The 72,089-nt window shown below is 38.1% G+C and overlaps 1 protein-coding gene, 2 long non-coding RNA genes and 1 pseudogene across 14 annotated transcripts in view; all 4 read right to left on the bottom strand.

Annotated features, from left to right (window-relative positions):
• Nucleotides 1-7,959, bottom strand: part of LOC126703464 (uncharacterized) — a 17,251-nt gene extending 9,292 nt beyond the window's left edge. For 4 of the 12 annotated variants that reach the window (XR_007648086.1, XR_007648085.1, XR_007648083.1 and 1 more), the window contains exons 1-9: nucleotides 7,513-7,957; nucleotides 7,308-7,424; nucleotides 7,048-7,143; nucleotides 6,529-6,627; nucleotides 5,450-5,615; nucleotides 3,620-3,791; nucleotides 2,186-3,535; nucleotides 1,576-1,638; nucleotides 145-1,161 (exon numbers count right to left, since the gene is read on the bottom strand). This is a non-coding gene — a long non-coding RNA (uncharacterized LOC126703464). Of the gene's footprint in view, nucleotides 1-144; nucleotides 1,162-1,575; nucleotides 1,639-2,185; nucleotides 3,536-3,619; nucleotides 3,792-5,449; nucleotides 5,616-6,528; nucleotides 6,628-7,047; nucleotides 7,144-7,307; nucleotides 7,425-7,512 lie in introns of all 12 variants that reach the window. The other 8 variants (XR_007648081.1, XR_007648077.1, XR_007648088.1 and 5 more) reach the window with 6 other exon arrangements.
• A 1,232-nt stretch (nucleotides 7,960-9,191) lies between these two features.
• On the bottom strand, nucleotides 9,192-11,058 carry LOC126703465 (uncharacterized). The gene is made up of 3 exons (XR_007648089.1): nucleotides 10,923-11,058; nucleotides 10,630-10,835; nucleotides 9,192-9,325 (listed from the first exon to the last, which is right to left on the bottom strand). It is a non-coding gene; the product is annotated as an uncharacterized LOC126703465 (long non-coding RNA).
• Nucleotides 11,059-20,498: 9,440 nt separating this feature from the next.
• LOC126703463 (cysteine-rich receptor-like protein kinase 29) lies at nucleotides 20,499-42,527 on the bottom strand (annotated as a pseudogene).
• A 21,553-nt stretch (nucleotides 42,528-64,080) lies between these two features.
• Nucleotides 64,081-64,893, bottom strand: LOC126703857 (uncharacterized mitochondrial protein AtMg00810-like). Its single transcript, XM_050402922.1, has one exon. The coding sequence runs from the start codon at nucleotides 64,891-64,893 to the stop codon at nucleotides 64,081-64,083; it is 813 nt and encodes a 270-aa protein (XP_050258879.1).
• Between the last annotated feature and the right edge of the window lie 7,196 nt (nucleotides 64,894-72,089).

Raw genomic sequence — 72,089 nt, forward strand, 5'->3', positions numbered from 1 at the left:
TTGCATATAAAAAAGGTATTATAATGAAAGTAAATTTAGATACTGCAACAAGATACAGCATAAAGAACTTATCTCTCCAAGACATCTTTAAATTAATTATTAAGAAAAAGTTTATCTTACAAAAGGGATATAACAAATACAAACCTCTATCAAAAAATGGCTTTAAGTGATTGCATAATAATCAAAAAATACTTGAAGTGTCAAGGGATCCTGAATAACTGGCCTTCAAGAAATTGGAATCTGTACACCACAAGGCAACAATAGTTTTAACAAAAAAGTACCCAAAAAAAAAACATAAAAGGCTAATGAATTATATCAAAATCGTTTGCCTCAAAAAAAGTTAAATATACCTGTACCATACCAATCTCATCTGACTTTCATTAAATGATGTCCCCATTAAATCAAATGATAAAACATTAAAGGATACTGAAAGCGCCAGCTCTTGCAACTTGCTGACAATTGACGAACTAAGATGACATATTTGTAATCAAAACATTGACCAAGAATCTTTGTCTATTATGGAAAAAAGAAGAAAAATTTAACTAAAAGAATTTATATTAGAAACCCGATCAGCAAGCAATTACACCTGTGACCCCTAATTAAATAGAAACACTTGCTACTTGTTCACACAAAAAGATAACAAGAAGAAACGTTTAGGGTCAAATGGAACTCTGCCTGTGTGATGCTTAGTGTCCTAATCGTTATATACAGCTGGTACCAAGCCCAAAGAAAAGTGGGGGGGTGCTGTAAATTGATAGCTAGCATAAAACTTAGTCGCAACTGACAATGCATGAATGAGAATCCTTGCACAAACAAGCGATTTAACTCAGATTAACTAGAGAGTATAACCTTCGATACAATATTATCATAGGAAAAGACACATATAGTCAACCATAATTTAGTTGGGATTAAGACTTAGTCAAGTTAAGTTGAACCGAAATTACAATTAAATGACATCTATCAAGTGGTATAAGCAAAATATCAAAGTACAGCCTAGCTATCACTCTAACATTCATTTTACAAACTAGCTACAACTAAAAGTAGAGGACATTAAGTGCCCAATTCAAGAAGAAACATTATCGCATAACAGAAGATAGAACAGAATTAGTTCTTTGGAAATTCAAGCATTCCTCCTCTCCCTCTCAGTCAAGAACAGCCAACCTGCAGCAAAGACAAAGACCCAATAAATATCAGATAAGATGCAGATTGGATTGTTGAAGAAGAATCGGCCAAAAGAGGATCTGACATAAAACCAATCCTTTCAATAATTTTACATTGCTCAAAGCAACCTGCTTCCCCATTTAAAAGATCACAAGCATAGTATCTATAAAGGTTGTAAGAAAAGAAATAGAGTTTACATTCTATCCTAGAAAAATAATCTTCACTACAAAATCCAGGACACAGGGAAAAGAATATATATATATATATATATATATATAAAGGCTACTGCCTCAGCACAAATGACATCATGAGATGTCAGAAAGAACTTCTCCATGTTTCAGAATTTGTGCTCTTTCAGGATAGCATAATTAAGTTCCCACTAAAATATCTTAATCAGACATTTACGCTACTAACCTGATTCATCTCAGAAACAAGCCGATTCAATATCTTCAAACCAATGGCACAATGATATGGTGCCTGATGAAAGCATATAATTTGTAACTTGTAAGCAAGCATATCTTAATCATATATTAATCGAGATTGACCACATGTATTCTTCTTCACCATTCTATACACCTTATATATACATGAGGAGGTACCTATGTTTTAATATAATTTTATTACTTATCATAAAAGGGCTATAGGCAATTGTCCAAAACTTGAATTTGGGTTTGAATATGCCTTTTAGCCCAAGTCAGCCCTAGTAGTTTAGACCAAGAGACAATGTGATTACCAATTACATAGATAATTGGTATCAACCCAAAAAACATAAACAAATCAATGCATACAATTATTTATGACAATGTTAATAATGACAAAATACCACTATAATAATGTAACCAAAATGTTATTATATAAAAAGTCTTATACTAACAACCTAACAGAATGAGAAAACAAATGTGCCACATGAAAAGAGAATGGTATATATTTCCTCGAAGCAATCATTTTAAAAGAATAAAGAGGAAAAAAAAAAAAAAAACAAAACCCAACAAACAAAAATAAAGAAAGAAAAAACAATCATCACCTGGCTTAAAAAGTTCATCACCTCTTTGAATCTATCTTCATCAAGCTACCCAAACTTTGTAACAAGATAAAGAAGTTGGATTAGGGATCCAACCACAAAGGGCTCCAAGTTAGGTCCTCTGGTTGCCAAATAGTTTATAAGATAGTTTCCTTCAGACAAAGTGCAATTCGGTCAAGTTTAAAAATAATCAAGAGATGTGCTTGAAAGAAACAATTTATGAAAACGGTGACTGTCAATGTTAGCTGAAAGTCAACCACTCTCACAAATATTTAAGGTGAAACCCAAAAACTTCCCAAATTTCTGCTTTTGCCTCATTTATTACGATTTTTTGTTATATTAACCTTTAATGGGGTTTTGAATCAATAAAATACAGCAATTAACCTTGTGAATTGTAAAATCAACCGACATCTCTTGCAGTCAGCTACCCTAACTTGTTTGGATTTTGTAGGAATAAGGAGGTTAGTGTGGCTGAGCTTATGAAGTCCAGCAATGGCGTCCTCTTTTGGGATGTAAGTAATTAAACTAACCTAGATGTCAAGAAAAGTCTCTTCTAGAGGATAACTCAAAATATCCATGTTCCATAATTCCATAGACATAGCCAACACTAAAGTAATCTTACCATCTATATTCTGATCTTTTTTTCCCAACCTTATAAAGAAACTATCAAAGTAATGTTTAACAATACAAAAGTACCACAAAAAGAGAAAAGTAACCATATTACCAGTTATAGAGCTAGAAAATCTAATCACATTCCACTAGATGAAATCCAAATAGATAACTCCCCTTATAAAGTCTTCATCCACTTTCTCTTTTTTTTTTTTCTTCATTCTCTAAATTTATAAAACTTGTAAACTTTTTTCATAACAGTAAATGTTCATTTCATTTATGACAGGATACGAGATATTATTCTAAGTTAAATTCTCCACATCAATAGCCAAACACTCCGGGAAGAAAACTAATCTCACTAGCAGATTCTATAAACATCTAAACAGTCTCTTTACTCTAAAAACCCACCCAATAAAAATAAAAATCAACCACATAATAAAACAACAAAAACACTGCCATTCATACAGAAATTTATACATACGCATGGCGTGCAAGATATAAAAAGGGGAAAATAAAGAATTACCGAGCAGAGAATCAGAACCATCAGGAATATTATCATCATCTTTGTTGATAATCGACAGCTTCGCTTCTCCTACTTCAATACAGTAAAGTAATCAACATTTCCTCTAAAACATTTCAAAAATATTTATGGAAAAAAGAAGTGAGAAGAGAGAAAGAGAGGAGTATCAAGTGGAGGAGAATTGAAATCAGTGATCCCTGAGAATTGGGGAATATCATCATCGTCTACAAGAGACACAATATTCAATAATCAGTGTAAATTTTGAATAATTTCTTAGAGAGAGAGAGAGAGAGAGATGGAGTGAGTACCGAAAGAGTACTTGGAGGAGCAGAGAGGTCTTGGAGAAGACAGTAATGGCGATTGTTGATGCTCAGTGGTGTCTTCCTGCTACCCCTTCTGTCCACCATTTTTGAAGCAAAGAAGAGAGGGAAGGAATATAAAAGCAAATTCTGTGTGTCTTTTGAAAAGGGACTTTTGTACCTTGAAAAAAATTGAAAAAGTGAAAAAAGTAGGAAAAAGTGAAGCTTGAAAAAACTCTACATAAAAGCTAAAAGTTGAGAAGCTCTTCTATTTTCTATACTTCACCAAAAAAGCTAAAAGCTAAATGATGTATTCTTTTTCTATACTTCACCAAAAAACCAAAAAAAGATAGCACGTGTTCAGAAGAGCCTGCTACATTTTCCAATTACAAAAATATCCATCCAACCCTTCCTTTGTTTTTGTTGCATAAGACATTATGACCAACAACTTCCTTTGATGGATGTAAATCAGCACCAACTTCATAATTACCTTTGGCAACAAAGAATGCAGACCGTAATGAATGTGTATAAGTTAAGAATAAATTTGTAATATTACTATTACTCACCTCTAAAAAATATGTATGTGTGCAAGTGACCATTAGGTCAAATAGCATTTCCCAGTGTTTTACAAAAACATTCAGGGTTCGAATCTCCCCTCCCCACTTAAAATGTATCCAAAAAATTAATACATATGTGTGTTTGGGTAAATTAATTAAACCTAAACACATTTCCCAAAGCACAACATTGTATCAGAGAAATAAAGCCCCCTTTCACAGCCAATGCCATAACTTCGCTGCAACTTCGGTGTTATCCAACTCCGGCAACGACATCATTCCTCTTCCTAGGCTTCAGTGACCACACTCACACACAGACCAAGATATTTATACCCTCTCTAACGTCAACATCACATTCACCACTCACATGACCCAAGCAGAGTCGAATTTGATCAAGATTGGTAGGACAACTAAATTGTGACTATCCCTACACCTCAGATCACTGTCAATAGTGTGGAAAAACCACCAAAACAGGCACCAACTTCCACCAACTGGCCAAAAGGGCACTGAAGTTTTAGGAACATCATTTCAGTTCTTTTATTTGTAAGAAACACATACACACCCAATGAGTCTTTTTTCCTCACTCATTTTTCCTTCTACAATTGACACTGTTATAAAATTTTATTACAACTAACATTGTTCCACTGATTTTCATTCAAGAAAGCTTGAAAACAAGAATTATGTTCTACAACCACCTTTTAAATTGAAAAGGTTACTACAATGCTGGGTCTAGAATTGTCTCAGGGAAAATTTTAGAATGGAAACTAGGTCAATTTTGGAGACTGGAAATAGGCAACATGGTTCTGATGAAGTCCATCCAATAGACATAACAGTAAGCCCCATCATAGTATAGGCTGTCCATCAAGAAAATTTATAATAACTCACATAACACTGTCCGTCCTGCTAGGCATTTCATGCAAAACATTTAGGAAATCTATATACTAACATTTTTTTTTTGGGTAAGTGCAATCTATATACTTACATTTCATCTTAAAAAGAAAATTTTGCACCAAAATGAAGATAGATATGCATTGCCATAAGTTCCTTTTCATGATTACACTTCTCTTATACTTCCTCCAAACAATTTTCAAAAAATAGCATAAATATATGTCCACAAAATACAACATCTAGAATAAAAAAAAAATGTTCTTTTCCTACAAGAGAACAAACTCTTGATGTGAAAAAGGCATTGCTTTTCAATTTTTTTTCAGCCAAATAATTAAAATGGATATTATAAACACCGGCATCTTATAATTACATATTATTTTGAGATTAAGCAAATTACCAATCAACAGGATGCAATTAATCCAAACAGACGACATAAGGCGCAACAGAAGCAGTTGAATGCATGTATTGAGTGAGCATATAGTCAAAGTCACCTGATAATTCACTTTAAAGCGGCCAAGCAGATGACAAATTGCATGATAATTATCATCATCAGCAAGACCTGCCTTCAAACCAAAAAGAAACAAATTTCAATGAGAATAAAATTATCCATAAATAAATAAAATCAATATGCTATTTTTTTAGTATATAGACAGGCAATAAATGTTAAATATTTAAGCAAATTTTAAAATGACCGAGTACAGCCTAAGTTTTAAAGTAATCAACACATTCCACTTATGTAAATGAATTCTCCCAACTCCCCATCATGATTTGGTTTACAATATGCAAAACAATTGCAATTTTCAAGATGATAAGCATTCAGAGTTACAGAAAACAAATAATTTTTCTTTAAATTTTTATGGGTTAGCTTTCCAAGGGCTCCTGTTGCTTTGCTGGATAAAATTTCCAAAAATATTTTTTTTGGAAAAGATCACTAGTTCAATAATCTTGACTTATGTTTATGAATCTTTAAGTAAATTCATCACATATTTTCCATTCGCTACAAAAAGGAATATAACCAAGGAATTTATTCTTAAGAGAGAAATTTCCACCAAATAAATAGCAAGGAAACAAAACATATCCTAAAAGAAACAACAATCAAAACATCATGGTGATTGTTGGAACGGTTTGTTTTGCAAGCATACCAAAAGAAAGACTTCTCTAATGAAATCAACAAGCATCTCCTCACAAGTGACAAGCCTACATCCCCCCCCCCCCCCCCCTACTACCCTGTCCATCTCATCCCATGAGTTTACAGGTTGGGTCTAACTCATCACAAGTCAAATTATATAATTTTTATGCTAACTAGTTTTTTTTTTTTTTAAATAACACATGGAATCTTTCTAAGGAAGAACCCCTTGGACTTGCCCATCAACATGAAAAGAAAGACAAGGAAACAGCACCAGTGTGCTGGAGGTGTATCTAAATTATGTAAAAGTGTTCAATCAAGAAGATCCAACAAAATAGAGAAGGAATTACCACCCATAGTAGCCATCCAATTGTACAAAGTGCGCAGAAAAATCAACTTCACTATCACCATAGGTTGTTCAGTTCCTTGAATGTCCGATAATTCCTTTCCTTCCAAAAGAACCATTTGACAAAAAGATGGAAAAGTTGGAAATGCACTTTCATCAAAAAGCCAACTTGTCAAGCGATCAGCAAAATTAAAAGGATTCAAAAATTGTGACAAGCCAATAGTATGATTAAAAACATCATGGTCAATTCAAAATGGGATTTAAATTGTGACATGAATCATCTATGAATACTTTATTCAAGCATACCACTATGTAATAGTAAATGGGATTTAAAATGTCTAGAAGATTAGTCCCAACAAATTAACAACCAAAGTTTAATTACGTATCAAAAAAAGTATTATAACGAAATTAAATTTAGATACTGCAACAGGATACAGCGTAAAGAACATATCTCTCCAGGACAGCTTTAAAATAATTAATAAGAAAAAGGTTAATTTACAAAAGGGATATAATAAATACAAACCTCTTTCGAAAAATGGCTTTAAGTGATTGCATAACAATCAAAAAATATTTGAATTGTCAAGGGATCCTGAATAACTGGCCTCCAAGAAATTGGAATCTGTACACCACAAGGCAACAATAGTTTTAACTAAAAAGTACCAAAATAGAAAAAAACATAAAAGGCTAATGAGTTATAACAAGATCGTTTGCCTCAAAAAAAAAAAAATTAAATGTACCTATACCAGACCAATCTCATCCGACTTTCATCAAAAAGTGTATTACCATCATTTTTAAGTTGGTGCAGTGAAGTTAGGATATCTGGAAAACTTGAAAAACTGACTGATCCTTGAAATAAATAGCTATCTTATGTTGAAGTGTAGAAAGCAATCCATAATTGGGCTGACAATTGATGAACCAAGATGACATATTTGTAATAAAAACAGGAAAAAAGAAGAAAAATTTAACTGAAAGAGTTTATATTAAAAACCTGATCAGCAATTACAACCGTGACCCCTAATTAAATAGAAACACAAGCTGCCTGTTCACACAGAAAGATAACAAGAAGAAATGTTCAAAGTCAAATGGAACTCTGCCTGTGTGATGTTTAGTGTCCTAATCTTTATATACAGCTGATGGCAAGCCCAAAGAAAAGTGGTGGGTGCTATAAATTAATAGCTAGCATAAAACTTAGTCACAACTCACAATGCATGAATGAGAATCCTAGCACAAATGAGAGAGTGATTTAACTCAGGTTAACAAGAGAGTATAACCTTCAATACGATATAATGATAGGGAAAGATACATATAGTCAACCATGAATTAGTTGGGATTAAGACTTAGTCAAGTTGAGTTGAACTGAAATTACAATAAAATGATATCTGTCAAGTGGTATAAGCAGAATATCAAGACTATAAGCAAGTAAGCAACCAAAATTTATCTTCATTATTATTGTCAATAATATTAGGATCAAACTTGTCGAAGTACAGCCCAGCTATCACCGTAACACATTCATTTTACAAACTGGCTACAACTGAAAATAGAGGATATTAAGTTCCCAATTATAGACAAACTTTTAACACATAACAAAAGATAGAACAGAATTAGTTCTTTGGAAATTCAAGCATTCCTCCACTCCCAATCAGTCAAGAACAGCCAACCAGCCGAAAAGACAAGGACCCAATAAATATCAGACAAGACGCAGACAAGATTGTTGAAGAATCAGCCAAAAGAGGATCTGACATAAAACCAACTCCTTTCAAGAAATTTACATTGCTCAAAGCAACCTACTTCCTCAATTAAAAGATCACAAGCATACTATCTATAAAGGTTGTAAAACAAGAAATAAAGAGTTTACATTCTATCCTAGAAAAATAACCTTCACTACAAAATGCAAGACACAGGAAAAAAAAAAATATATATATATATATATATATAAAATAATAAGGCTACTGCCTCAGCACAAATGACATCATGAGATGTCAGGAAGAACTTCTCCATGTTTCAGAATTTTTGCTCTTTTAGTATAGCATCCACTAGAAGATCTTAATCAGAAATTCACGCTACTAACCTAATTCATCTCAGAAACAATGGCACAATGATATGCTGCCTGATGAAAGCATGTAATTTGTAAGCAAGCATATCTTAATCATATATTAATTGAGATTGATCACATGTATTCCTCTTCACCATTCTATACACCATATATATACATGAGGAGGTTCCTATGCTTTAATATAATTTTATTACTTATCATAAAAGGGCTGTAGGCAATTGTCCAAAACTTGAATTTGGGTTCGAATAGGCCTTTTAGCCCAAGTCAGCACTAGTAGTTTAGACCAAGAGACAATGTGATTACCAATTACATAGATAATTGGTATCAACCCAAAAGACATAAACAAATCAGTGCATACAATTATTTATGACGATGATGATAATGACAAATACCACTATAATAATGTAACCAAAATGTTATTATATACTAAGTCCTATACTAACAACCTAACACAACAAGAAAACAAATATGACACAGGAGAAGACAATTGCATATATTTCCTAGAAGGAATCATTAAAAAATAAGGAGGAAAAGAAGAGAAAAAAAACAAAAACAAAACAAAACAAAACAAAAAAAAAAAAAAATCAAAAAAGGAAAAAAAAATTTATTGCCTTGCTTAAAAAGTTCATGGCCTCTTTAAATCTATCATCATCAAGACATCCAAACTTTGTAACAGGACAAAGTAGTTGGATTAGGGATCCAACCACAAAAGGCTCCAAGTCAGGCCCTCTGATTGCCAGATAGTTTCCTTCAGACAAAGTGCAGTTCGGTCAAGTTTGGAAATAGTAAAGAGATGTGGTTGAAAGAAACAATTTATGAAACGGTGACTGAAAATGTTAACAGAAAGTCATCCATTCTCACAAATATTAAAGGGGAAACCCAAAAACTTACCAAATTTCTGCTTCTGCCTCATTTATTACTATTTTTGGTAATATTAACCTTTAATGAGGTTTTGAATCTATAAAATACAGCAGTTAAATATTGTGAATTGTAAAATTAACCGATAGACATCATTATTTCATAAACTTGATAGAACAGAGACAAGAAAAGTCTTGTCTAGAGGATAACTCAGAAAATTTCCATAGGCATAGCTAACACTGAAGTAATCTCACATCTATTTTCTAATTTGTTTTATCCCAATCTTATAAAGAAACTATTTAAAAGCACGGAAGCAAAAAAAAAAAAAAAAGTAATGTTTTATCCAAAAGTACCACTAAAAGAGAAAACTAACTATTACCAGTAATAGAGCCAGAAAATCTAATCACATTCCACTAGATGAAATCCAAATAGATAACTCCCCTTATATAGTCTTCATCAACTTTTGTTTTTTTTTTCTTCTCCATTATCTAAATTTATCAAACTTGTAAACTTTTTTCTTAACAGTAAATGTTCATTTTATTTGTGACGATATACGAGATATTATTCTAAGTTAAAATCTCCACATCAACAGCCAAACATTCCAAGATGAAAACTAATATCACCAGCAGCAGATTCTATAAACATCTAAACAGTCCCTTTACTAGGTAAAATCTCATACAAGCCTCTGCAAAAAATACATTATCGAGAAACAAATTCAACGCAGAGAAAAAATATTCCAAACATTCCATTAATCCAGTTTGCAGCATAAACTATTTATGTAGGCATAAAATTCAAAATAGGTATTAACTTCTGCACAAAAAAACCAATGAATCTTAAATCAACTATAGATCTTTAACCGACTAATCGAGATTGGCCACATGTATTCTTCTTCACCATTATATCCTATATAATTGGGTTAATCGACTGTAATGTCGATTTTCATTAACCAACAACGAAAATCGACAATACGGTCGATAAACCCAACCATATAATGAAATTGACATGGAATTTTTTTATCAGCACTATCATTATCTCGAGTCGAAACTGAACATAGACGCCGCATACCTTCACCGGCTTCTCTTTCTCTACAAACCCACTCAAAATGAACCACATAATAAAACAACAAAAACACAGAAATTTATACGTGCACATGGTGTACAAGATATAAAAGGGGAAAAATAAATAAAGAAATACCGAGCAAAGAATCAGAATCATCGTCTTCGTTGACAATCGATGGCTTCGCTCCTCCTACTTCTACACAGTAAAGTAATCAACATTTACTCTAAGGCATTTCAAAAATATTTATGGAAAAAAGAAGTAAGGAGAGAGAAAGAGAGGAGTATCGAGTGATGGAGAATCGAAATCGGCTATCACTGAGAATTGGGGAATACCATCGTCGTCTACGAGAGACACGATATTCAATAATTAGGGTAAATTTTGAATAATTTCTTAGAGAGAGAGAGAGAAAGATATGAGGGAGTGAGTACCGAAAGAGTGCTTGGAGGAGCGGAGAGGTCTTGGAGAAGACGGTAATGGCGATCGTTGAGGCTCTGTGTTGTCTGCCCCTTCTATCCGCCATTTTTGAAAGCAGAGAAGAGAGGGAAGGAATATAAATAGCAAACTATATGTCTTTTGAAAATGGACTTGACTAGTGTTGCTTTTATACTCAAGCTAAAAACTAATAAGCTTGCTAAGAATACTTGTACCTTTAAAAAACTTGTACCTTGAAAATATTTTTTGATGCTAAGAATACTTGTACCTTTATTAAACTAGTACCTTGATAAAATTTGAAAAAGTGAAAAAAGTGGGAGAAAAAGAAGTAAAAAAAAAAAACGTACATTAAAGCTAAAAACTAATAAGCTTTTCTAGTTTCTATACTTTACCAAAAAAAACTAAAAGCTAAATGATGTACAGTAATTTTTTTTATACTTCACGAAAAAACAAAAAAAGATAGTGCGTACTTAAAAGAATCTGCTATATTTTTCATTCACAAAAATATCTAAAGGTGTGATGATATTTATATTAAAAAAATATTCCACCCATAAATGCATAAATCTCATCATACTTCTAAATATTTTTGTAATTAGAAAATGTAGCAATTTCAAATAGTGATGAATGAAAATTATTAAACTTTACAAAATAAAAAATAAAAAGTAAAAGTGTCGTTGAACAAGTGCTATCTTTTTTTGTTTTTGGGTAAAGTGTAGAAAATTAATAAATCATTTAAAATGATTTGTGTATCCAAATTTTTATTCGCACCTCGTTCCTTTATTAGTTATTAATTTTTTTAGAAAACTAATTCTGATTTTTTTTATAGGAGTTATCAACTTACTTCTAACCCTAAAAGTTTTAAAAAGAAAAACTTAAATTTTGGAGATTTAGCAATTACCTTTAGAATAAATAAATAAAAAGTGTTCGAAACATTTTTGATGTAATAGTAAATTAGTAACAATCAACAAATAGTAAGTAGATGTGGTAGTAAATTAGTAATTATCAAAAAATAGTAAATTGAATCCCACGTAGAATTACACAAATGATAAATATAGTTTTTCTTACAAAATAAATCTTTAACAACAATTTCTTAGATAACAATCATTTCATGTGAGACTTGAATTAGGGACAGATCTAGGTAGGGGCCCAAGGGAGCTTGGGCCCCCCTGGGTCCAAATTTTATTTTTTTATTATATATTTTATTTTTGTAGTTGGACCCTTTTCCAAAACTTTAGGTTTCCCTTCTCTCTAATCAATCTAGTTGGTCTAACCCAAATAGAAACTATTCAACCCAAAAAATTAACAAAAACAATAAAATCATTCACAATGGTGATTGTACTTTAGGCTGTGTTTGGTTTGTGTAAAAGCATTTCCGAAAAATATTCCATTTTCCGGAAATGCTATTTTCCGGAAAGGAAAATATTTTCATGTGTTTGGTTATATTTCAAAAAAATTTCCGAAAAATATTTTCTGGTGTTTGGAAAAGAAGAAGGAAAAGACAAATCCAGAAAAACACGGACAAAACCCAGAAAAAAAATCATCAACGATCGACGCTCGACTGGGTTCGACAGCGCAGTGCTTCGCGAGCTCCAGTCCGACGACCACGCCGTCGATCGTGATCCGAGATCGCGATCGACGACGCGATCTCTCGAAGCGTCGCGGTGCTTCATGAGATTGCGATCAACGGCGCGATCTTGCAAAGCGTCGATCACGATCTCGCAAAGCACAGCGCCGATCAGCGCGGACTGAAGCTCGCGAGATCGGCGCAGACTGGAGCTCGAGGTTCGCCGACGATCGTCGAACTGGACTGAAGCTCAGTCTTCTTCCTCTCGCGCGCTCTCTCTCTCTCTCTCTCTCTCTCTCTCCGGAAATACTTTGAAGTGAAAATGAAAGTGTAAAATGATTTCCGTAGTCAAACCCATTTTTTTTCAGTCAACGAAAATCAATTTCCGGAAAATTCTATTTTCCGGACCAACCAAACACCCCCATTTCCGGAAGTGATTTTCACCCAAAACAAACACACCCTTAGCCAAAAAAAAAAACTATTTTACCACCAAATAATAAAAAAAATCACATGTTATAGGAGAAACTAAAACTAAATTTTTTGCAACAACAGTAAACTAGTATAAATAACAGTTAACTGTAAGAAGTTGTTAAAAATAAAGTACAATATTTTATTAAAATTATATTTCTTCCTTCAATTAAAAAACTCAAATTCTCTCTATTTCTTTAGTATTTTAATGAGTTGTTTATATTATTTTAAATGAAGTGATAAAAAAAATATATATATATATATATATATATATTTTTGATATTGGGTGTATTGTAAAATATGATGGTAAAATAGATAAAGTAGCTTTTTGAGGTGTTAAAAGCAAAAAATTTTAGTATCACCATTGTGAATGCTTTAACTTCAACAAAAAAAAAAAAAAAAAAAAAAAAAAAAAAAAAAAATCCTAGCGAGCCTAGTAGTAAAAAAACACAATATTTTGTTTTTGTTTTTGTCTTTGTTGGCAGATGATTGCTTCTTAATGTATTTAGAAATAATGATTTTGTGTATTTATAATTTTTTAATACTATATGGATGTCTATTTGAAGTTTTTTTTTTTTTTTTTTTTTTTTTCCTTCATATTCCGGCCTCCACTAGCTTAATATTCTAGGTTCGTCCCTAGCTTGATGAGAGTTGGTGTTTGAAGGGGGAAAAAAAAGGAAAAGATGGAAACACTTTGATGAGAGTTTGTGTTTGAATTCCTTTTTTTTTTTTTTAAGGGAAAAAAAAAAAAAAAAGAGTTTGTGTTTGGATGAAATGTTTGAAAAATCGACACCAAAAAAAAAAAAAAAACAAAAAGGAGGAAAAAAAATAAGAGGAAAAGATAAACAGGGTGCAAAGGATTCTTTCTTTTCTTTTCTTTTTTTTTTTTTTTTTTTTTTGCTAAAGGTGCAAAGGATTCTAGGGATATGAAAGAATCATAACAAAAATTATATAACATTGAATGGATGAATTCCTTAAAATTATTTAAAAGAATCGTAGCAAGGTTAAACACGTGGATATATATGAAATTGAAAACTAAGTTTACTTGAGAAAGCACAGATAATAATAATAATACCAACTAAATTCACAGAGAGAGAAAACCCATATATATGAAATTGAAAATTAAGTTTACTTAAGAAACACATAGGTGAAATTAAAAACATGTTGGTGCAAAGGATTGTTTGGAAACACGTTGGTGAGAGTTTGTCTTTGAGGCACAATGATATCCAAGTCAACCACAAATAATGAACAATCTTCAAACACCATTGAATTCCTATAAAAATCTCATTCACTCGTAGGTAAGTACTCCTCAAACTTTGAATCCTTGGTAGCCATGACAAGTAAGAACTCAAACAAAAGTCAATGATGAAAAAAAGAGAAGAAAAGTAAAAGAAAAACTTGCAATTTAGATTAGAGAAGCAAAAGATGGCATTTGAAAAGCCATTGGAATTGTGTAGAAGAAATAATAGGATATAGAATTCAATATACATTTTGAAAAAGAATGAGAGATAGACGTTATTAGGTTGTAAATTGAAGAAACATATGTGAGTTTTGGGTTGCTAAAGTAGAGGAATTTTATTTTATGTATTTATCTTCGTTAGTCGAAAACTTGTACGTAAATAGGATGGAGGTATTTTATAACCATGGAGATGAGGAACTTAAATAGGGGAAGCCCTTTATATGGTAGTATAGATAAAAATCCTATTCACTCATGGATAAGTACACCTCAAACTCTAAATCTCTGGAAGCCATGGCAAGAAAGAAATCAAGCAAAAGTCAATGATAAAAAAAAAATTCAAAAAAAAGAAAAAAAAAAACAAAAACTAGCAATTTAGATTACAAAGGTTGAAGATAGAACCTGAAAAGCCGTGGAAATTGTGTAAATTATTTTGCTAAATTGTTAAAGATAAAAGAATAGGATATAGAGTTGAAACTGAATCTGCCCAATTTGAAAAAGAATGAGAGATAGACGTTATTAGGTTGTAAATTGGCAAAACAACACAAGTTTATGGCTGCTAAAGTATAGGGGTTTTGAATTTTGTATCTTTGGTGGATGTGTACTTGGAGTGTAGTGGGGGGCTTTATTGCTAATTTTCTACTACTATTGTGTTTGGATGCAGATGAAAAAAAATAAATAAAAAATAAAACTCTTATCATTTATATTTGGAAATAGGGATGGAAAGAGAAAATAAAATAGGAAATTATTTGTTTGTTTAGACCCCTTGAAAAACCGATTAGTTTAACCTAATGAATTAGCCAAGTAGTTACTTAGATTAATTATTCAGATCTAGGTTAAACTCATTCAATCATATTATCTAGTGCGGAAAAGTAAGGAAGACAGTAATATAATAATTTAGGAAAACTAATAAAACCAACCGTTTCAAGGTGAAAAATCTAGAGAAGATTTAATCTAAATATACTAAAGCTAAACAAATCATAGAATGGAAGCTTACAATATATTTAAACCTTAAAAACTAAAGCTACCTCAAGTAGAACTTACTAACACGACCACATGCAACTTCAGGTCCACAGGCTTTTCTATCTTGGATTTGTAGACCACAAACTCCCACGTTTGTGACTTTGAGATCCCACTAAAAGGTTTCAGATCACCATTAATTGTTGATCTTGTAGCAGCAACTTTAGATATATCAGTTCTAATGATATGAGAATGATTTCCAGTAGTGACTTTGAAAGGAAAAGGCATAGTATCTTTTAAATCTCACAAGAGAAACTCCAAAGTCTTCACAAAATGTGTCTTAGCATTTCCTTTAAATACTATATGAAATAGATCTGAAACTCTAGAGTTGTTGGGCTTTAATTAAATTCTGCAAAACCCGTCTTTCGATCGGTTGAACCTGTTCTCTCAATTGATCAAACCTAGCATGTTTCGAATTCTTGAACCTACAGCTTTCTAATTCTTGTATTCCGATAGACCAAAAACAAATTGACCCCTTGTGATAAATTAACCAATTAATTTAACCAAGTGAATTAATTAAGTTAATTAACATGCAAATGCGTGGTAGCACAAACAAATCACTAATAAACTAATTATGCAGTAGAAAATAAATAATACGGTGATTTGTTTACGAATGGGAAAACTTAACGGCAAAAACCCCACCGGGTGATTTTCAGGTCACGACTCCTATAACTCTATTATTATCACAACCAGCGATTACAAGTAAAAGAATCCTAAGTACCTTACTAACCTACAGTTGAACCCTTACTCCAATACCCAATTGAACTTGTTCTGTAGTGACAATTTCCCCTTTTGATGCACGACTCTCAAGTACGTGACTAATCAATTGTGTGGATCCCAGTACGCGACTTCAATTATCAACTAAGAAGGTTGTTGGCTGCAAAGTTCTTTAGTTCATCCACACAATGAAGATCAAGAAGATGCTTGGTCACAAAACCCTACGGTGCACATACACAACAACTTCTTCAAGAGAAAGAGATGAACTAAGGCAAGAACTTCGTCTCCGGTCACAATTTGCTTAAACAGAGTTTGCTCAATGCTTATGCAACTTGTGAACTGTTTGACGGCCCTTAAAAAAATCCTTTTATATATTTAGGGTTAGGAGAAAAGAAGGTCCAAAGACATATTCACGGATTCCAAGAAAATCATAGCAGAATTCTGAAATTTTTAAACCTCGACAGATAGGAGGTGTCAAGCAGGTGTCGAACAGGTGTCGAGCACACGGGCTAAACAGCTTCCTTAAACCTCAACACATGCTAGCTGTCGAGGTTTAATAACTCTGCACTTTCAGCTTGTTTTCTTGGACAGACTTGAAGGCTTCAACACTTGATCTTGAAACATGGTTTCTTGAAGTATTTAAAAATATCCTAAATCTACCCAAATACAAGTCAAGTGCATTTTGTCAAAAGATTAGTCAATTATATAAAATTTTGATATATGTTCCTAACAAATGAATCACATATATCTTAACATATTCTGACTGGCAACACCTTAAACATTGTCTAATAAATCCTATAGACGTTAAGATCTATATTTAAACAAGTTTATGTTCATAGTTTGCCAGTTGTTCTAAATTTTTAGGACCTAACAAAAATTATTTTCTTTATTATGTTTGGTTTGATAAGAGAAATGAAATGAAAAGAATAATGTATTTTTTTTACTTAAATGCCCCCATGAAATTGAGAGAGTGATAAAAATAAATAAATAAATAATGGGCAAAAGTGTAATTTTCAACAAATGAAAAGATAATTATGCTAGACCCAATTTTGTGTTGAACTGTTTCTCTCTATTTTTTGCCCAAAATAGGCGAATTGTAAAATGTGGGCCCAAGTAATTGACTTTCTCCCCTTTTCTTTTCCATCACATAAATCGAATAAAGGAAATTGTTGTTCAATAGTTCACTTCCCTCATAAAAACCTCCAATAGATTTTAAATCTTAGGAAAAAAAAGCCCAAGATCGGTTCTCACTCCTCAGATAGATTGTTAAACGAACAAAAAAAATAAATAAAAATTGACTTTCTAGAAATGTCTAGTTGTCTCTCTAATTTTTTTCCCTGAATAAATCATCCCTATTTATTTTCATCATGTCTATAAAATAAAAATACATATATAAACAATTTTATATAATTTTATTAAATATATTTTATGAATGAAATTTATTAAAATATTAAAATTTTAATAAAAAGGTTAAATATATCAAACTAAAATAAATTGCTAATTTCTTGTTCTTATGACATTTATTCAGTCTTTAATGGGTTTTTTCACATGCAAAAAAATACGTTTTTTCTAAATTTTTTTCGTATTCTTTTTCTTACAAAAGTAAAAAGAAAACACTCAAAAATAAAATTTGAATTATACATAAATCTACTAGTCATATAATTCTACAAAATAAGACAAGAAAACAAAATTTATACATGAAAATAAAAATAAAGTTATTTTACTACTTTCTCTCTCTTCTATTAATGATAAAAAAAGAATTAAAAATATTAAAGAAATATTGTTTAAATAAAGTGGTAAAATTATATAAGATGTGATGTATGTATTGTAAAATAGTGTGTTTAAACTTAAAAGAGATAAATTAACCTTTTGATATGTCAAAATAACATTTTTTAGCACAACTGTTGTTAATGCTCTTTTTTTTGGCTAAACTTCAATTTCATTAAACACTAACAAAAGATCACAATGAGGAATCTTCCATACAAACCGACAAAAGTGAGGGAGGAAGATTACTCTTATTGAAACAAAATTGCTGGTAGGAGTTCAACGCAAATCTAACAATTGAATGCGCAACTGAGTTACTGTTTCTCCTAATCTAGCGAAACTTACAAGAAACAAAACTAGAAACTAAGCTACGGATGTTGTTAATAATAGTGCAAATGTTCCAATCTGGTATATGGTCCTGAGATGACAAAGCATTGAAGCAAACATGTGTGTCACCCTCAACAATAACAGTCTTCCAATGTTCCTGAATTGCAAGTTGTACAACCCAAAGAATAGAGGTAGCTTCTGCTTGAGATGGTGAGAACAAATGGAGACCAGAACCCCAAATATATAAGACTTCACCTCGATGATCTCTAGCGACCACTGCCAGGGCAGATTTGGAGCTATTTAGCGCATGATGTTAATGCTCTTATTCCTATCATAAGTATCCCTTCTTTTTATTTTTTATATTTTTTTTATGCAAGTACATATCCATGTCCAATTTATTCAATATTAAGGAGTAAAATCTTCTCCATTATCACAATCATGAGTGGCGATGCACGTGGTTATATTTGGTAGAGGTGGTTGACACGTTTGATTATGTACATCCAACATTACATTTTAAAATTTGTTATATTTTTATAGTTAATATTTATGCTGAAAATAATATTTGATTGAATTAAATATAATTAGATTATATTTAAATCAATAAAATTTTTCAAAAATATGTGAAAAATATGATATTGAATTAAAAATTGTTATTTGTCTTGAATGACAATGAAATAAAATAAAATATTGATTTTATGTATTTTATTTACCGAAATTTATGCTATATTATGATATGTGTGATTTTTATATGAATAAATAGTGCATAATTACTCTAAATTAGATGCACAAAAATAATTTTACCAATGTCAAGAAAAATTGGGGAGTTTTTTATTTTTATTTTATTGAATTAATTTCAAATTTAAAATATTTATTTCTCAGTCAAATATCAAATTTACAAATTAATACATGATATTAAATTTTGCATTTAGCAAAATAAAAATTATTTCTTTGAGAAATACAATTTATTTTTTTGATTAGGCTAAAAAATATGGCGCATGTGCCCTAAGAATTATTCTTGACATGTAAAAATTGTTTTAACAAACCATATTTCCATGACATACTTAGAACTGAGAAGTACATAGAATTAATTTAGATAGTGGGAGTATGTTTGATGTAGATTTTCACTCTTGTGATATGTGCTAATTATTTTAAGTTTAATTTAGATCAAAAACCAAAAAAATAAATAAAATAAAATAATTCTTTGAAATGTGTTTTTCAAAATCTAATGTCTTAAATGAAAGAGGTCTTGGACACTTTGATTCATTCACTAAGTGCAATATCCGTACGTTAATTTGGATGAATAGTTAACAGATTTGTTTTCAGTTCAAATTTTACGGGTGTAAATGTAACAAATGAAACTTTAAATGCTAAATAATGACAAGGTCAAACCACATGAATAAATTGTAATCTGTCATTTGATTTTTATATGGTAAACGAGTTTTTTTTTTGGGAACCATATGTTCAACTTGGAGAAACCATTGAGCTTAACATGATTCAAGAATTTTTATAGAAGGTTGCTGAGATGGTATTGAAGCGCGACAACGAAGAGGAAAAGAGATTGGGGCCATTGGGCTATAAGCCTTTTCTTTAAATGTGATTGAGTGTTGGTAATGTGATTGAGTGATTTGGCACTATTTTAAGACCTAGGTTTTTGCATTAAGAGTTTTCTTGAGATGCAAAAAAAAAAAAAAAAAAATGAGGAACGAGAATCAAGTTTAGCATGGAGGACTTTGCCAATCTGACACCATATAACAATTACCCAAAAAAAAAAATCCAAACCATAAACCGAAACATAGATCAAAGAAATATCTTTTTTTTTTTTAAATTTTTTTTATACAAGATAAAAATTCTACTTTAGCCTAATCTAAGTATATATGTGGGTGAAGTTCCTTCTTGGAGACTTGAATTCTGGCCTTTTTTCCCTCTTATACCCCACAAGTATTTATATTTATAGAGTGACCATCGCACTAAAAGTGTACGATAGTAGAAATATTCATTTTTTACATATACAATATTAGTTCAAATCAATTAATACTAAATAATAGCGGTGTCATGTTAAAGTCATGGATCAATCATAGTTGAATAATGATTTTAATCGAGATATTTTTTTTTTCGGTCAATAAATGGTTAATGTTTAGGAAAGATTGTTAAGGTGATAATGTATTATTAATAACTCTATATAGTGTATGCTTTTATTAAAAAAAAAAAAAAGGAAATTATTAGTATTACATTTCAAATTCATACCTTCTCCACACACACACACACACAAAAATCATTAAACACTAGCAAGGAAATAGCCTGGACAAAGCTGCTATTAGATTGATATGACTCTATCACCCTTGAATCATCCTCCCACATTGTGAGGAAATGTTTGATTCAGTATTGCTATGCATAAAAAATGCAGGTTCTAAGGGTATTGGTAGAGTAATAGAGAAGCTAGTAAGCATAAGAATAATGGAGGCCATTGTTGGTCTATCAGCTACATCTTCTTGAACACACAATAATCCTATGTGAATACATCTCATTATTTCAGTTGTCGAACCTGCCTTCAATGTGGGATCAACAAGATTTGAAGCTGTACCTTGTTTCCAATTTTTCCACGCCTGTAAGATAATTTAAACGAAAGAACACAATATTTAAGAGAACATTATTTTGTTTTGTGTTTTAAAGAGAGAGAAAGAAAAAGGCTATTCAATAGGAGATAGTTCTTCCCTTCCTTTAAACTCCCCATCCTTCATGTTGATCCCAACTAACTATACAAGCTACCTAGATATTATATTAATTTATGGATGTTATTAGTGTCATACTAATAGGCACAAGGGACATGTACCCAAAAAATAGATTGCCATACTCCACATCAAAAAGCTAAGGGTGTTGGTTGAAATTTCCCTTCTTTCTCCTTTTGAGTCTATTTAATCAAATACCCCCCCTGCCAACACACACACACACACACACACACACACACACACACACACACACACACACACACACACACACACACAGAGAGAGAGAGAGAGAGAGAGAGAGAGAGAGAGAGAGAGAGAGAGAGAGAGAGAGAGAGAGAGAGAGAGAGAGAGAGAGAGAGAGAGAGAGAGAGAGAGAGAGAGAGAGAGTATCAAAATATGTAACACACAGATTTGAACCTGCAATCTTACCTACCACTCCATACTTACAAGATGTATATTACATTAGTAAAAAAATAGTCATACTTACGTAGCCTAGAAGGTCCTCAACATTCTCTCCATTCTGGAAGCAACTATTCTTTTGTCCACTTATTATCTCTAAAACTAGCATACCGAAACTAAAAACATCAGATTTCACTGAGAATTGTCCATACATTGCATACTCTGAAGACATATATCCACTGCATATTCACAATTATTTTCAACAATACTTGTTAGGACTTTCATATTGTTTCTTTGGTACAAAGTAAACATCAAGTATACCTAAAAGGATACTTACTAGGTCCCAACAATTCTATTTGTATTGTCTTCACTTTGATCAAGTGCAAACAATTTTGCCATACCAAAATTTGAAAATTTTGAATTCATTTCAGAATCTAACAGGATATTGCTTGCTTTGAGATCACGATGAATAATACGAAACCGAGAATCTTCACGAAGGTAAAGAAGCCCTCGAGCAATGCCTCCTATGATTTTGTAGCGTCTTATCCAATCTAGATGTGGACGCTTGATTGGATCTACATATTTAATAAAATATATTATATGGTACTAAAATTTTTTAGGGAGTCTATGCACAGGATATGTAAACCAAAATAAAATTGCAATGAATATAATTTGAAATGAATGTAGATGTAAACTCATACCAAAAATGAAGTGATCAAGGCTTGCATTAGGCATAAACTCATAGATTAAAAGTCTTTCTGAAGATGATAAAATATTGGGCATGATGGGCTTACCTTAATGGGCCTGACGGATTGGGTCTCTTGGGCCTGCGTAAAGATGGTCCCAGCTTTGAAGGCCCATCACTGTTGACGCAGTAAGGGCCCATGATCCGAAACGTCCATAGCCCAGAAAAAACCCTAAGATCCGGAAATGGGAATCCTTGCTCACCACGTTTAGAAGAATTGGGAATAGAGTCCCACATTGAAAAGATGTGGAAACCAAAAAGGAAAAGTCAACCCCTTATCACTATAAAAGGCGTAATACCCACAGAAATCGAGGTATGCTTTTATGAACCCTCTCTAACGCACTAAGTAAAACAGAGGAATTCTAACTTGACCGTCGGAGAGCCTTCGGCCGGCACCACACCGGTGCTTCTCTGAAGGATTCTTTCGTTTGTTTCGTCGTGCAGGTTCGATTCGAGTCGCGAGTACGGTGTGACCCATTGGTGACGGTTTTCGACGTCATCAGTTGGCGCCGTCTGTGGGAAGCGAAACTAACATTCCTAGACAAAAGAGTTACATGGTACTCACACGCTCGATGGCAACCACTAACGACGTCCACGAAGAAGCCCCTACGACTGCCCTTGAAAGACAGGTCAAGACGCTCGCCGCAGCCGTGGAGCGCCTCACCAAGCAAAACCACGACCTGGTAGAGCAACTGAATCGAAAGAGTGCGGCGGTGAATAGCCAGGGAGAAGATCAAGAAGGGAACAGTGCGGAAAGGAGAAATAATGACGGACCACAGGAGAGTAACGCACCGAGCAAACAAGTGCGACGGGACGCTAGCATACCTTCAGTGACGGATACAGCTCCACAACCCATCATCGCGGAGATGCAGGCGATGAAGGAGCAGATGGAAGTGCTGATGAACGCTCTCAAGGGGCGAGTGTCCAACGATCTTGACGACCTTGTCAACAGAACTGACTCCCCATTTACAGCGTCCGTCAATTCCTTCCCCCTGCCGAGTAAGTTCCACATGCCGAGTATGGACAGTTACGACGGAATAAGGGACCCTCTCGATCACCTAGAGACCTTCAAGACCCTGATGCACCTTCAGGGAGTGGCAGACGCAATTATGTGTAGGGCATTCCCTACAACCCTGAAGGGCGCAGCAAGGATTTGGTTCAGCCGACTAACACCAAACTCCATCGGCACCTTCAAGGAGCTGAGCGCTCAGTTCACTACACACTTCATCGGAGGACATCGGTACAAGAAATCAACGGCTTGTCTGATGAATATCAAGCAGAGAGAGGAAGAGACGTTACGGGCCTACATATCACGCTTCAATAAAGAAGCGCTCTCGATCGACGAAGCCGACGACAAGATATTGGTGGCCGCGTTCACAAACGGGCTGAAGGGGGGTAAGTTTTTGTTCTCCCTATACAAAAACGACCCAAAGACAATATCAGAGGTGCTTTACAGGGCCACCAAGTATATGAACGCTGAAGACGCTCTACTAGCAAGAGAAGACAGACCGAAGAAAAGAGACAGACAAGAGGATCCCCGACAGGACCAGGGGCGGAAAAAAGGACGGATGGGAGATCGGAGGGACGAGAGACGTCCAAAACCCATGGGCGGAAGGTTCACAAGTTTCACCCCGTTGACCGCTCCGATAGACCAAGTCCTAATGCAGATTAAGGACGAAGGATCCCTGACGTTTCCGGGAAAGCTGAAGAGTGATCCCAACAAAAGGTCCAGAGACAAATATTGCCGCTTCCACCGTGACCATGGTCACGACACTGCCGATTGTTACGACTTGAAGCAACAAATCGAAACCCTTATCCGACAAGGAAAACTGAAGAAGTTCGTCAGCAAGGAAAGAATGGATCAACCCCCACAAGAACAACACCCCCGTCGAGAAAACGAGCGACCAAGGCCCCCGTTAGGGGACATAAGGATGATAATTGGGGGAACAACTGCGGCCGGATCGTCAAAAAAGGCTCGCAAAACGTACCTTCGGATGGTACAGAATGTCCAGTTGGCGGGCACGGTACCAAAGATGGCAAGAAGGGAAGGCCCCATTATCGGGTTCTCGGAAGAGGATGCAAGGCGCCTACACCATCCACACGACGATGCCCTCGTCGTCACCTTGCGGGCAGGCGACTACAATATCCACCGAGTGTTGGTCGACAACGGTAGTTCGGCCGACATCTTGTATTATCCGGCGTTCCAACAAATGAGGATTGATAGAGAGCAGCTAATACCGACAAACGCCCCGCTCGTTGGTTTCGGAGGGAGTAGGATATTCCCTTTGGGCGCCGTCACGTTATCTGTGACGGTAGGAGATTACCCCCAACAAATCACCAAGGACGTAACATTCTTGGTGGTCGATTGCTCGTCAGCCTACAATGCTATTATTGGACGACCCACGCTCAACTCGTGGAAGGCGGCAACATCAACATACCACCTGATGATCAAGTTCCCGACGGAGTATGGGGTAGGAGAGCTACGCGGAAGTCAAATTGCCGCACGAGAATGCTACGTAGCTATGATGGAGGTGGAAGACCAGATCCAGGCCTTGAACATAGAAGAACACCGAACGACGGCAGAACCTACGGAGAGGCTAGAGGAGATAGCTCTCGACAGTTCCAATTCAGATCGAACCACCAGGATCGGAACGCTTGCCAAACCCGCAATCCGTCAAGAGCTCGTAGCATTCTTGAGAAGCAATAAGGATGTGTTCGCCTGGAGCCATGACGATATGCCAGGAATCGATCCCTCGGTCATGGTACACAAGTTGAATGTGTTGCCCTCGTTCCCACCCGTCCGACAAAAGAAGAGAGTATTCGCCCCGGAACGAGACCAAGCAATAGCGGAAGAGGTCTGCAAACTCCAAGAGGCAAGCTTCATCAGGGAAGTCTACTACCCCGATTGGCTAGCGAATGTGGTAATGGTAAAGAAAATGAGCGGCAAATGGCGGATGTGTGTAGACTTCACCGATCTTAACAAAGCATGCCCCAAAGACAGCTATCCCCTTCCAAGGGTCGACATCCTAGTAGACTCGACGGCTCAACACCAATTGCTAAGCTTCATGGATGCTTTTTCGGGTTATAACCAGATCCGCATGCACGAGGGCGATCAGGAGAAGACTTCGTTTGTAACCAGTCAAGGACTCTTCTGTTATAAAGTAATGCCATTCGGTCTGAAGAATGCAGGGGCAACATACCAGAGACTAATGAACAAGATGTTCGCACAGCAAATCGGGAGGAATGTCCAAGTCTATGTCGACGATATGCTGGTGAAGAGCCGGAAGGAGGAAGACCACTTGGAAGATCTCAAGGAAACATTCGGCACGCTTCGATCCTACAACATGAAACTCAATCCAGGAAAGTGCGCGTTCGGTGTAACGGCAGGCAAATTCCTAGGATTCATGGTATCTCAAAGGGGGATTGAAGCTAACCCGGACAAAATCCGAGCCATAATGGAGATGGCCCCCCCGAGAAACGTGAAGGAAGTACAGAGCCTTAACGGCAAGGTAGCGGCATTGAATAGATTCGTGTCGAGAGCGACGGACAAGTGTTTACCCTTCTTTCGAACATTGAAAAAGTCATTCCAGTGGACGGACGATTGTCAGCGAGCCTTCGAAGAGTTAAAAGCCTATCTATCTTCACCACCTCTACTGAGCCCCTCGCAACCAGGTGAAGAACTCTTCCTCTATTTGGCTGTCTCCCCTGCGGCCGTCAGCGCAGCCTTGATAAGAGAAGAGGATAGGGCACAGAAGCCCGTGTACTACGCCAGCCGAGCGCTTCGCGGTGCCGAAGAGAGATACCAACCCATGGAAAAACTCGCTTTTGCCTTGGTCACGGCGGCTCGCAAGCTCAAGCCCTACTTTCAAGCCCATACCGTGAACGTCATGACCGACAAGCCCTTGCGTAGGGCACTGAGCAATCCTGAAGCCGCGGGTCGACTGACGCTGTGGGCAATAAAATTGAGCGAGTTTGACATCAAGTACCAACCACGTGTGGCCATTAAAGGACAAGCTATAGCAGACTTCATAGCAGAGTTTACGCGGGACGCGGATAAGGGGGCAGAGGAACCCCCCCAGTGGAACATCTACACCGACGGATCATCCAATAAGCGAGTTGGAGGAGCCGGCATAGTATTGCTGTCACCTGAAGGAGACGAGATTGAATGTATGGTCCGTCTCGACTTCCCCATTACCAACAATGAAGCAGAATACGAAGCGGTGGCAGCAGGACTCGACCTAGCCAAAGCCGTCGGAGCTGAAAGTGTGGTCGTGCATTGCGACTCTCAAGTCGTGACCAATCAAGTAAACGGAGATTATGAATGCAAAGGGGAAAGGTTGAAGAGATACCTTGATCAGGTAAGGGCGAGAGTTGACGGGCTAAAAGCAATGTTCGTCCAGATCCCGAGGGGAGAAAATGAGCTCGCCGATCGGCTAGCCAAAGCCGCTTCAGCAGAACATATGAAGGCACCGGGTAATGTACTTTCCTTTGTTCAACTCTTTCCGCTAATAGACCCCGACAACATGCAGGAGATACGCTCCGAAATAAACTGGACTACACAGATAACTTCATACTTAAGGGACGGGTTACTGCCAGAAGAAAAGGAGGCAGCAAGAAAGCTAAAAGTCCGAGCGGCAAGATTCGTCTTAATAAAGGATATTCTTTACAAAAGAGGTTTCTCCCGTCCTTATCTTAGATGCCTGGGGGCTGAAGAGGCAGACTACGTAATGAGGGAAGTACACGAAGGGATATGCGGGAACCATTCTGGATCGCGGTCGTTAGTGCACAAATTGGTACGAGCTGGGTATTACTGGCCAACCATGCAGAAGGATGCCGAATCCTACGTTAAAAGCTGCGACAAATGCCAGAGGTTCAGTAATTTTATCGGACAGCCAGCTGAAGAACTAACCCCTATAACGGCTCCATAGCCGTTCGCTCAGTGGGGACTAGACATCATGGGACCTTTCCCAACGGCGATAAGGCAGCTAAAATTCTTGGTAGTGGGTATTGACTACTTCACAAAATGGGTAGAAGCGGAAGCTTTGGCCACCATTACAGAAAAGAACATTAGAAGCTTTGTCTGGCGGAGCATCGTATGTAGGTTTGGTATTCCTAGAGTTCTTGTCTCAGATAACGGGAGGCAGTTCGACAACGGCCACTTCCGGGATTTCTGCACACAGCTGGGAATAAAAAACCACTACTCATCACCCGCCCATCCTCAGGCTAACGGCCAGGTTGAAGTCACGAACCGATCCCTGTTAAAGATTATCAAGACTCGGCTCGAGGGGGCAAAGGGCATATGGCCAGAAGAATTGCCGAGCGTATTGTGGGCATACAGGACAACGGCGAGGACTCCGACAGGAGAGACGCCATTTCGACTAACATACGGGAGCGAGGCAGTCATCCCAGCAGAAGTTGGGCTCATAAGCTACAGGGTTCACAACCATGACGAGAGCAGGAATGACGAATCCATGAGGCTACAGTTGGACCTGATAGATGAGGTTAGGTCGGCAGCAGAGCAAAGGATCGCTAGATACCAGGATCGCATGTCCAGACATTTCAACTCCCGGGTCCGACACAGAAACTTTCAAGTAGGAGACCTCGTACTCAGGAAGGTCATGGGCGCAACTAGAGACCCTACACAAGGAAAACTCGGCCCCAACTGGGAAGGACCTTATAGAGTTACGTCGTGGACAAGGAAAGGAACATACCACCTGGAGACAACAGACGGAGAGAAGCTACCGCATCCATGGAATGCCGAACATTTGAGGAAATACTACCAGTAGTAGTGACACAGCAACCAGTTTTTGTTTGAGCTTTTTATAAGTTTCTCTTTTAACTGTCTTTTTGCTACAATTTTGTCGTGCCTTTTTTAAGCCCGGGGGGGCAGGCACTTTTCCTTTACGCATTTCTATCAACTTTGGTTTTCTACTTGGATGTCATTACAATTGCCCACAAAATAACTAAATTCCACCAAATGGATGGATCACTAAGGTGATTAAACATGAGTCCACAAAGTGGACGGATCACTAAGGTGATTAAACATGAGTCCATAGAGTGGACGGATCACTAAGGTGATTAAACATGAGTCCACAAAGTGGACGGATCACTAAGGTGATTAAACATGAGTCCATAGAGTGGACGGATCACTAAGGTGATTAACCATAAGTCCACAGCGGACGGATCACTAAGGTGATGAAACATAAGTCCACAAAGTGGACGGATCACTAAGGTGATTAAACATAAGTCCACAAAGTGGACGGATCACTAAGGTGATTAAACATGAGTCCATAGAGTGGACGGATCACTAAGGTGATTAACCATAAGTCCACAGCGGACGGATCACTAAGGTGATGAAACATAAGTCCACAAAGTGGACGGATCACTAAGGTGATTAAACATAAGTCCACAGCGGACGGATCACTAAGGTGAGGAAACATAAGTCCACAGCGGACGGATCACTAAGGTGATTAAACATGAGTCCATAAAGTGGACGGATCACTAAGGTGATTAACCATAAGTCCACAGCGGACAGATCACTAAGGTGTTGAAACATAAGTCCACAAAGTGGACGGATCACTAAGGTGATTAAACATGAGTCCATAAAGTGGACGGATCACTAAGGTGATTAACCATAAGTCCACAGCAGACGGATCACTAAGGTGTTGAACATAAGTCCACAAAGTGGACGGATCACTAAGGTGATTAAACATGAGTCCATAAAGTGGACGGATCACTAAGGTGATTAACCATAAGTCCACAGCGGACGGATCACTAAGGTGTTGAACATAAGTCCACAAAGTGGACGGATCACTAAAGTGAACACAACTCCACATAGTGGACGGGTCACTAAGGTGAAGAAGCATAATTCCACACAGTGGACGGATCACGAATGTGAACATTATTCCACACAGTGGACGGGTCACCAAGGTGATGAAACATAATTCCACACAGTGGACGGATCACTAAGGTGACTAAACATAAGTCCACAGTGGACGGATCACTAAGGTGAACATAGTCCCACACAGTGGACGGACTATCCTACAGGGATGATAAAAGAGCATGTACGTAAAGTGGACGGACCACTAACAACGTTAATTTTTATAAGTCCATTCAAAAGTGTCATACATCACCACAAAATGGACGGATCCTCATAATAAACCTCTGAAACTAGACGGAGGAGGAAAATCCTTACGGATGTAAGTGCTCAATCAACAAAAAAAAAAAAAAAATAATAAGTCCGCAATATGGACGGAATATCACGGACAAACAAAATATTCTCATACAAGCCTTTCCTCAGGAAAGAGGACGGACCTTTAAACAAAGTACCAAGCAATTATAGAAAGGATATATGAACATTAAGCCAAAAGCCCAAAAGGCAAGTGTCTAATACAATTAAAGAAGACGGACAGTTCTGATATGTAAATAAAAAAAAAGGGGGACGGATGGTTCTCAAAATAAATTACATGAACATTAATCTGCCTTTTGTTCGGCGACCTGGACGTCCTTTGACGGGGCGGACTCTCCGTCTCCGGGAGCAGCATCTTCGCCAAAGAGGAACTCCGTATTTTCTGAGGCGACGGGAAGGGCAGAGGTCTGGGCTTGGTCCTCAAGTTTGACCATTGATAAATCCAGCTCTGGATAGGCGTTCTTGACTTGACGGAGAGAATCGTTGAAGCCTTGAAGGAAAGAGTCTGACAGCTCGCCCAAGCAGGACTCTGAGCATCGGTACTCCTCGACGGCTACCTCCTTCGCATGACGGATCTCTTCCTTGAGTGCTTTGATCTCCGCCTCCCTTTTCTCGATGACCGTCAGCGCAGAGGCCGTCTTCTCCTCCAGCTCCTTCCTCGCCTTCTCAGAAAGCTCCAGCTTCTTCTCCATCTTGGACCTCCATTGATGGAGTTGTCCGAGCTCTTCCTCCGTCTGCTCTGCCTTTGCGCGAACCCGGTCCAAGGCACTCTCACGGTTGAGACACCGGTCCAGTAAACCCTTCATCATGACCAAGGACTGCAAGTAGAAAAGAGACCGTCACATAATGTAAATAAAAAAAAAAAAAAAAAAAAAAAAAAAAAAAAAAAAAAAAAAAAGAAGAGGTATAAAAACTTATTCGACATAACCAACCTGAGCGACGGCAAAGAGGCCCGTCTCCCCCATGGCCTCCGTCGAATGGTTTCCCAGATCTTCGTAGTCTTCCGCCGTGATGATGGACGACAGCTTCTCCAATGCATACTTGGAGTCGTCGCGGAGAAGGGAAGGAGGTCTCTCTAGCTTACCCTCTGGGGCCGTCATCAGTCCTTTACCCGTCCCCTTCTTAGCTGGGGTGACGGTCTTGATACCCTCAGCCATTAAACCAACCACAGGTTCAAGTGAGACCTTTGGTTGCTTGAATGGACGGTCAGATTTTGATGTTGGTTTCCTCTTAGGTGCTGAAGCCGACACCTTAGGAACCACCTCGCCGGATTCCCTCTTCTTGACGGCTTGGGATTTGATCAAAGCTCTCCTTTTTGCGTCCTCCATTTCTGCAAATAATGACGGATGAAATTAAAACTATGTAAGGGCTGTTAAATGACAAAGTAAAGTTGACGGGCTTACGTTTATGAACTCGTTCGTCGTATCTGATTGCCTCTTGGGTGGGCTCAGGACCGTCACAGTACCAATGTATGGTCCTTGGGTTCACCAACTTAGCCCAAGTCCTTTCCTCCGGCGTAGTTTTCCTGCAAATCTTTTCAAGGAAACTAAACTCCTCAAGGCTGACTTGTGGGCGCCGTCTACCTGCAGAGAAAGGTGATCAAGATATACGCATAAAATGGACGGATATGAATAGCAGTACAAAATTAAGACGGATGCATACGTGTCTGATTTATAACTGCCCAAGTTGTGTCGACGGGCATGTACTCCGTCTCCCCTGGATGGTTCATCCATCTGTCACCCTCCAGGAAGAAGTACCGACTCTTCCAGTCTCTATTTGAGTCTGGGGTCTCAAAAATAACCTTCAACAAGGAGCTCCGACTAGCAAAACTGTACATCCCCCTTGATCCAGAAATCTCGTCTGGACGGTAACAATGAAGAAATTCACGGACCGTCAATTTCCTTTCCCCGTTTGACATTGCACCGTATAGAATCTCCATGGCTATGAAGACCCTCCAGGCGTTAGGGGATATCTGGGTGACTGACAACCCCAGATACTGTAAGAGTTCCCTATGAAGTGTAGAAAGCGGGAATCGAAGTCCAGCCTTCAACGCCTGCTCGTACACTCCGACACCGTCTACCCCTTCATAGTAACACTTCTCCGACACGTAAGGTAGACGGATGGAAACATAGTCAGGGATTTGAAAGTTGGTTCTGAAGGTGCTGAAGTGTCTCTCTCTGATGACGGATGTAAACCTATGCACCGTCCACTCTGGTAACATAATGAACTGCCTTAGTCCATCAGCACCTACGACAGACTCCAGTGCTCGATCCCCGTCGTCGTCAGAACCATCTACTTCGACTATCTCCACATCCTCATTTGTTGAGGATGAAGAGGAGGCAGACGGACTCCTACTTTCGTCGGGGCTCTCTTGGTCTTTATGACCGGACGGGTATACATCCTCGTATTCCGTCCCATCACGAACCACCGACTGGTTACTTGACACACTAGACATTTCCTACAATTGACAATAAAACCTAAGACTGACGGGTTTGAAAGTGTTGACGGGTATGGAAAGCCTAACAACAATGCATGGACGAAAATGTAATTTGACTATAGTAAATTAGAAGCACTTACCGAACTTAGCAAAGGGTAGGTGACGGTTGGTATAATCAGCAAATATTCGTCCTCGACGGATCGCTCTGACAAGGTTGACGGCTTCGCTCTGACAAATGTTTTCTGAGTGAAAATGGAAAAATGAAAGAGTGAGGCGCCTTATATATATAGGAAGTGCACGGAAGACGAAGCGACGCTTCGATCCTATACAACGACCATTCAGAGAGTGACACGTGGCATGCTTAATAAATGCTGACAACCTGTCAGTACGTACCAACAGATTTGTATTCGTCATGTAACCGTCAACTTGATGATTCTTCCTTTGACGGGTTGATCCATCTGGGACCGTCGTCCTATTTTGCATGAATCCGTCATAGCCATACGTAAGGACCGTCACCCCATTGATCCTTTGACCTTAAAGGTGACGGATCATTGGGGTGAAGGGGGCAACTGAAGATGATAAAATATTGGGCATGATGGGCTTACCTTAATGGGCCTGACGGATTGGGCCTCTTGGGCCTGCGTAAAGATGGTCCCAGCTTTGAAGGCCCATCACTGTTGACGCAGTAAGGGCCCATGATCCGAAACGTCCATAGCCCAGAAAAAACCCTAAGATCCGGAAATGGGAATCCTTGCTCACCACGTTTAGAAGAATTGGGAATAGAGTCCCACATTGAAAAGATGTGGAAACCAAAAAGGAAAAGTCAACCCCTTATCACTATAAAAGGCGTAATACCCACAAAAATCGAGGTATGCTTTTATGAACCCTCTCTAACGCACTAAGTAAAACAGAGGAATTCTAACTTGACCGTCGGAGAGCCTTCGGCCGGCACCACACCGGTGCTTCTCTGAAGGATTCTTTCGTTTGTTTCGTCGTGCAGGTTCGATTCGAGTCGCGAGTACGGTGTGACCCATTGGTGACGGTTTTCGACGTCATCACTTTCATTTCCTTCCAAGCAAAATCCTAAAAGTCTAACTAAATTTCGGTGTTGAAGCTTGGCCACTAACAACACTTCATTCTTAAATTCAAGATCTCCTTATCCAGAATTTTTTGAAAGCCTTTTCACAGCAACATCTTGTCCATTACGAAGCTTACCCTGAAAAATGTATTAGATTAAAATATATTTAACCCTTATGCAGATATCCATTTTGGAATTAACATGCTGTGCATCGTGATGACAAACTTTTTAATATAATAGTCACTTATTTTTTTCCCCTATTTAACATGCTGTGCATCGTGATGACAAACTTTTTCATATAACATGCCGTGCATCGTTGACTCCATATAGAAGAGGGAGAGTTTGAATCAACTGTCTCTACATGGTGAGACTGATTCCATTTTATGCTTCAAATTAAAATATTATAAATTTAATTGTGTATTGAAGCACTCTGATTCTATTAGATTCAGGGGGAAAAAATTTACTGGTTAAATTAATTTTCTTCATTCCAAGTAAAATGGAGTGGATAATAGCCTTTAAGGTTAATGATAAAGTCACATTACCTTGTAGACAACACCAAATCCACCTTGTCCAAGCATATTTGCATCAGAAAAGTCATCTGTTGCAACTTTAACAGTGTCAAAGTCAAACTGCAAGGACTCCAAACTTTCAATCTCATCTACAGCTTCGCCTGAACAAGATGTTATTAGTTCCTTATTAAGAGAGCAGCGCATTTTAAAATAAGTGCATGCAACAACAACAGCCAGAGGCGGAGCCAGGGGGGGTCGAGGGGGGGCCACTGCCCCCCCTAGCCCACCCAAAATTTTTTTTTTTTTTTTTTTTTGATACTATCATTTTTATTTTCAGTTTTGAAGGTGAGAACAGTTGTTGGTTTTTTTTTTTTTTTTAATTGACTCGTTTTGGTTGCTGATGAAGTTGTGAAAAATGAAATATATGTATATATATTTTATACTTGTTTTCCTAATCATTAATGGAACAAAATCACCTTAGCTACTTAACATATTTGTTGTTTCTATTTTTTTTCTTTTTAAATACATAAGATATATGTGCATAAAATGCATATATCTTATACAAGTTTTGCCCCCCCTCAACTCAAATTCTAGCTCCGCCACTGACAACAGCTTCTCAAAAACTAATTATATATCAAAGTCTAGATGCCAAATAGATTAGTATATAAAAAAATTGTTTGTTATAATGGAAATCATTTCTTGAACGAACACGTTGAATGTTAATTGATGAAAGATAAGTATCAATTTATAAGAAATATTCTCCAAATTATGTCATGGTTTAAATTATAATCCCTAGGAAAAGTCTTCCTCTTAATAAGGTAAATAACAAATAACAATAGAGTGGTGGTTGGATGTTAGAATATTATAAATTTTATTAGATAAGTTAAAAAAAAAAAAATTTTAAATATTTATTTATTATATTATTATCGCATGATGTCATTTTATAAAAAAAATTATAAGAAAATCTACAGTAATTTCATAACAGTAAACCAATTAATTAACTTACTTTCTGGTTTCTTTCCTGGCTTCCTAACTCTTAGGTAGATGCAGGAGATTATTATCAGCATCACAAAAGCAATAACGGGCACAACTATGATGACTGTTTGAGATTTGTTACCATCATTTCCTGCAAAATCAGAAATTTGTTCACACAAATTTATTCTGACGGATGAATCATAAAATTTTTCAAGTGTTATAAAATTTGAATTAGTTTTGAAAATTGAGAAATTGTGCTGGGAAAGTAATAAGGACCCCCCTCCCCCTCCATATATTTCTTTTTTGAAAAGGTAAATTTCAAATTTGTTATGTATTAAGTTTAAAGACACAAGTACCTTTGTCACCAGAGTTATTGGTGGATTGTGGAGGAGAAGATGTTGATGTTGCTAATGTTGGCGATAGAGACGGTGGTGGTGATGGTGGTTGTGCAATATCAGCTACGGGGTCATAGAAGCGGTAGATCTCATACCGAAAATTACAGCTGGGTGGTGCGGACACCACACGATGACACATCTGTGGAGATTATCTTTATCATTCATGTTATCTTTATTTGGGTTTATCTTTAGTATTGGATCGGTATTTGAGATTGTTAGGATTATCGTACTAGTATTTGAGATTGTTTAGGATTTGTTTAGAAGAGTTTATCTTTATCATTATGATTCCTGGAAGCTGTATATAAAGCTTCAGACGGTTCCTTTTGTATTTTACAGATTATTATTATTATTGAGATTATTTTCATTGAATTGTTTGGTGGTGATTCCAAACACCTTAGGTGGGAAGCCTAAGGTTTTACGGTAGGACTAATCTAGGTGGGAAGCCTAGGTTGTCCTGCATCAACTTGGTATCAGAGCCCAAACCCGATCTCTCCTCTCAGCAACCAAAATCACGACTAACATCCCACACCCACACTCACCATCAACAAACAAATCAACTTCCAGACATGCCATTACTCAAATACTTACCCCACGAGATTTGCAAACCAAAGCAACCCAAGTCCCTGCCTCACGAGATCTGCAAACCAGCCCCGGCAATCCGTATATACCCTGCAGCCCCACATGCGTTTTTCATTCCCAAGCCAACAGAGAAGCCAGCAACGCCTCCCAAACAGTTGACCACCATCCGTGCCCGCCTCTGATCACAGAACCCAAAAAAAAAAAAAAAAAAAAAAAAAAAAATTTCAGATTCACAACTTCACTCCCACCAGATCAGAGACAGAGATAGAAGAGAGTTGAAAGCCCACCATCAAAGCCGCTGATCCCACCAATAGAATGATGCCGTCGCACAACCCGCCGCCGATACGCAGTCACTTCGCTTCCACCATACCGCTTCTCGAGTTCTGAGATCTGACTCACCAGCTCCGATCTCCACCTTCAAGTGCCGCTGACAGTCATCGCCGACGAGCCCAGCCATCTCTTCGCCGTCGACCCCAAAGATGCTTCGTGCTTTGCTCCACCACTTCTTCTCTTTTAGTTTCCCTTTGTTTCTCTAGTTTCGGTGTTTAGTTTTTGGACTTGGCAGATTACACGTTAACTTTATATTCTAGTTCTTTCTTTATTGTATTATTATATTAAAAAAAAAAAAAAAACTCAGGTCAGATTAAGCAGAAGCTTCAGGAAGGTCAGTGCACTCCACGTGAAGACCAACAAGTGAGGCCCAATTTCCCCATTGACTAGTAGCGTGACCCACTGTCCAGTGAGGCCCAGATTGCTAAGTCAGCCCAACCAAGGTGTGGGCTTTCCAAACTTAATGGATTGAAATGCATTTTCAGATTTAATATCAATATGTCTACTATGTGCCTCAATTTTATATCAGTCACATGCTACTGCCTTTGTCCTTTGTTTTGCTTAAACTTCCACATGACTTTGTTATTTTAGCTGCTGGTTTATTTTCTTTCAGCATTTTATTATAGCCAAAAAAAAAAAAAAATCCTTTAAAGTAATTACTTCTCAGTATTAGTGGTTGAACTAGCCTAATCACATTGTCATAATTAGGTCCTTTTAATTTAATTCTTGTTGAAGCTAGTACTGCTTGAATGCAACAACCTGTGGAATTCATGACTTCTCTTCTCATATAATTTAACTTGAGTATTATCCTTACTATTCACTTGCTAGAATTAGTTTGTTGATCTCTTTGCATGCATTTGCGTAGTGGTCGTCTAGTAACTAGTTCTGAAGAACAGTCTCATTCCAAATCAGAGTCTAGTTCTGAACCCCAGTCTAGTCCACAATCCCACCTAAACATGGATCCTCCTCCCCAAGATGAATTAAGACAAGCCATTGCAGAGCTTACTGCCCGTCTAGGCCACTTAGAGGCTAGGTATGACGAGGAAAATGCACATAATGGAAGAAATAATAATAGGCATGGCCCTCACCCTAGGCAAGACCATAGAGACAATGAAGACAACTCCGCTAAGCATATCAAAGTAGAGGCCCCTACCTTCGATGGTGTTAGGAACCCTTAGGTCTACAATGATTGGGTGCGAGAGATGGATCATTTTTTTGAGTGGTATGAACTGTCTGAGGATAGAAAGGTTAGGTTTGCCAAAATGAAACTTGTAGGAAGAGCAAAACTCCACTGGGATAGTGTTGTCAACCACCTCCGTAAGACCCGCCAACCACCCATAACTCTTTGGGAAGAAATGAAGGCCAAGCTCAATGAAAAGTACTTCCCAGTCTCTCATCAAGGCAACTTGTTGGATCAATGGCATGATTTGAGACAAGACAATAGGTCTGCTACTGAGTATGTAGAACAATTTGAAGAGTACAGGATACGTAGCAATGCAACTGAGGATGAGCCAATTACCTTGAGTAGATTTAGGAAAGGTCTCAATTATGATCTTCAAAGAGAATTGGTGGCTCGACAAATCTCAACTCTTGATGATGCTTATACCTTAGTGCAAGATTTAGAGCTGATCCCTAGGCCCCAAGGTGGAAGGAGATTTGACAATCGCATGTTGCCTCGCAACAATTTTGATGGTCCCCAAGGTAGATACCTCCAAGGTACCCAAAATAGGCCTTATCTCAACAACAGACCCTTACACATAGAAGAAAATCCTCAGGGTAGATACCAACAAGGTCCTCAAACTAGACCCAATCCCAACAATAGGCCCTTACGCCCAGAAGACAAAGGAAAGAGTGTGGTTAGAGAGACATTTAGGCCAAATTCTAGAATCCAGTGCTTTAAGTATCAAGGCTTTGGTCATATGGCTGCCCAATGTCCTAATAAGACTTTGTTGATTGAAGAATTGGATGGAGAGGAAGAGGTAGAAGAAGTAGTCTATGAGCCTAACATTGAAGACATTGTAGAAATAGGAGAGGATGATCCCACCCAATTAGCTTGCATTAGAGCCTTACCATCTTTTGATAACCTCAACAAAGGTAGTCTTGATACTCCTGTAATGAGTGTTGTTAGGTGTGCTCTAGCACAGTTCGAAGAAAGTGATGATTGGAAAAGAAATACTATCTTCCAAACCTTTGTCAAGTGTGGAACCACAAATTGCAAGGTTATCATTGACAGTGGAAGTTGCATTAATGCAGTTTCTTCTAAACTTGTCTCCCTCCTAGGTTTGAAGTTAGTTGCCCATCCTAAGCCCTATAAGGTTTCTTGGGTAGATGATTCATCTATCACCATCAAGGATAGGTGTCTTGTTCCTATTCATATCCTCTCATACAAGGCTCAGATTTCATGTGATGTGATTCCGATGGATGTAGGACACATAATTTTGGGACGACCATGGCTCTATGATTTAGATGTCACTCTTTATGGTCGCTCGAACTCTTGTTCCTTCATGCACAATGGACAAAGGATTAAGCTTAACCCAGTCAAAACTAAGTTTGTTAGTGCAAGTAAGGCTAGAGAGGAGCCCAAAAAGCAAAGTATGAACCTCATTAGTCCAAAAGAACTTGAAAGAGCTGTCAATCAAGACTCCATCATCTTTGCTTTGGTTGTTAAGGAAATTGCACTAGACAACTTTGAAGAACCAAGAAAAGAAGTACGGTCAGTGCTTCAAGAGTTCCAAGATGTTTTCCCTAAGGAGCTCCCAAATCAATTGCCTCCTATGCGTGATATTCAACACGCCATAGATCTTGTCCCGGGAGCAGCACTCCCAAATTTGCCCCACTATAGAATGAGCCCTCCTCAACATGATGAGATGGTTAGATAAGTGGATGAGCTCTTGCACAAAGGATTTGTGCGTGAAAGCTTAAGCCCATGTGCAGTCCCTGCACTCTTGACCCCAAAGAAAGATGGATCCTGGAGAATGTGCGTGGATAGTCGCGCAATCAATAAGATAACTGTGAAGTATCGTTTTCCTATCCCTAGGTTAGATGATATGTTTGATATGATGTCAGGAGCCATAATCTTTTCGAAGATTGATTTGAAAAGTGGATACCACCAGATTAGGATTCGCCCAGGTGATGAATGGAAGACTGCTTTTAAGACAAAGGATGGTCTATATGAGTGGCTTGTGATGCCTTTTGGGTTATCAAATGCTCCTAGTACTTTTATGCGAATGATGACACAATTACTAAGGCCTTTCATGGGCAAATTTGTGGTAGTGTACTTTGATGACATCCTCATTTATAGTAACTCAAAAGAGCAACATTTGGACCATCTTAAACAAGTTTGTTCCACTTTGAGGAGAGAAAACTTGTATGCCAACCTAAAGAAATGCTCTTTCTTCACAGATAGTGTCATTTTCTTAGGTTTTGTGGTTTCATCTAAAGGAGTTTCTGCTGACCCACAAAAGGTCAAAGCCATAGTGGATTGGCCCGAACCCAAGAACATTCATGAGGTTCGCAGTTTTCATGGGCTTGCAACTTTCTATCGCCGCTTCATACGTGGATTTAGTACAATCATGACACCAATCACTGATTGTATGAAGCAAGGTGAATTCCAATGGTCCAATGCTGCTGGTAAAGCATTTCAAGAAATCAAGAAGAAGATGACAGAAGCACCGGTGATGCGCCTACCAGACTTTGATAAGGTCTTTGAAGTGGAATGTGATGCGTCTGGTGTAGGCATAGGAGGAGTTCTTAGCCAAGATTGTCACCCTATAGCTTACTTTAGTGAGAAATTAAATGAGGCTAAGAAGAAGTATTCAACATATGACAAAGAACTCTATGCTATGGTACAAGCTTTAAGATATTGGAGCCATTATTTGACACCCCATGAGTTTGTCATTTATTCGGATCATGATGCTCTCCGCCACATCAATTCCCAAAAGAAATTAAATGCTCGACATGTCCCTTGGGTTGAGTTTTTGCAAAGATTCTCTTTTGTTTTGAGACATAAATCTGGTGTTGAGAATAAGGTAGCTGATGCTTTGAGTCGCCGAGTCACCTTACTTTCTGTGATGAGCACAAAAGTCATAGGGTTTGAGAAGTTGCAAGAAGAGTATGAATCTTGCCCAGATTTTGGAGAAGTGTACACTACACTTAAGACTGAGCATCTTCAGGTTGTTGATGATTTTATCCTCCGAGATGGCTACTTGTTTAAAGCCAATAAGCTTTGTATCCCCCGCACATCAGTTAGAGACTTTTTGGTTTGGGAAGTACACGCGGGAGGACTTTCAGGACATTTTGGACGTGATAAGACAATTGAAGAGGTAGAGAGGCAGTTCTATTGGCCAAGCCTTAAGAGGGATGTTGCCAAAATAATTGGTCAATGTCATCAATGTCAATTGGCTAAGCATTGCAAGCAAAATACTGGCCTTTACACTCCTTTACCAGTTCCATACCGTCCTTGGGAGGATATCAGCATGGACTTTATACTAGGTCTTCCCCGTACCCTTAGGAAGTTTGATTCCATCCTTGTAGTGGTAGACCGGTTCTCTAAGATGGCTCACTTTCTTCCATGCTCTAAGACGTCTGACGCATCCAAGGTAGCCAAGATTTTCTTTGATGAGATTGTTAAGTTGTATGGGTTGCCTAAATCAATTGTGTCAGATAGGGATGTTAAATTCATGAGCTATTTTTGGAAGACCCTTTGGCACATGATGGGAACAAAGTTGAAATTCTTCACAGCATACCATCCTCAAACTGATGGTCAAACTGAGGTTGTCAATAAGAGTCTAGGAAATCTTTTAAGGTGTCTCATAGGTGAGAATGGTAAGACTTGGGAATCTATACTCCCTATAGCCCAATTTGCTTACAATAACTCAATCAATAGGTCCATAGGTATGAGCCCATTTGAAGTTGTTCATGGTTATACACCTAGGAGACCTTTAGACCTTCTCCCAATGTCCTCACATGATAGGGTTTCTGTGTCTGCAGTAGAGTTTGCTAGTCACATGCATGAGCTGCATAAAGAGATCAACAAACGAATTCATGCTAGTAATCTTAAGTATAAGACTCAGGCTGATTTACATCGACGTCAGTTAGACTTTGATGTAGGAGATTATGTTATGATTCGTATCAGGCCTGAACGGTATCCTTCAGGAACCGTTAAGAAACTGCAGGCCCGCAGTGCTGGCCCATTCAAGGTATTAAAGAAACTTGGACCTAATGCTTATGTGATTGATATACCTTCAGATTATGGTATTAGTTCTACTTTTAATATTGCTGATTTACTTGCTTTTAAAGGTCCAGCAGTTATTCCCTATGACCCTTTTGATGATCCTCTCTCTTCTTCTTTGGCTAACCCTATCCCTAGCCCTACACCATCTTGTTTCCAAAAGGCACATAATTATTGATGTTATTTTGGATGAGCAGTTTCTTTTCACTAGGGATGGAACAGTTCAGCGCTTCTTGGTTCGCTGGCGAGGACGGCCTGATTCTGACTGTACATGGATCACCAGAGAGGAGTTGCAGCAGCTTGATCCTGCTCTTTTGGAGGCTTACTTGGATACACTTGCTACCACCTCATCTCTACCTCCTATCACTCGCACATATGAGCGTCAACGGAGGCGCCATGCTGATCCAGTGAGCTTGTGGCTTGATGGAGTTTGTTCTGATGTCACTTGATCCTTATGAGCTTTACTCGACGGGGTCGAGTTTCTCCCACCCCAGGGGAGTTGGTGCGGACACCACACGATGACACATCTGTGGAGATTATCTTTATCATTTATGTTATCTTTATTTGGGTTTATCTTTAGTATTGGATCAGTATTTGAGATTGTTAGGATTATCGTACTAGTATTTGAGATTGTTTAGGATTTGTTTAGAAGAGTTTATCTTTATCATTATGATTCCTGGAAGTTGTATATAAAGCTTCAGACGGTTCCTTTTGTATTTTACAGATTATTATTATTATTGAGATTATTTTCATTGAATTGTTTGGTGGTGATTCCAAACACCTTAGGTGGGAAGCCTAAGGTTTTACGGTAGGACTAATCTAGGTGGGAAGCCTAGGTTGTCCTGCATCACTGGGTCTAACAACTCTCCCACCTTGCTTGCCGTCACAACAACTCGGAATATCACCGAAAGCCCCAGTCAAGCAATCACTGCAATCTTGCCGAGACAAATCAGGCGTGCATTGTATAAGTGCATATAGTGTTTGAAAGTTTGGTGCTGTTGCATTTGATTCTGCAAACTTACTAAGAGAACCACCTGCTACAGCTTGAACTCTTAGTCGATCCAACAAGGTCCTAAGGTCCTGATTGAACTTATCCAAATTGGCAGAAACGTTATTGTAATTCCACATATAGAAAGAAGGACTATTTTCCATGATGCCATATATGTTGCGCAATGAGTAGCGTAACATGCAATAGTCATACCATCCTATTGCTTCCTTCTGATTAGGACAAAGCTTTGTCAGAAGCTTTGTAGCGCTATTGAGGCAACTACGGCACATATCTGGCTTAACATCTCCTCTACAAAGCCCAAGTGCGTATACTTTGTCAGGGTTTTGGCCATAAGAAGAATTGTAGAAGTCACAGTCAATTTCAGTGTTGGAGGAGAGGGAGGAGAGTAGGTGATTGAGGTTTTCTTCGTAGGTACTGTTGCTTGTGTAGTTACCATTGTTTAAACAAGATTGGTATAGGAAGTTTGGCGAGCAATGGCCTGAGCAATGAACATGCAAATGGAAGGCAAGACGAGAAGTCTAGAACAAACTTTTGCCATGCTTTACATGAAATTATGGCAAGATTTAGGTCAAGAAAGTTATCATATAGGCTTTTATGGAGAAGGATGAACTGGTGGGGTGACTATAAACATTGGATTAGAGCTGACTCTTGACGCACAGAAGAAAGTCCATGATGTAGAATTGAAACATTCAACCAATTGTTACTTAAATTCTTTTAGGCGAAGAAAAACTATTCAATTTTCTATGCAAATATGCTCCATGTCTGGTCAGTGTACGTGCAAGGGCAGAAGAAACAAATATATATATATATATATATATATATATATATATATATATATATCGTGTGAGTTGTATGGATGTTTGGTCAACCATGGAAGCCAATGATTATGATCTAGACAAGAGAGAGACAAAGGTAGTTGGAATATACTGAAAATTTTCTTGTGATTACTTTTATTATCCATCAATTTAATTTTCAGTAGTTAATTAAATATTTGTAAGATTCTATATATGTTTTTTTTTTGGGTATGATATCCACTAATTATCCTAAGATGTAATTTGTAATTAATTTTAACAAAAAAAAAAAAATCCTCTCTCCTCTGCTTTAAGATAATATAAAGAGCAAGAAAGAAAATCACAATTTTTTCTTAAACAAGAACTTATTTTCATCCACTTTCTATATACCATTTCAATTTTATCGCATGTTTCCGAAAAACCTCTTTTCAACTCTTTTCTCTATATTTTATTTAAATTGTATTGCATTTTTCCGAAAGGCATTTATTTCAATAAAGCACTAATGTAGAATGAGGGATAAATGTTTTTTTGAGAATGAATGAGGGATAAATGTTAAATACTAGTTATTAACTTATTACTTTTTTTTTTTGCTAAACATTAACTTATTACTCATTAGTAGAAATGTAGAATATTGGAGAGGCTTCTTGCCCCACTTGCCTAACACTCTTAATTAGGCTAATATTTTATGTACGTGGTCTGATACTTCGTTTTCTGTTTCAAAATAATATTATATTACTTCTTTTCATAAAATATTAGCCTAATTAGGAGCATTCGGCAAGTGGGGCAAGAAGCCTCTCCAATATGCTACATTTCTACAAATGAGTAATAAGTTAATGTTAAGCCAACCAAAAAAAAAAAAAAAGTAATAAGTTTTTTTTTGATACTTCGTTTTCTGTTTCAAAATAATATTATATTACTTCTTTTCATTTATTTCTTCTTCTCTAATAACGTTTTATTTAATTCAATGAAGAATGAAAAAGCGTCTAGTGATTCGAATATTTAGTGTATGTTTGGATATGATTTATTTTGCTGAAAACTAAAAACAATAATTTTTTTTTTTTTTTTACTGTTTATTATTGTTCAGCATTATTCATTGGCCCAAATACAATGTTCATGGTCAATGAACAGTGCATAGCACGCTGGATTAAAAAAAAAAAAAAAAAAAGCCCCAAAACATGACTTTATTCCAGACGCAAACACAAACATCCCTATCCAAACGGAGCTTTAATCCTATTCTAATCTCCCTAATAAAACAAAATTGTTGACCATTTTTTGAAAGAAAAAAAAAAAATTGATGGAAATAGAAGTGGATGTAGACAAACGATGGAAAATGAAAGGTTGTAACTTCCTCGTTACCTAATTATGATATATTATTGCTGAACCTGCATGTAATATACATAACGCTTCAGTTATAATAATTTTCACAGTATATTTTTTTCATAATAATTGAGTTAGTATTTTTTCTTTTTCTTTTTTGGGTATTATGTTGTGTCTTTAAATTTATTGTTTATCTTGACAATTTGATGGTTATAATGGGAGAGAATGGATCTAATATTGGAGGCCTCAAAATATCGGAAAATGTTAGTTTAGTTGCAAAACTCTTAAAGTGACGCTAAACTTATTTATGTTATTTACACACATTAATATATGATTTATGCCAGGTTTGTGAAAGGGCTTTCAGTTGAGAACTACAACTAATTGGAGTCCTCGACGTTAGGTATGGCACTGTTTTATATACAATAATCTTTACAAAAAACTAGCGTATATACCATAATTTTCCTTCGATGAAACTCCCACCCAAAGTTGGAGAAACTTACCGGCAAGGGCAACATTGAATCGGTATTCTTCATTGGAATCGGTTCCTCAACCAAAAAAAAAAAAAAAAAACATGTTCATTGTAATCAGTTCCGTGACCCCAATAAATTTTTCCTTGTACCAGGTGACATCCAAGACTTATACTGATCCAAGTACAAAGTACTCACTCTAGCGAAAGCTAAACGTCACTACAAAACACGCGGGCTATAGCTGCGTTTTTTTAGCCGTGTTTACAAAAAACGCAGCTATAAGGATTTAAACGCGGCTAAAGATAAGCTGCAGCCGCGTTTTAAAAAACGCCGCTATAGGTCCAACCGAATAATTTTTTAAGGTGGACCTATAGCCGCGTTTTTGTGTTTTAAAAAGCGGCTAAAGGTTACCTACAGCCGCGTTTTTTAAAAAACGCAGCTATATGTAACCTGTAGCTGTGTTTTTGTTATTTAAAAACGCGGCTACGGGTCACCTTTAGCCGCGTTTTTAGAAAACGCGGCTATAGGTCCTGTAAATCGTACTTAGGCGCCGACCTATAGCCGCGTTTTTTGAAAACGCGGCTATAGGTAGCACTTAAAAAAAAAATTTTTTTTTCCTGAAGCTTCCCACGTACACTACCTTTCACACCTGCACCCCACTTTCCCACCTACCCCCACTTGCTCTCTTTTCTTCCTTTTCCCTTTCTTTCTTCATTCTTCAGATGGTTCGTTCTTTCTTCTTTTTTTTTTTTTTTCTTTCCCTTTCTTCCTTCTTCACATCTGGGTAAGTCTTCTTCTTCTTTTTTTTTTTCCCTTCCTTCTCCACATCCAGGTAACTCTTTTTTTTTTTTTTTTTTCCTTTTTCTTTCTTCCTTCACATCTGGGTACTGCTTTTTTTTTTTTTTTTTTTTTTTGTTCCTTTTTCTTTCTTCCTTCTTCACAGGCTTGTGTTCTTTTTTGATTCTGAGCTTGTGCTTTTGTTTTATTGAATGGAATTAGTGTTAGATTTGGTTGGTTTTGTTGAATGAGAGGAGATTCATGCGTTTGTGTTATATTTTGGAACACGTTTTGTTTGATTTTGAATTTTTTCGTTGTGTTTGTATTGTGAGAATGTTGTGTTTGCTTTTAATTTTCCGGGTTTGTGTTTGATTTTGAATTTTCTGGGTTTATGTTTAATTTTTAATTTTTTGGGTGCATGTGTTTGTATTGTGAGTATATTGTGTTTAATTTAAAATTTTTTGGGTGTGTTTGTATTGTGAGTATCTTGTATTTGATTTTGAATTTTCTGGATTTGTATTTGTTTTTGAATTTTTTGTATTTGTGTTTAATTTTGAATTTTTTATATTTGATTTTTCTGGGGAAAACAAAAACCCAGAAATTGTTTTTTTTTGTTTTTTTTTGTTTTTTAAAAAACCTATAGCCGCGTTTTCAAACGCCGCTTAAAGCTGGTCTATAGCCGCGTTTCCAAAAACGCAGCTATAGGCCGAATCCTATAGCCGCGTTTTTGGGGTCTTAAGCTGCGTTTTTCAAACGCAGCTTTAGACCAGTTTTTTTTGTAGTGCGTCCATAGTGTACAAGTTCCACACCCAAAAACTCCAGCTAGTTACCCAAGGTAATAGACTCCAGCTCAATTCACATCATTATATATGTTTGATAAAAGGAATGAGGGAAGCTCCAAAAAAAAAAATTAGAACTTTGAAGATGAACCTGGAAAGTACAAAGATACTTCCAAGCATTCCATAATAGATAAGGGACAAGTCTTTATGACTGCACAAATATTCGGTTACATCAAATCTTCCTCTAAGTCTAAATCTAAACCTATATTGAAATGGGTGAGATCGACAACTCACTAACAAATGCGTAGTGCTCAATTGGGGAGGATCAAGGTAACATAGAAAGAGTATTTTTTTTTTCATCATAGAATTGAACAAATAATTAAAAATAATTTTGTTGAGTATACACGTGCGAATGAAGTCCTACATTAATAATGATAAGAAGAAGTGTAAATTGCAAAGTTGGTTCCTATCTTTTACCACATATCTCAATTTGGTTCCAAATCTTTTAATTGTGTCAATTTGGCCTCTAACATTTTTAGTGTTATGTCAATTTAATTTTTGCCGTTAACTCTTTGATGGAAAAAAAATGACATGTCAAATGGAATAATAAAAAATTATTTTCCCTGCCACATCAACTGCCAACTGCATCGCCACATTAGATTATTTTATAATAAAAAAATCCAAATTAAAATATGCACACTAATAAGGATAAAAGAATGGTCAAATGAGAGATAAGGGTGACGGTACCTATTGGGCCGTCAGCCTTTGTTGAATAGCTGACGGTGCTAAGAAGTGAAGGGTTCCATAGGCTGACGGGGTTATAAAGCTGAAGGAAGTCCTGAAGCTGACGGTATTTAGACCGAAGGCGCCACATAGACTGATGGCACTAGTCAAAGAATGCTTGCTAACCACGTTTGCGTGTATAAGTAAATGACTTGCTCTCCACGTTTCGTGAAACCTAAGAGGGATTCCTATATGGAAAGGATCCCGCAAAATACGCCTAAGGAGACTCCTATAAAGAAAAGACTTCTACTCCAAGAAAAAGGGATCAACCCATACTATTATAAAAGCCCACGCACCTTCACGAACGAAGGTGCGAACAATTATCCTCTCTAGCACTCAAGAGTAGTGAGAATAGTTCTAACTTGACCTTCGGAGGGCATTTGGCCAGTACCACACCGGTACTCTCTATTAGGTAGTTTCTTTTCGCTGTGCAGGTGCTATTTGGGGTGTGCAAGGACAGTGTGGCTCACTGGTGGTATTTTTGGCATTATCAGTTGGCGCCGTCTGTGGGAAACATGTAGTATCATATTACCGCTTCCCGGACAAAAGTCGCATGGTGCTCACCCGCTCAATGGCAACCACGAACGACATTCAAGAAGAACCACCCACGACCACCCTCGAGAAGCAAGTCAAGACTCTCGCCGCGGCCGTGGAACGACTCACCCGACAAAACCGTGACCTGGAAGAGCAGCTACGCCAAAAAAACGCAGCACCAGACAACCAAGGAGCTGATTAAGAAGGAACCAGCGCCGACAAAAGAAACTAGGAGGGACCTCAGGCCAGCAACGCCCCAAGCAAACCGGAGCGACAGAATGTGAGCCTCCCTTCCCTCGCAGAAACAGCTCCGCCACCTATTATCGCAGAGATGCAGGCCATGAAGGAACAAATGGAGGTTATGATGAACGCTCTCAAGGGGCGAGTGTCAAGCGATCTTGACGACCTCGTCAACCGGACTGACTCGCCGTTCACCGCCACCATCAACTCCTACCCCCTACTGAGTAAGTTCCGCATGCCACAGATAGACAGTTATGACGGGGTCAGGGACCCTCTGGACCACCTGGAGACCTTTAAGACCCTAATGCACCTTCAAGGAGTAGCAGACGCAATCATATGTAGGGCCTTCCCTACGATGCTGAAGGGCGCAGCGAGAATTTGGTTCAGCTGACTGACACCGAACTCCATTAGCACCTTCAAAGAACTCAGTACTCAATTTACCGCACACTTCATCGGAGGCCATCGGTACAAGAAGTCTACGGCTTGCTTGATGAGTATGAAGCAGCGAGAGGATGAAACTTTAAGAGCCTACATATCCCGATTCAACAAGGAGGCACTCTCGATCGACGAAGCCGATGATAAGATACTTGTTGCGGCATTCACGAATGGCTTGAAGAAGGGTAAGTTTTTATTCTCCCTATACAAAATCGACCCAAAGACCATGTCGGAAGTACTTTATCGTGCCACAAAGTATATGAACGCTGAAGACGCGCTGTTAGCCCAAGAAGAGAGGCCCAGGAAAAGAGAGAGGCAAGAAGACACTTGGTAGGACCAAGGCTGAAAGAACGCAAGAACAGGAGACCAAAGGGATGAGAGGCGCCCTAAGCCCCCGGGAGGAAGATTCACGAGCTTCACTCCGTTGACAACCCCGATAGATCAAGTCCTTATGCAAATCAAGGATGAGGAGGCTCTGACGTTCCCAGGAAAGCTAAAGAGTGATCCCAACAAACGTTCCAGGGATAAGTATTATCGTTTCCACCGTGACCATGGTCACGATACGGTTGATTGCTATGACCTTAAGCAGTAGATTGAGGCCCTTATCAGATAAGGAAAATTGCAGAAGTTCGATAGCAAGGAGAAAACGGATCCACCCGCACAAGACCAACACCCTCGATGAGATAATGAGCGACCGAGGCCCCCGATAGGGGACATAAGGATGATCGTAGGGGGAAAGGCTATCGCCGGGTCATCCAAGAAAGCCCGCAAGACCTACCTTCGGATGGTACAAAATGTTCAGTTGACGGGAGTCGTGCTGAAGATAGCACGAAGAGAAGGCCATATAATCGGGTTCTCAGAAGAGGACGCACGACGCCTTCACCATTCACATGATGATGGGCTAGTCGTCAGCTTACGGGTGGAAGACTACAACCTGCACCGAGTGCTGGTCGAAAATTGCAGTTCAGCAAATATTTTATACTACCCAGCATTCTAGCAGATGAGGATTGACAGGGAGCGATTGATTCCGATAAATGCCCCGCTCGTTGGCTTCGGAGGGAGCCGAGTATTCCCCCTGGGCGCGGTCACATTGTCCGTAATAGTAGGCGATTACCCTCAGCAGATAATCAAGGACGTGACATTCTTGGTGGTCGATTGCTCGTCTGCCTACAACGCTATCCTTAGACGAGCCACGCTTAATTCATGGAAGGCGGTAACTTCCACCTACCACCTGATGATTAAGTTCCTAACTGACTACGGAGTAGGGGAGCTGCGCGGAAGTCAGATGGCCGCACGCGAATGCTACGTAGCCATGATGGAAATGGAAGATCAGGTTCAGGCTTTAAGCATAGAAGAGCCCCGGACGGTAACGGAGCCAGTAGAGAAATTAGAAGAGATACCCCTTGACAGTTCCGATCCTGGCCGAACGACCAAAATTGGAACACTCGCTAACCCCGCGATTCGTCAGGAGCTCATAACCTTCCTTAGAGGCAATCGAGATGTATTCGCCTGGGGTCATGAAGATATGCCAGGAATAGATCCTTTAGTCATGGTGCACCGGTTGAATGTATCGCCCGCCTTTCCACCTATCTGATAAAAGAAGAGAGTGTTCACCCTCGAACGAGACCGAGCCATAGCAGAAGAAATCCGAAAGCTATAGGAAGCGAGCTTCATTAGGGAAGTATACTATCTCGACTGGCTAGCAAACGTAGTAATGGTAAAAAAAGCGAGTGGGAAATGGCGGATGTGTGTGGACTTCACCGACCTTAACAAGGCCTGCCCTAAAGATAGCTACCCCCTCCTGAGGGTCGATGTCCTAGTAGACTCAACGGCCCGAAACCAGTTGCTGAGCTTCATGGACGGTTTCTCAGGGTACAACCAAATCCGAATGCACGAAGCTGATCATAAAAAAACTTCTTTTGTAACTAGCCAGGGCCTCTTCTGTTACAAAGTGATGCCCTTCGGCTTGAAGAACGCAGGCGCAACGTACCAAAGACTTATGAACAAAATGTTCGCACAACAGATTGGGAGGAATGTCCAGGTCTACGTTGACGACATGCTAGTAAAGAGCCGGAGAGAGGAAGATCATCTGACAGATCTCAAAGAAACGTTCGACACACTTCGCTCCTATAACATGAAGCTCAATCCAGGAAAATGTGCATTTAAAGTAACGGCAAGAAAATTCTTAGGATTCATGGTGTCCCAAAGGGGAATCGAGGCGAACCTGGACAAGATCCGGGCCATTATGGAGATGACACCACCAAGAAATGTGAAGGAGGTGCAAAGCCTCAACGGAAAAATAGCGGCACTGAATAGGTTCGTGTCAAGGGCAACGGACAAATGTTTACCCTTCTTCCGAACACTAAAGAAATCCTTCAAGTGGACTGCTGAATGCCAGCAAGCATTCGAAGAATTGAAGGCTTACCTTTCCTCCCCACCACTGCTGAGCCCGTCGCAGCCAGGAGAAGAGCTTTTTCTCTATCTAGCCGTCTCCCCCACAGCCGTTAGTGTTGCCTTAGTTAGAGAAGAAGAGAAAGTACAAAAACCCGTGTACTATGCAAGCCGAGCGCTTCGCAGTGCTGAAGAAAGATACCCGCCCATGGAAAAACTTGCCTTTGCGTTAGTTACGGCAGCCTGCAAGCTCAAACCGTACTTTCAAGCTCATACGGTGAACATCCTGACTAACAAGCCCTTACGACGGGCAATGAGCAATCCGGAGGCTGTAGGTTGATTGGCGTTATGGGCTATAGAATTGAGCGAGTTTGATATTCAGTACCGCCCACGGACCACCATCAAGGGACAGATCGTCGCAGACTTCATAGCTGAATTCACTCATGACGTAGACAAGGGGGCAGAAGAGTCCCCTCATTGGAGCATATATACGGACGGGTCGTCCAACAGACAAGCCGGAAGGGTCGGCATTGTGCTACTATCGGCCGAAGGAGACACCACTGAATGTATGGTCCGTCTTGACTTCCCCGCTACCAACAATGAATCAGAGTATGAAGCGCTGATAGCAGGACTCGACCTCGCCAAAGTAGCAGGAGCCGCGAGGGTAGTCATCTACTGCGACTCTCAGGTCATCACTAACCAAATAAATGGAGACTACGAGTGCAAAGGCGAAAGGATGAAAAAGTACCTTGATGAAGTAAGGGCGAGAGTGGATGACCTAGAAGCCAAAGTCGTCCAAATCCCCAGAGGAGAAAACGAGCGAGCCGACTGCCTCGCAAAGGCCGCTTCAGCAGAACAAATGGTCATCCCTGGTAATGTACTCTCTTTCATTCAACTTTCTCAGCTAATAGATCCCAGCAACGTGCAAGAAATATGCTCCGACAGTAGTTGGACCGCGCCATTAGTTTCGTACTTGAAAGATGGGGTCTTACCAAACGAAAAGGAGGCCGCAAGGAAACTTAAGGTCCAGGCAGCGAGGTTCGTCCTAATAAAAGACGTCTTGTACAAAAGAGGCTTCTCCCGACCATATTTGAGATGCTTGGGTGCGGAAGAGGTAGACTACGTCATGAGGGAGGTACATGAAGGAATCTGCGGAAACCATTCAGGGTCTAGATCATTGGTACACAAGCTTATACGAGCGGGCTACTATTGGCCCACCATGCAGAAGGACGCCGAAGCCTATGTCAGGACCTGTGACACATGCCAAAGGTTCAGCAATATTATTAGACAACCAACCGAAGAGTTGACTCCGATGACGGCCCCATGGCTGTTCGCACAATGGGGAATAGACATTATGGGACCATTCCTTACAGTAGTTCGACAGCTGAAGTTCCTGGTGGTGGATATTGACTATTTCATAAAATGGGTGGAAGCTGAAACTCTGGCCACAATTATAGAGAAGAACGTGCGAAACTTTGTCTGGAGATGCATCATATGCAGGTTTGGCATTCCTAGAGTCTTTGTCTCGGACAATGGGAGGTAATTCGACAACGACCCCTTTCGGGATTTTTGCTCATAGTTAGGAATAAAGAACCACTATTCCTCCTCCGCCCACCTTCAAGCAAATGGCCAGGTCGAAGTCACGAACCGATCCTTGCTCAAGATTATCAAGACTCGGCTCAAGGGGGCAAAGGGTATATGGCCCGAAGAATTGCCAAGCATACTATGGGCATATAAGACGACGACAAGGACACCCACAGGAGAGACACCGTTCCGACTGATGTACGGAGCCGAAGCGGTCATCCCGGCCGAAGTTGGGCTCACAAGCTTTAGGGTGCACAACCACGATGAGAACAAAAACGATGAAGCTATGCGACTACAACTCGACCTAGTGGACGAGATCAGAGCAGCAGCAGAACAAAGGGTCGCTAGGTACTAGGACCGCATGGCCAAACACTACAACTTTCGGATCCGACACAGAGACTTCCAAGTTGGAGACCTTGTTCTTAGAAAGGTCATGGGCGCCGCTAGGGACCCTACCCAAGGGAAACTCGACCCCAATTGGGAAGGACCTTACCGAGTTACGTCGTGGCAGAGGAAAGGCACTTACCACCTAAAGACGTTGGAAGGACAGAAACTGCCACACCCATGGAACACCGAGCACCTATGAAAGTATTACCAATAGGAGCGGCAGCATGAAGACCAACCCTTTTTATTTACATTCCAGCAAATTTTAGTCTTACTCCTCAGATTTATCATTTACTTTAGTTTTTTGCAACAATACCTCCTTTTTGTTTTAAGCCCAAAAGGCAGGGTTTGGTTTTAGAATTACTTTTATTTATAAATGCATGACAATAAGAGGAGTTTACTCAAAATTGCTGAAGTATCTATTCTAGAAATCTACGATTTAAAGTGCATAGAAGTGGGTGACTAAGTTCACAAAAGTGAACAACCAAAACGACAAAGTCCATTACACACGGACTAAAAAGTTGACAGTCCCATAGGTGAAGCTATCATCATGTGGACGAGGTCCTATAACCAACGGACCTACAAAGATGACAAGGACATCAAGGCTAAGGCTAAAAAGCTTATGATCCCATAGGTGAAGCTACCATCATGTGGACAAGGTCCTATAACCAACGGACCTACAAAGATGACAAGGTCATCAAGACCAAAACTAAAAAGGTGACGGTCCTAAGGGGTGAGGCTATCACCATACAGACAAGGTTCAAAAACCCACAGCTTACAAAGGTGAAAAATTCATCAAGCCCATAACAAACTAAAACCAAAAAACTAACGGCTTCACCAAATAGATTGAGCCAACATATTTACACTAAGCCCGTAAGATGGCTAAAAATTAGGAAATTGACGGCCATAAAACAGTGCAACTAACGGGCGAAGCTACAAACCAACGGGCTCCAGCAGACGGAACCAATACTTGGACAATGCCACTAAGCTGACGGACCTTGAAAAATAATGAACAAGGCCGAAAATCCAACAAAAACCTGTAAAACCGACGAGGTAAGAAGAATATACACGTTAGTCATACCGACGGACTCTTCCAACAGTTCAAAAACTGACGGGTTCCCAAACAGACGAGAACGATTACCAAGACTTCATATGGTGCAATCAATGATTAAGAGATATGAAAGCGACGGAAATAAACATATACACACAAGTAATTCAAATACAACAATTGTTTGCAAAATAAATACAAGGTTAAAATGCAAAGAAAAACTAAGAAGCAGGAGCGTCAGAAGGATTGCCGTTAGCTTGCTGGTCTTCAACATCCACAATCACAGCTGGAGAATTGGAAGTACAAGGGTTTACAGCTGGTTGAGTTAGGACCACACTGCTGTCAGGCTCCGGAGTAGGATTAGGTAGAAGAGAGCCGTCATCTCCATCATTCATGGTAATCCCAGACAAGCCCAACTCCGGGAAGGCCGACGCGACCTGCTGAAGGCAATCATTGAACCCAGTACCATAATACCCGGCACATGAGTCAATGAAAGATTGCGTCGCTTTAAAGTCTCTGATCGCGTTAGCCCCCGCCATCTGCAACTTTTGGCCCAGATCCGTCACTTCCTCCTGGAGCTTGTCATTCTGACGACTGACCTCCACCAACTTCTCTCTAACTTCCTTCAGCTCCAGGTTCAGGGTACGGATGGCGTCCTTGTACTGAGCCTGTTGGTTCATCAGATTTGTGTTGTGTTTCCGAACTCAGGTGACGACTCCCTCCTTCGCAACGCAACGGTCTTAAAGGGCCTTGATGCGCACCAAGGCCTAAGAAAAAAACATAGCCGTCAGTCAAAGTCTACCAAAACAAAATAAAATAAGTTCAACCAAAATAGTAGTAAGCATACCCTGGTGATATCAAAAAGGGCTGACGCCCTTAAATCCTCCGTCCCCACCTTATCACAAGGCTCTATGTCTGTCGGTTTTATTAGAGACTCAACCTCCCCCACGGCGTAGTCCTTATGGGTCAGGAGGTGGCAGGGACCCTCGCTGACGAGACCAGTAGAAGTCATTACCCCTTTGCCCGCACCGTGGCTTGGCTTCGGAGGGGATTTTTCCTTCACTGCTTCGTCTCCAAGAGTGACGGCAGCCTTTTTTGAGGGACGGCTATCACTCCCGTCGGGCTTCCTCTTCGCCACCTTAGTGACGGCCTTGGGGGTTGACGAGGCCTCCCCCTCTGTCTCCTTTGCCCTCCTTTCTTCGTTCTGACGAGCTGCGGCAGCCCTTATCCTTTGTTTTGCGGATTCCATCTCTACAATACAAAGAAGACAGTTAGAGCAAGAGACGAAGGAATAAAAATGACGGAGTCAATAAAAAATCTACTCACGTCGACGTGCAAACTCGTCCAACCTTCGAGCTTCAGCTGACAGTTCGGGACCCCCACAGTATAAATGAATGGTGTCGAGGGTGATCAAATCCCTACACTTACGATCCTCCAAAGGGATTTCTAGAACCCGGTGGATGAACTCTTCCTGTTCGCCGATTATGTGGGGACGGGTATGAGCTGAAAAGGAAAAAGAAGTGTTAGTAGCGTCATTTCAAAAACAGAAGGAACATAGTTGACAAGATCAACTTGAGTCCCTGACAAAAGCCCAAGTGTTGTCAAAGTAACCACGGGGCATCGTCACCCACTCCTCCTGACGGCAAACCCAATCCGTCCCTTCAACGAAAAAATACCTACTTTTCCAGTTCCTATTGGAATCTGGCATATCTGACAGAAGCCTTAAACTTTTTTCCCTGGCATTGAAATGGTATGTCCCCTTAGAGGAGGCAATATGGTAGGGCCTATAGCAGTAAAAAAATTCGTCTAAGGTAAGCTGACGGTGTTCTCCACTTAGACTGCCCCACAGGATTTCAGCTCCTATGAAAGTCCTCCAGGCATTTGGGGCAATTTGGGTGACGGATAAGCCCAGGAAGTCAGCAAGTTGACGGTGTAGGGCTGTCAACGGTAACCTCAGGCCCGCAGCAAACATGGCATCATACATGCCAACGTCAACGGTCCTTCCAGAGTAACACCTCTCATTCTCTCTAGGGAGATGGATCGGGACATGGTCTGGGATTTAGTAATGAATGCGCAACTCCCTAAAAACCTTACCACTCATCATAGGCAAAAATTTGTTGACGGCCCAATCCTCAGGGAGAATGAAGGGACGGTTATCTCCGGGACCCTCTGAGGTTCCTTCACTGGATCCCTCATCTCCGTCACTATCGTCTCCATCAACGTCTATGTCATCCCTGTCATTTCCATCCCCTCTTTCCTCATCCTTGTCTCCCTCAACGAAACTCTCATCGCCGTTAGGAGATCAGGCCGACGTCTCTCTCTCTTTGACGAAAGGGAAAAGTCCTCTGACTCATTACCAGAACCAAAGGCCTCGTCGTAGCCCACTCCTTCTCGGATTGACGACTCCTCACATGATGCGTCACTTGACATTTGACTACCTACAAGTGACGGATCCAATCTAAGTACCTAGGCTGACGTCCTCACTAATGAAATAGGCAAAAATAAAAAAGAAGAGGAGATGGAACTTACTGATAAGATAACCTTCTGGACGACTTCAAGGGTAAGCTGACGGAATTAAAGATTGAGCTGACGAAAAAAGGCGACGGTATCTCTCTCTCAAAGATCAACAGGAATGAAATAGAAGAAAATGAGAAGGAGGTGCTGTTTATATATGGGGTAAAAGGGTGCGGAAGACGAAGCGACGCCCTCGTCAGGAGCAAAGCCAATAAAAACAAGCCACCTGTCCAAAGCATTAAGTGCACGGCGGCTCGAGGAGACTCAAGTGAACAATATTCTCGCCTCTTTAAAAAATAACACAATCAACTGAGACATTAACTCCATAACTCGTCAGTATAAAAAATGACGAAGGTATGGAGTAGGGGGCAACTGATAAGGATAAAAGAATAGTCAAATGAGAGATAAGGGTGACGGTACCTATTGGGCCGTCAGCCTTTGTTGAACAGCTGACGGTGCTAAGAAGTGAAGGGTTCCATAGGCCAACGAGGTTATAAAGCTGAAGGGAGTCCTGAAACTGACGGTATTTAGACCGAAGGCGCCATATAGACTGAAAGGCACTAGTCAAAGAATGCTTGCTAATCACGTTTGCGTGTATAAGTAAATGACTTGCTCTCCATGTTTTGTGAAACCTAAGAAGGATTCCTATATGGAAAGGATCCCGCAAAATACATCTAAGGAGACTCCTATAAGGAAAAGACTTCTACTCTAAGAAAAAGGGATCAACCCATACTACTATAAAAGCCCACGCACCCTCACGAACGAAGGTATGAATAATTTACCTTCTCTAGCACTCAAGAGTAGTGAGAATAGTTCTGACTTGACCTTCGGAGGGCATTTGGCCAGTACCACACCGGTACTCTCTGTTAGGTAGTTTCTTTTCGCTGTGCAGGTGCTATTTGGGGCGTGCGAGGACCGTGTGGCTCACTGATGGTATTTTTGGCATCATCACACACAGTATCATCTCACTAAAATATGATTCTCAAAAAAAAAAAAAAAAATCTCACTAAAATATATTTCTCCCTCGTTAGTCCTAGTCAATATCATTTCCATCTCTTTACCCAAAAAAAAAAAAATCAACTTGCAATATATATATATATATATATATATATATATATTTCTTTCATTTTCTTGGCTACCAAACACATCTAAAACTACTTATAATTGGTAACCACCATGATCTACTTAAAAAACTAAACATCTAAAACCCAAATCAACGCACAAAGTACTTCTTAATTTTTGTGTTTCTAGGTTTGTTTCATGTATAGCTCGCTAGGATAAGAGCCTCTGAATTGGAAAAAAAATCAACAAGAAAAGAGCAAGAGAAAAAGGAGAATAGAGGCAAAAAAACCGTAAAAGGTTGATATTATTGGTAATCTCATGGCTCTTTTTATTAAAATTTCACCTAGGTTTTTTCCCAGAAGAGCCTCTAAATTGAAAAATAGCAAGAGCAAGTGAAAAAGGACAATAGGATCAAAACCCTCAAAAGTTTGAATTTTCTGCTCAAAGAAATAGAACCCAATAAAATTTCCACACCTCATGGCTCCTCATTAAATTTCAGATGTGTTTTTGTATAGAATTAGGGAAGATCTTTTATTTGAAAAATAATGAATAAGAAGGGGCTGTTTGGAATCCACTTATTTTGTTAAAACTAAAAACTTTTTGCTGAAAGTACTGTAGATGAAGGTAAAAGTTAGCTGAAATAATGCAGTGAGACCTATGAATAGTATTAAAAGTGCAGTGGGGCCATAAATAGTAGCAAAAATAAGCTGAATAATAAAATAAGCTAACTTTTTAAGTTGGAGCCAAATGCACATGAAATAGGCATTAGAACAAAGAGAACGGAAAGCCAAAACAGAACCATGAAAAGGCCGTGATTTCTTCACCAATAACAATTGGATCTTTGCAAAATATTTTCTTTCATAAATAGAAGGTTGCTCCCAATTCTAATTCTACAAGAAAAAACATTGAATTGGGAAAGAACCTTAACAAATCTGAAAAATCTTTAGACCTATCAAACCCAAAACCAACCCAAAGGACTTCTTAACGAGAGAGAGAGAGAGAGAGTGTGTGTATTAGGGATTTTAGTGAGATGATACTGATTTCAAGTATTTAAATTTTAATTTGGGTTTTATTTTTAAAAATTTGATGTGGTGGATGGTGATACAATTAGCAGTTGATGTGAGGCATGATAAATATTAATTTTTTATGGTTCCATTTGACACATAAGATTTTTCCATCCAATAATAACAGTAGGGACTAAATTGACATGATATTGAAAAAGTTAGGGAACAAATTGATACAATTGAAATGTTAGGAACTAAATTGAAATATAATGTAAAGGATAGGGATCAACTTTATAATTTACCCTAAGAAGAATGAGTAATGTTTTTTGAGAAACAGAAGAATGAGTAATTAATATAATATAGTTGAGCTTATTCCCATTAGGCTTAGGCATTTTTGGATTAAGTGTGTCTCTATAATATATATTAACTACTCAAGAGTCCCCCTAACATATTTGATATTCTAATAATTAGAAGAGATTAGTTTTTTTAAATGCAAGAGTTGGACTAAAAACCAACAAATTAAATTCTTTTGCTGAATAAATCGACAAATTAAATTAATATTTGATAACGAAATCCAAACATAATGAGTAAGATAAAACAATGTGGAATAAGGGTAAACAAAATAATCTCATTCAATAACAAAGACCTGAATACTCGCTTATATTTTATCAAAAAAGAAAAGAAAAGAATACTTGCATTATATATATATATATATATATATATATATATATATATATATATATATATATATATATATATATTTTGATAAGAGGTGTTTACTCTATCCAGGTTACATAATCAATGATATGCCTAGCATATTGTGCTAATAAATGGGTAGGGCAATTACCTTGTCGATAAATAGGTGATACTTGTGCTTGTCGAAAATCTTGCAATTTGTGTCGAATACCTTCAGTTATGTTGCTTATTATCGAAGGAGGATCACAACATCCAGTCATAGCATCATTGACAATCTTGGAGTCGCATTCAAATAGAACATCCCGAACTCTCACATCCCAAGCAAATAGTAAGCTATCCTCCAATGCCTTAGCTTCAACCTCCAGTGGCCCCCAATGGTAATGGAAGTGATTTACTAAGAGTTGCTTCAACACGCCTACCATGGTCTCTGAAAGCTCGAAGTTGTGTGAAAACACAAGAGTTTCTTTAGACCCCCAATAAAAATTACAGCTCAACTGCTTTTACCTCTAACTTAAACTAAGTACAGAATAAGAGTAAATGCATGCAAACAACCAATAAAACTACTCTAAGCCATATTCATCCAATAACAACAATAAAAGAAAAGCTGAAAGAGTAGGGAAGAAGGATACAAACACAAGATAATACCGAGACATGTTATCGAAGAGGAAATAGAAGAACTCGGCGAAAAACCTCTCTGCCGCCCTCCAAGCAGTAAATTGATCCGTTAGAGAATAAGTTGGAGTACATGAATAACAAAAGACCCTCCAAGCCTAGCCTACCCCATGTACTTGAGCCCTCCAAGCTCTTGCTACCAACTGGCTTCTCGAAATCTTGTCTTCTCTAGTTTCCTGACTCCCGCAATTCAGCCCGATTGCATCTGTCAACGATTGGCTTCTTCCAATACTTTCCAATAGCACCAAAACCTCACTTGACACTTAGATTGGGTGTGGTAAGTGTTTGGGCTATCAACCTCACAAGAATTTAGAGATGGAGAGGTAAGAGTAGAGGAAAACCACAAGAATATATGCAGATGATTGTGGGTATAACAATCTCTAACTCTCAAGTGTGTATGCTGGGGTTTTCTCTTTGAAAAATACTCCTTACAATATGTGAGTAATGAGGGTATATATAGTGTGGATAAAAACTTGGTAAAACAAACATTACAAATTAGCCAAACGGAATGTTTCGCTAGTATTTCATGGGAAGGCCTTACCCACAAGACACTCATGAAAACTCCACGCTGTCATGACTCTTTGCATTCCAGTCATGGGCTCAACATGTAGCTATTTCACGGGTTAGCTTCTCACAAGCTTCTCGTAAAATCCACTTGTACTTCGTTTTAAGCTTAAGTCTTCACACTTTCTCACACTCAACCCTTATAATAAAAAAAACCCACATAAATACAGAGAAAAATGATTGAATAAAATTACAATCAAATTTGGCATAGAATTAAAGCTAACACAAAATAGTTGTAAATAACAACTTTACAATCGAACCCCTTTGGCTCTTCCGTGACAAAATCCCTAAACAGACTCTAGACTTAAACGTGAGTTTGGGAACATACCTAATTCTAGAAGCTGTGAAGCACTTGCACCATATACATCTGTATCCTAAAACACTCGCACATAAACAAAACTCGCATTAAGCTCATGACAAGTTGAACACAAAGTACGTATAGGAACAAGTAAAATGTGATCAAGATAATAGCAAGATGTAATCTATGAAGCACAACTTGATCAAACATGAACAATCATTAAGGAATGACTACAATGAATATTTAACTAGTAAATGATCATTCGGACACGCAATGCAATTAAGAGCAATGTTAAAATTAACTGCATGTCCAACAAGCATGATGCATTGAAGAAACTAAAGCTAAAAGTGATATAAATCAATAAGCATCAAGAAGGTTATAGAAACCAAGATACACAAATAGTACTAAAGATAAATTGAAATTTAAACTAAAGTACTTTAAAGCTTTAAAAGAAAGCAATGTAAATATCCATAAGTTATAAAAACTTTAAAAAGTAAACTAAAAAAAAAAAAAAAAAACTACTAAACCACTAAAATGAACCAATGCTCTATGATATGCTACTTTATGCTCCCCCTCAAGCTATGCTACTCCCCCTCAAACTACTCTCCATTTTTTACTAGACTGGCCAAAGAGGCTAGAACTGCTCGGATTCCGAATTTGAATCCTTTTGCTATTGCTGGTCCCTATTCATGTCATTGATTTGAGATGAGAGAGCAGTGATCTGACCTTGGATGTAGGTGAATTGAGTCAAGGAATGTTGCATGTATGATTCTAGCATACCATACATTTGGTCAACCCTTGCAATGAGATGATCAAAATGATTGGGTGCCTGTGCACATGCTTCAGAAGAGGGTTGTGTAGTGTCCTCCAGAGTTAATGTGAACCTCTCTATCTCTTCTTCCGTGTCCCCACCTTCTTCCTCAACATTGTCCCTTAGGATTTGAGAAGTGAACAGATGGTCTGGGGATATGGGCCTTGCTTCGGGTCATTGTTTAAGCACTGATTGGATAATCCCTTGGCATCACGGGAAGACCACTAGGAATCTTCACCTTTGCCCTTGCGATAAAAGCCATGATGAGACTTGGAAATGGTAAGATTATCCTCGAATTTCTCTTTGTGATGCACTTGGTGAAGATGTAGTAGATGTGATTGCAAATGTCGATCTCCTTTTGAGTGACGAGATCAAGAAGAAAAATGGCCCATGGTGTTGACAAGTTAGTCAAATTCTTCACCTGGTAAAGGTTGAAGATCATGATATAGGCCAATGTTCTCACCTCCGGGGTGAATCGAATGGTCTACAATGCCTTCTTGTTAGTTTCACCTCCAAAGATGTCCATAACAGGTCTCTCATCATACTGAAGGGATGTGTATGGAGTTGTTGGATGAATCTCCAAAATCTCTTGAATGGAGTCCCTTGTGACATAGAACTCCCTCCTTCTCAACCAACAACCTATACGATCCCCTTCCACAATGGCATTGGAGAAGAATTCCCTAATGATTTCAGCATGGACATTCCCCATTGGGTTCAGCAACTTTGTTCACGTCCTTTCCTTAAACACTTCAGGGATGAAAGTGTGTTCTAGGGACTCTAACTCCACTGTCCTTTCCAAGATGATCGAGGCCCTTTTGTAGTAATCATTATAGTCCATGTTTGCATCATCGCTTCGGAATGCATCCGAGGAAGTGTGTTGACGCTTAGAGGACTTCTTTTTGGCTACACTCTTATGAGGAGACATCTGCAAAAAAATAGTCACAGGCACAAAGAAACAAGGACAAAAACAAAAACAAGGAAACAAACTTGATTAAATACAAGTTAGTCCATAAACTAAACAACAAAAGTCCTAAAAGGAACATAAAAACATAAAACTAATATCACAAGACAATTTTTTAAGTGCTAAACGTGTAACAAAACTTATCTAGCATGAGTAAAGTGCAAAACATGTCAAGTAATCAAGTGTGTGCATATGTGATGCATGATCAAAGTATGACTAAGCACACTTGGGTCAAAGTATGTAAAACACACAACCAAATATCAAAAAATGATAAACATGCATAATCATAGTAATCCCTAAAGTTTGGTACTCATCAGAGTCCAAAACAACAACAAAATGCCATTTGGGCATTTTGTCAAACACTAGTATGCATACACACCATTAACATGTGAAACAATGCATGAACATGATGAAAACTTGCCTAAATACATGTCAAAATGCCACCTGGGGCCAACACACGTACAACCAAACAAAATGGGACACAGCCCAATCAAGAAAATAAAAAAATTTTGCAAGAAAAATAAGTTTTCCCCAACCCTTTCAAAAATAACCCAACTCTAGAAATCTTAGAATCTAAACCTTAATCTAAGGAATCAAAAGTAAAAATACGTTGAAACATACCTTAGAGAAGTCTTAGAAGTGATTGATCTTGAGATTTTGGTGGGCTTTTGAGAGAAAAATGCGTTTTGGGTTGAGAGAGGCTCGGCAGAGGCAAAACATAAATTTTTGAAAAACTGTCATTGTTTGCCTTTACAAACTGAAAACATGCGCTTTTCACAAGTAAGCTTCTCACGAAGTTACTTTTGAAAATGCCACTGAAGCATATAAACTGTTTCGTGGGTTGCTGTTTCTTGCGAGATAGTCACGAAAGTTTCAATCTGAAATTCAGTATTTTCTAATTTTTGCCATCCTCATTTTCGCGGGGAGAGCTAACTCGTGAGCTTCTCGCGAAAATGCCTCTGAACAATTTTTTAGTAAAAGCAAGAAATAGGCAATATATACAAAAACTCTAAACACACAAAAGTATAAAAACACTTTCAAAAATATATAAAATACTCAAAATCTTTTTGGGTTTGATCGACAAGCAATTGAGTATACACATCACATTTGAACACGTGCAATCACACAAATGGAATAAGCATTCGTTGAACATTAGTCTTGTGTGTTGTGTGTGTGAATCAAGTATGAACTAGTCTATAGTCTAGTATGAAGCTTCAATGATCAATTCAATCAAGTCATACACGACTAGTACAAAGTCAAGTGACCTATCTCACTTGTAGAAATGAACATATATAACCCCTCTCTAATGTGATTACAATTGATTGAAAGCTTTTTATTGTACTTCCATTTTACAAACTTTTGATAAAAAACAACTCAAATTTTTGAGAAGCAATGCCATAAACATTTTGAGATAACTTTGACAATTGAGCCTTTGGATTTGGCATCATACATTTTAATGCAAATTGCTTTCCCTTTTTCTTAGTCAAATACTAGTTTGTGCGATGACTTTTTCAGCTAAATATCTCTTTTCGAGATAGACATTTGTAAAGCTCTTGAAAAAGAAAAAAAAATGTGTGAGGAGATATATAGACACAAGTCTACTCAGGTATCAAGATCAATCAAAACTATTGACCAATTATTCATGACAAGCTTAAAGATTTATTTACAACAATCAAAACATAGATTTCTAAATGTCACTCACACTTAGAAAATGTGCATACATAACAAGCTAAGCTCGTAAATGCATCATGCCATTAGTACGAAAGTACTAGGCCAAACTCACATGTGTTATATATAACACAAGCGATCAAACTTTTTGAGATTTTCACTTTTTATGGGTTTTTGAATTTTTCAACACACATAAAAACAGAACATGTAAAGTAAGATAAGAAAAAAAAAGTAGAAAACAACTTGAAAAAGAAACATAATCATGCAAATGAGACCTATATAGCAAGGATGCACCAATGAACAACATAAGGTCACACAAGAGATATGAGTCAAGGGATGATACTGACACCAATGGTCTTACAGAGAGATTCAAACCATGGATGATCAAGAGGTTTAATAAAGATGTCTGCCTTCTGATTGTCGGCGTTGATAAACTCCAACCACACAATTTTCTCCTCTACCAAGTCTCAAATGAAATGATATCAAATTTCGATATGTTTAGACTTTGAATGTTGAACAAGGTTTTTGGATAGATTGATGGCACTATGTTGTCACAAAAGACGAACATATTGTCTTGAGAGATTCCATAATCATGAAGTAGTTTCTTCATCCACAATAGTTGAGCACAAAAACTCCCTACTGCAATATATTCTGCTTCAACCGTTGATAGAGACACTGAATTTTGTTTCTTGCTCATCCAAGACACCAAATTATTTTCGAGATAGAAGCAACCTCCTGAGGTGCTCTTCCTATCATCGACACACTTGGCCCAATCAGCATTTGAGTATCCAGCTAGGCAGTCATTTGAATCTCTTGAGTACCTAATCCCATAGTTGGATGTACCATTGACATAACAGATGATTCTTTTGACCGATGTCAGATGAGACTTTTTGGGAGCTGCCTGAAAATGTGCACAAACCTCGACACTAAAGGCTATGTTCGGCCTACTCATAGTGAGGTAAAGGAGACTGCCAATCATGCTCCTATAGAGTGTTAGATCTACTTCTACACTGGCTAGATCGAAGCCCAGTTTTACCGAGGAACTCATTGAAGTGGATGCATGCTTCTTGGACTCTAAACTAAATCTCTTTATGAGATTTTTGGCATATTTCTCTTGGGAAATGAATATCCCATCTTTCTGTTGTTTCACTTGAAGACCTAAGAAGTAGTTTAGCTCCCCCACCATGCTCATCACAAATTCCTTCTTCATTTCTTCTAAAAATTCTTGAGTAAGGTGATCAATTGTTGATCCGAATACAATGTCATCCATATATACTTGAGCAATAAGGAGAGATTACTCATCTTGTTTGACAAAGAGTGTTTGATCGGCTTGACCTCTCTTGAAACCATGATCTAGAAGATATGAGGTGAGACGATCATACCACACTTTTGGTGCTTGCTTTAGCCCATATAATGCTTTCTTCAATCTTAACACATGGTCTAGAAAATGTGGATCTTGGAACCCCTTTGGTTGCTCAACGAATACTTCTTTGTTCAAAAGTCCGTTCAAGAAGGCACTCTTCACATCCATTTGGTATAGCTTGAAATTCGTAATACATGCTATAGAGAGAAGAATTAACTCTAATCTTGCTACGGAAGCAAATGACTCATCAAAGTCTACGCATTCAACTTGAATATATCCTTGAGCCACCAATTTAGACTTGTTTCGGACAACTTCACCATCTTCATCGATCTTGTTCTTAAAGATTCACTTGGTACCGATTACATGTGTGTCCTTGGGCCTCGGTACCAACTCCCATACACAATTTCTAACAAATTGATGTAACTCTTGGTGCATGGATTCTACCCAATTTTCATCTTTTAAGACTTCTTCCACTTTCTTGGGTTTGAATTGAGTGAGGTAGTAATTATATGTCACATGATTTACATTATAGCTTGGTCCTCTTCTCAAACGGAGTCCTTCATCCAAATCACCAATTATGTTGCTTTTGGAATGATTGAGAGTAACTCTTGACGAAGGTTTCTTGGAAGTGGAGGGATCCTCATCACAAGAGATTGGGAGTTGAACTTCTGGGGGCGTAAGTGGACTTAAAGATCCTTGAGTTGATCTAGTCTCCCTTCTTGATGTAGTAGGAGTAGACTACTCTTCCAATGATTGTCTCTCACCATCATCCCTTTGAGACATGTTATCATCACTCTCATTTTTCTTAAGGCTTGGAACTTCACCATCCTTACCAACATCCTTTTCTAGTATGGTGTCATCGATGACTACATTTATCGATTCCATCACCGTCTTTGTCTGCTTGTTGTACACCTTATATGCTCAGCTATTTACGGAGTATCCTATAAAGATTCCTTCATCACTCTTGGCATCAAATATCCCTTGACTCTCCCTATCATTGAGAATATATCATTTACTTCCAAATACTAGGAAATATTTCACCTTAGGCTTCATTGAGGGAATAGTGTACTGACCGTTATCCCTAGCATCCTTCTTCCCTTTGTACTGACCGTTATCCCTAGCATCCTTCTTCCCTTTGTCTTGGCTTTTGAACTGAGACGAACTGGACTGCTTGCGGTCTTTGTCCTTTAGCATCGGCATTCTTCATAAACTTTTTAAATTGCCTTGTAATAAAGGATTTCATTTTAGAATCTTCATCATCTAAAAACTCATCTATGTCACTACTCTTAGCCTTTAGTGCCGTGCTCTTTCCCTTACTTGATTTCCCAATCCTTGTCAAACCCAACTTATAGGTCTGCAGATTGCCAACCAACTCTATCAAAGTAATTTTTTCAATGTCTTTTGATTCTTCAATTGCGGTGATCTTGGCATGAAATCTCTTAGATAAAGATTTGAGCACCTTTCTAACAATCTTGGGTTCGGGAATAGTTTCCCCAAGATTGAAGGCTAAGTTTACTATGTCTTTGAGCTTGGCATAGAACTCATCAAACGACTCATCCTCCTCCATCTTGATCTTGTCAAAGCTTGTAGTAAGCCTCTGAAGCTTTGAGTCCTTGATAGTCTTGGTTCCTTCATAGGTTATTTGGAGGATGGTCTATGCTTCCTTCGCAGTTTCGGTAGAAGATATTTTCTTGAACTCCTTATTTGTGACCGCACTGAATAAAGCATTCAATGCCCTGCTGTTGAAGTTAGATACCTTGATCTTAGCATCATCCCAATCGGTTGACGCTTCATTTGGCTTGGTCTAGCCTATCTCCATAGCTTGCCACACTTTTTCATCCAATGACTGCAAGAAAGCTCTCATGCGTACTTTCCAATATACATAGTTAGTGCCATCAAATAAAGGAGGTATAATCAACGATTGTCCTCAATCCATGACAACAGAGGTCAATGGATCACATAGCAAAGATTAACCCTAACCAGAGTGTGCTTGCTCTGATACCATTTGATAGGCCAAAAATGTATTGACCCATTGTGATAAATTAACTAATTAATTAGCCAAGTTAATTAATTAATTCAATTAACATGCAATATGAATAGTAACACAAACAAATTACCAACTAAGTTAATATGCAGTGAAAAATAAAGTTAACATAGTGATTTGTTTACAAATGGGGAAAACCTCCAAGGCAAAACCCCACCAGGTGAATTTAAGGTCACCACTCCCGAAAATCCACTATTATCACAACAAGTGGTTACAAGTAAAGAAATCCCAGTACTTTATACCAACCTACAGTTGAACCCTTACCCCAATACCCAATTGGACTTGTTCTGTAGTAACAATCTTTCCTTTTTAATGCATGGCTCCTAGTACGTGACTAACCAATCGATGTACGAATCCAAGTACGTGACTAACCACCAACTTAAGAAGGATGTTGGCTGCAAATTTATTCAATTCATTAATACATGAAGATCACAAAGCTCCTTGGTTACAAAACCCTATGGCGTACAAAAGCAGCAGTTTCTTCAAGAGAAAGATGAACTAAGGCATATGTCTTCGGCCACAATAGCATCAGCTGTGACAGCCCTTAAAATAATTCTTATATATGTTTAAGGTTGTGAGAAATGAAAGCCTAAACAAATATACATGGATTTGTATGAAATCAAATCTGAAAAATTGATTTTCGTAAATCTCGATAGATAGGCTATCTATCGAGCAACTATCGAGCATCAGGCTAAAGATCCCTTTTAAACCTCGATAGATGTTATCTGTTGAGCTTTTAAATATAGCAGTTCTTCACTTGATTCTTGGACAGATTTGCATGGTTTTAACGCTTGGACCTGAACTCTTGTTCCTTGAAGTATTAAACACATTCTAGATCTACCCAATTACAAGTAAAATGTGTTTTGTTAAAAGATTAGTCAATTTTAAATGACATATGTTCCTAACATGATTCACATATGTCCTAACACCATAGTTGTTTAGACAATGGTAACTACACAAGCAACAATACCTACAAAGCAAACCTCAATCAACTCCTCTCCTCCCTCTCTTCCAACATTGAAATTGACTATGGGTTCTACAATTTTTTTATGGTCAAAACCTTGAAAAAGTATATTCAATTGGACTTTGTAAAGGAGATGTTAAGCCACACAATTGTCATAGTTGCCTCAATAACGCCACAAATCTTTTCCCACCGTTTTGTCCTAATCAGAAGGAAGCAATAGTATGGTATGAAGGTTGCATGTTACGCTACTCATTCCGTGACATATTTAACATCAAGGAAATTAGTCCTCCTTTTTGTGAGTATAACGACATTAGCGTGTATCAACCAATTATTTGGATCAGTTCAATCAGGTCTTGGGGAACTTGTTGGATAGCAAAAGAATTCAAGCTATAGCAGGTGGTTCTCTTCGTAAGTTTGCAGTGGGAAATGCAACAACACCAGACTTCCAAACACTATTTTCACTTGTGCAATGCACACTTGATTTGCCTGAGAAAAATTGCAATGATTTCTTGGTTGAGGCTTTTGGAAATATTCCGCAATGTGGTGGCGGCAAGCAAGGAGGGAGATTTCATACACCTAGTTGTTATTTTATTTTTTAGGTCTACCCCTTCTATGACACCTCATATCCACAATCACCACCACCACCACCGGTATCTTCTCCACCATTAAACAATACCTCTGGTACAATAGGTGTTGGGACCCAAATAATGTTATCAACAATATTAGCAATCCAAAATAGCAATCACACATAAGAACACAAATATTTATGTGGAAAATCCTTTCTCTTGAAGGGAAAAAACCATGGGACAAACTCCGAAAAGAAAAATCTCTCTTGTTTTTTCTTCACACACACACACACACACACACACACACACACACACACACACACACAGACACAGCAACACTTTGCTTTCTCCTCCTCGGCTATCTTCTTGAAGGCAGCAACCCTTTGCTCTCCTCTCCTTGGCTATCTTCTTGAAGGCGGTAATACCTTGCACTCTCCTTCCTCTTGCGTTCCTCCCAAGTGAAAATATATTTTCTCTCTCTTGGTTTCACGCTCTATTTTCCCTCTCCCTATAGGGAGGACCCTTGGGCCAAAGTCAAAACCAAAACCTTTGTAACATTGTCTTTTTACAATACTCTTTTGTTATTCCCTCTTGGACTAGGAATATATTACTTTTTTAACAAGGAATCTATTTCCTCTTGGATTAGGAATACATTACCTTTTTAATAAGGAATAGACTTCACATCAAGGGATAGTCTTTTCTTCTACAATAAGGAAACCCAAATTAATTTTTCCTTATTCAACAAGGAAACCTAATTGACTTTCCAAGTCACAATTGGAATTTGAGGCAATTTCCCAACAATAGGTACTAGTGCCACCTTAAGCTTAAAGCATAATAGATTAGGATGTAACTTTTTGCTAAATACTTACTGAAAGTTTATTAGAATATGCAGTTATATCTTTAAAAGCAATATTTATTACACATTGCTTTATTATACACAAGGTACACACAATTTAGTTTAAAACTAAAATCGTGACTTCAAGACATGATTTTAGTTCAAAACCAAAATTGTATATAGTGTGTGCAACAAGTAGTATGCATTAACAATTATCTTTTATTTTTTCAAATTAAAAAAAAAAAAAAAACACTATTACAAAGCTGTATGGAGAAGCAAATAAGCCTAAAAGCTTCCAAATATTAATTTCCACACAATTTCTATACTTTCGAAACTACAATCTGAAGCTCTTTTCATTTATCTGCTTGAAAATTTTAACATTCATCCGTCCAAATTTTTGTTATACAAAAATTTGAATTATCGTAAAGAAATAACAAACAAAGTCAGAAATTATGTGCTTGTATTTAACTATTTATAGATGTGCTTCCTAATTAAAGTTCTCAGGTATATATAGCGGTATAGGTGATATTTTTGGGAATAAAATTCCACGTATATTATGAGGATAGATTTCCCAGCAATTATTAAGTTGGGGAAATCTTTTTCATAAAATGAATGGGTAGCATAACATGCAACCTTCATACCATACTTAATAGGTAGAATCATGGGTACCTAGTAAGTATCATACTTTTTTTTTGACAATCTAGTAAGTATACTTAGTATACTTGATGTTTACTTTGTACCAAAAACAACATGAAAATCCTAACAAATAATGTTGAAAATAATTGTGAATGTGCAGGGGATATATGTCTCTGGAGTATGCAATGAATGGACAATTCTCAGTAAAATCTAATGCAATTAGTTTCGATGTGCTAGTCTTGGAGATAATAAGTGGACAAAAGAATAACTCATTCCAAATTGGAGGGAACATTGAGCACCTTCTAAGCTATGTAAGTATTATTATTTTTGGGTCTTTTTTTTTTTTTTTTTTTAGATTTGTTATTATTATTTTTGGGTCTAATGGCACAGACATCCCATAAGTTTAGAGTGGTAGGTAGAAAACTGCCACCATGTGACAGAAAATTTAAACCAATACCTTTAATTATCTTTATGATGTGGAGTATGCTATCCATTGACATGTGTCTATTAGTAGGGGTGACTTCAAATAAACCCCCTAACTTGAAAATTTTGTGTGTGTATATTTTTTACTAGTTTAATTTACTCTTAACAATATTTTTGCACACCCAAACTAAAATCTTGCATTCCTTTATCACATATCAGCCTAGCCTAAAATTGAACAATAACACAGATCACAGCTCTCTCTCTCTCTCTCTCTCTCTCTCTCTCTCTCTCTCTCTCTCTCTCTCTAAACATAATATAAATTTACATTAATTATTTAATAATTAGGAAATAAATAGAGTTTGTATATGTGTATATATAGTTATCAAGATATAATAACTTTTTGTTATAAATTTAGTGATTTAGTAAAAAAATACAGTAATAAATTTAGTGATTGTTTAAACATTTTATTGGTTAACTAAACAATTCATGTATTATTTATGTATGGATGAGTTTTGTCGTTTAGTTTAAAATATTTTTATAAAAAAAAATGACAAATAGATTATGAAACTACATAAAAATAAAAAATAAAATGGTCACACTTCCCTATATTAACAACTAAGAATGAACTATCACATAACGATTTTAAAATATGAAAACTCTTCCATTATTGGCGTGTGTATGTTTTTTTTTGGTTGATAACTTGATATATTCAAGTTTTCTTTTTATGAAATATTGTTTAATTTAAGTTTCTTAATGACTCCCTGGAAAAGTTTTATGGAGCCACCATGGTTTATTATTATGACAATAATAATGTCCATGAAGTTACAAATTATTGGTGTAGCTGGTATAGTTAGTTTGCAAATACATAAAATTCTAGCAAGCATGAAGGATGAGGAGCTTCAAGGAAAGGAAGAAAACAGTCCAGTTGTGTAGCACAAATATTTTTCTTTTTAAATCACAAAATAAAATATTCTTTGGAATACTAAATTTGTCAATTTAAATTATCTTACAGCATGAAAAAATTGAAAACAGGGTATAGCTTCAAATCTTGTAGATCCCACATTAAAGGCTGGTTTGACAATTGAAATAATGAGATATATTTACATTGGATTGCTTTGTGTTCAAGAAAATGTAGCTGATAGACCAACTATGGCATCTGTTGTTCTTATGCTTAGTAGCTACTCTACTACTCTACTGTCACCTTCAAAACCTGCATTTTTTATGCACGATAGTATTGAATCAAACAGTGTTTTGCAATGGGAGCATGATTCAAGGGTGACAGAGCCAAATATATCAATACAAGCTTCGATAAATGAGGTGTCAATCATTGAGCTATCTTCTCGCTAGTATTTTGTGAATTTGAAATATAATACTACTATTTTCCTTATTTATTCATTTAATTTAAGAATAAACAATGTATGAGTTATTAAGAACTTATAATTCCTTCAAAACTGGACCATTTAGTGACCAAAAAAAGAAAGGTTGAGATTTTTTTACTGTATTATGGTGTTTGATTGCCAAAGTCCTGTAACACTATGCTTGATTCGCATTCCTCATGTGTTTCCCACTGAAGCTTCTAATGCAAAAACATAGGTCTCAGCATAGTGTCAAATCACTCAATCACATTACCAAAAA

Source organism: Quercus robur, chromosome 10 (assembly GCF_932294415.1).
Source record: "Quercus robur chromosome 10, dhQueRobu3.1, whole genome shotgun sequence".
NCBI classification, from domain to species: domain Eukaryota; kingdom Viridiplantae; phylum Streptophyta; class Magnoliopsida; order Fagales; family Fagaceae; genus Quercus; species Quercus robur.

Coding starts and splice junctions, on each gene's coding strand:
- LOC126703857 (XM_050402922.1), bottom strand. CDS start 64,893: ATGGATGACATTGTATTCGGATCAACAATTGATCACCTTACTCAAGAA.